Source organism: Polyodon spathula, chromosome 32 (genome assembly GCF_017654505.1).
Source record: "Polyodon spathula isolate WHYD16114869_AA chromosome 32, ASM1765450v1, whole genome shotgun sequence".
In the NCBI taxonomy this organism is placed as follows: Eukaryota; Metazoa; Chordata; class Actinopteri; order Acipenseriformes; family Polyodontidae; genus Polyodon; species Polyodon spathula.
The window spans coordinates 4,896,555-4,968,643 of NC_054565.1; the positions used below are offsets into that span (position 1 = coordinate 4,896,555).

At 40.8% G+C, this 72,089-nt stretch overlaps 3 protein-coding genes across 6 annotated transcripts in view; 1 reads left to right on the forward strand and 2 right to left on the reverse strand.

The window, feature by feature from the left end:
• Positions 1 to 73, forward strand: part of cited4b (Cbp/p300-interacting transactivator, with Glu/Asp-rich carboxy-terminal domain, 4b) — a 3,622-nt gene extending 3,549 nt beyond the window's left edge. Inside the window, exon 2 of the mRNA XM_041234122.1 lies at positions 1 to 73. This exon is cut by the window's left edge and continues 1,993 nt beyond it. The gene's annotated coding sequence lies outside the window, so the exon portion shown is untranslated.
• Positions 74 to 14,991: 14,918 nt separating this feature from the next.
• On the reverse strand, positions 14,992 to 24,575 carry LOC121303269. 2 transcript variants are annotated; one of them, XM_041233855.1, is made up of 4 exons: positions 22,164 to 24,575; positions 20,946 to 21,120; positions 19,571 to 19,977; positions 14,992 to 18,958 (listed from the first exon to the last, which is right to left on the reverse strand). In XM_041233855.1, exons 1-4 carry the CDS (start codon positions 23,280 to 23,282, stop codon positions 18,710 to 18,712), a joined length of 1,950 nt encoding a protein of 649 aa, XP_041089789.1. In that variant the 5' UTR covers positions 23,283 to 24,575; the 3' UTR covers positions 14,992 to 18,709. The 2 variants fall into 2 exon arrangements, with proteins under 2 accessions (XP_041089789.1, XP_041089788.1); XM_041233854.1 differs by having other exon boundaries at positions 19,514 to 19,977.
• A 2,539-nt stretch (positions 24,576 to 27,114) lies between these two features.
• On the reverse strand, positions 27,115 to 56,440 carry LOC121303375 (polycomb protein SCMH1-like). Of its 3 annotated transcripts, XM_041234036.1 has the most exons (14): positions 56,301 to 56,440; positions 54,512 to 54,597; positions 52,314 to 52,391; positions 51,896 to 51,966; positions 50,670 to 50,904; positions 48,371 to 48,459; positions 47,425 to 47,671; positions 36,448 to 36,692; positions 34,505 to 34,631; positions 32,720 to 32,920; positions 31,176 to 31,364; positions 29,687 to 29,866; positions 28,962 to 29,098; positions 27,115 to 27,713 (listed from the first exon to the last, which is right to left on the reverse strand). In XM_041234036.1, the coding sequence occupies exons 2-14, from the start codon at positions 54,534 to 54,536 to the stop codon at positions 27,588 to 27,590; spliced, it is 1,950 nt and encodes a 649-aa protein (XP_041089970.1). In that variant the 5' UTR covers positions 54,537 to 54,597; positions 56,301 to 56,440; the 3' UTR covers positions 27,115 to 27,587. The 3 variants fall into 3 exon arrangements, with proteins under 3 accessions (XP_041089970.1, XP_041089968.1, XP_041089969.1); XM_041234034.1 differs by lacking the exon at positions 56,301 to 56,440 and having other exon boundaries at positions 47,425 to 47,668; XM_041234035.1 differs by lacking the exon at positions 56,301 to 56,440 and having other exon boundaries at positions 29,687 to 29,863.
• Between the last annotated feature and the right edge of the window lie 15,649 nt (positions 56,441 to 72,089).

The window sequence follows — 72,089 nt, forward strand, 5'->3', positions numbered from 1 at the left end:
TTTGGTCCTTCTTGGTCCTATAAAGCATTTGTATTTATTTTCAGAATTAATAAAATTGATATTTATTTAATAATCAAACAGACCTGAGCACTTTCTTGTTGTTGTTAATATGTTTTACTGGTATACACATGGCTTGGCTATTCAAATATTCTTAAATTTTAATGAAAACTGTAGCATAATTGTACTCTTACAGAAAGAAAAAAAAAAACTGGTACCGTAATTACCAATTTAGGAAAGAAACACTGTTCTATACAGCAGTCATTTGTAAATTCTTTTGAGTGAACCTGGTCATTTTTGCCACTGAATGCATTTCAAGCAATGTCTGTTTGAATATTCGAAATGTACATTTCGTTTCCTCAGAGTTTCTGGAAAGGACATGTTGCAAAATGAACTTGCTGTAGTGTTTGGCTAGGCATGTCTTTATAGTGCTGATGAGTTAGATGCATTTGGTGCAAGGATTCCAGTGAAGCCAGGTAAATCTAGTCATGTGTTGACACTATAGGTAAGAAATGCTTTGTTCTTTCTACAGCTGTGGTTTGCATGATGCTTTTGGTAAAAAAAAAAAAAAAAAAAAAAGTAAGGGGAAAACTAACCCAAGATGTTCCACACATTTACAAGACAGACCAGCAGGGCTGTGTGGCAGAGTCCCAGCTGGCAATGGGCGAACCTAAAAAGCATTGGTTTGCTAGTAATCCCTACCACCCTCGGACAGTTACTATAGCAAACCCTGGTGCCCATGACAGCACGAAGGTACCACAATAGAAGCCTAGGTTGTACTTTATGCCAGTCTTCAAAGGTTACTCCAATGCAGATGATGTTACAGTATCATTATCCTTCACTTTATTTTGCTAAATATTTTGTTACTAAAATGACAAATGAAGCAGTTTGTTGAATGATTTTAATGTCATTTTTAGGCATTAAGGGAAATTGCTTATGAGCTTATCCAAAAAACACCAACTTGAGTTTGCTTCATCCTTTTAATGTTTTTAGCCAAGCACGTACATTTTGATACGTTGAGAACCTTTGAACCCCACATTCTTGGCGTTTTTATTTAAGTTGAATGTTAGGTTTGCTATTCGGGAAGCCTCTCTTGGATCAGAAAGGTTTGAGAGTTTGTTTTTGTGCTCGTTAAACACTGTAGGGTCAATTCCAGTAGATACTGGGAATGGGTTTCCACCATTTGTGGTTGATATATAGAATAATCAGGGCAGGTGCTGTAAAATTACAAAAGAGCAGCTCTGGAACTCATGCCCCACACATGGTGCAAAGCGTCTGAAGGTGGTAAAAATGCCCAGTTTTATTTATGTGTTGACCAATAAGATTTTTCAAGAGCTTTGCAGCAAATAAAGAATGTATTGATTTTGAGTAACCCCCATTGGGTCTCTTGAGCTGGACTGCAATACTTTAAGAGAACAAATGACTCTTGTAAGGGTTACACAATTTTAAAATGAAGGCAGGGGTGTTGAGCTCGGTAAAACCACAGATCATGTTACAATCTCCGATTTGCTTGGCGGGCTAGAAAACTCTTTTTTTGGGAGGTCTGGTTTAGCTTCTCTTTGGGTTTGACCTATAAGGTGTTTCTTTGATTTCATCAAGTTTTACTTGGGTGCCTTTGGAAATGGTGACCAAACGTTTTTTTTTTGAAGTCCGTTTTGTTATTGTTTAAAAGAAAGCAACTTTTTTTTTTTTTAGCAACCTTCAGTCTCCCTCCACATCGCTATTATTTCTGTGTTATTTGGGTCTTTTTAAAATGGCTGTAGCTAACAGCATTCCTTTGTGCATTTCCATTGTCTATATAGGTTTCAGATGTGCAATTTATTTAGTTTATTAACTGTTAGTAGCTGTCTGATCGCGGACTAAACTCCAGTCAGATACTTATAGTAAAACAAACCACAAAATACTTGATTCTGTTTTATTCTTGAATAGATTTCTGATAATAAAATAAGTATAATAAAGTATAATAAAATAAGTATTTTCAATATTTTTTTTAAGGATCTCATACCTCCGAAGTTGTGTGTACAATGACCTAATGTAGAATTTAAGACTGTGAACAGTAATGATTGACTTTCCTTACACTTTCCTGATGGCTTCTTTGTTCTTCTCTTGGTTGGGGTGTGTGAGAAAATGCAGAGCTGAAATATTACTGCCCCCCGGTGTTCTACAAGACACATGGCCACCTCTCATTGTTGAGTAATGATGTGAGAAAAGCATTTATTAGCTCTTAAGAGTGGATGCAGACGCACCTGTCCTTGCTGCCAGCCTGGTCTTGTGAAGAAAGGATTTCTCCTCTCATTGACACAAGCACAGCCCTTGTTGTCTCCCGCTCCATTTGAGCCCTTGCTTTTGTTTTTTTTTTTACAGTATATAATTGTCTTGTATTGTTTTCTGGATCGGGTAATGGCATATTAACAATGATCTGAACAAACTGGTTTCATGCATATAAGGACAAGCCTTACGCTTGAGAGAAGGCCATTTGGCCCTTCAAAGCTCCTTCAATTCGTAGTAACTGAATGATCTCAGAACGTTCTCAAGTTGAATCTTGAAGGATCTCAGTGATTCAGCATCATGACTAGGTAAACCAAGCACATGTGTTTGGGTCAGGTTACACTGTATATTTGTGTATCTAACAATCACACCTAAAAACATCCTGACAAGCCTGTCCGTTAGTAATCGATAACACATGTTTCTGAAGTACAGAAGTGGCTGTCACATGTGTCCCTTCAGCTCGTCTAAATGCAACTCTGGTTTGCAAAACCGCGGTCTTCTTTGGTGTTGGAAAAGTACCCTGGGATTGAACAGCGCTGTCCTCCAGGCATGTTAGGGATGTTAATGAATTAATCTGTCACAAAACAATATGTGCCATTTTATTTGGTATGGCCTGAGGGATGCCTGCTTATTCTTTGGAGATGAAGAATGCTGTTTTGCAAAAGCCCTTCCCAGTTAATACATATTGCAGGGGCCCTTATTAACATTTATTATTTCAAATGCTGACATGTATTGATGGTTAACCCTGGCCATATGTCGTTGCTAGCCTAACAAATGTTGTTTTTGTCTAATATTGGATGCTGCTCAAAACCAACGAGAGACATACAGTATATAATTGTAATGATAATATCATTCGTCAGAAGGAGTTACACTAATTGGGACAGGCAAGAGACGGATTAAGAATGATTTAGAATTTATTAGCGTTGGTAGGACATGGGCTGCCATCGCAATTAGATTGGTGGATAACCCACCCCTCCCCCAGTGAAAGAGGTTTGCTGCAAGGTGGTTGATAGTGATGCTCCAACTGAGATTCCCTTTCCAGGAAATGTTCCTTTAGGTTCCAATGGAAATTTGTCTTCTTGTTTTTTAAAAGCTTGGCCGATACCGAGGCTTCCTTGACTGCTGTCGCCTGCAGAGTTACAATGAAAACTACAGTTGGCCACTTCCTGTGGTGTCAGCTGGTGACAGTTTGCCTGTGAGGTTTTGTTTCCTATCAAATCCCTTGTGTTCTTACTAATGTGGCGAAACCTAGCTCAGGCAAGAGCATGATTGTGTGGGGGGGTTTCTTCATGGGTAATTCTAAATGTTTCAGCATTTTAACTGACAAATAAGTGAAGTTACCAGTCATCCTACTTGGCAATACAGAACAGCTGCATCTGTTGCAAGTCAGTTTCTGAAACAATGGTCAGGTCAGCAGAGCTGACAATGAGAGAGACTATCCAAACCAGAGAACAGATTTCACATCACAGCTTCCCTGTAGGAGACAGTAGCGATTGTGTAATGATCACGCATCCCTCAGGAACAATTTATACACCTTGCAAACTTATCACGGAATCATTTTCCCCCTCGCTCCCCATGGTGGCGCTACAGCCTACTGAGTACTGTATAATCACACACATAGGGCTTATACTTGGTGATAAACTGTATTTAATCCTTTGGTTTCATGTATAAGCCTGTGTGCCTGTGTCTGAGAGTAAGTGCCCCCACAGCTGTAGGCAAGTGTAAGGCGTAGAGACTGAGACGTTTATACATCTGCATTGCTGTACACCAGCATGGTAAACTGGGACACTAACCTTGATCAAAGACTTGGATTTCTAATATTTATTTTCTAAAACAGACCCACATACAAGCCCATGAGTTGAACTCGCCTATGCACATTCATGATACATATGCAAATTGGTTCGGTTTTACAGCATACTGGAAGGAGTTTCTATTTGTTGTTTGTTTTATGTATTTTATAATCACTTACCTCCACATATGAACAAGGAGACCATGGTCCTTGGCAGTGGCACTGGCAGAGTACGGGCGAGCAACGCCTTCAGAGCTTCTCTTTTGCAGCTCTGTCGTAGATAGAGACACTCTCAGTTGTGTGGTGCCTTTGCGTGATGCAGGTTACAGTTTTGCAATTTGGGTATTTCTCAACTAATACATCCATAGCTTCTGTAAGAGATGGATTCAAGTAATGCATTTTGATTGATTTATTTATTTGACCTAAAACCAGCTGTACTCCTCATGGTATTCAAACTTCCCAAAACTCACCAGTGCTCCCAAGCTTAACAGACTGATTCTAGGATTCTACCATGTGAAATAGAAAATATGCCCATGCTTATCGGTTCACTGCTTGTGTGTGTAATTCTTGGTTAGAGGGGTATATATTTTATTTATATTTTAAATCCCTTGTGTTACACAGACCCATTTACATCCCGTGTACCAATGACTATACACCAACATTAACACACCACATGCAACATATAGCACACAAATACACACAGGGGTGGGCACATTGCCACAGGGTGGCACGGGTATTCTGCAGCCCTAGACCACAGCTTGCATTGTCCTTTGAGGACTCCTCAAGTCCTTTGTTTAGCATCCAGTTAGAACACAGTAGTTCCGGACGAACTTCCACGACACAGAATTCGAAATGCATGGTATTTATTTGATGATTATGGGGTGCGATACAAGAACACATATGGCCTCAAACCCACTTGATTTGAGGGTCTATCGCATTTGGAAAAGGTCGTTGAAAAAGGTGGTGAGGGAAATGCAGAGATGTGAACTGACTGAACAAAAAGAGGCCACAGGTCAATGTATATGTTTTGTTTGCGTGTCACTGAAAGGTAATATAATGTGTTTGTGCTGTGGTGTTGTGTGGCGGTTGGGGTAGAGGGGGGACAGAGTCCTTCCTCCCCGGCTGAAGTAATACATCTACAGTCAGTTATAGTAATAGAGGCCAAAGTGTGCATTTGTGCTTGTGTGTGTGTTTCTGTAGAGTGAAAACTCACTCATGTATGCTTTTCTCAAACATGATTAATGCAATGCTTGGTTTGGAGGCCTACCAAATAATATTGTGGCTAAACTGAAACCATGCCTGTAGTGAAGTCTCCCCCTCTCCAAACACTGCAACACCTGCTATTCCTGTCTGGCCAGCCTCAGCCTTGCTAGCTCCTGGGAACTGACTGCACTGCCAGCTGACTCATACCTGACACTTTCCCAAGAGACATTCCCCAGTTCTTCAAATGCCATAACTGAAGGGGTGAACACACACATAACCTCTCACACTTCCTGCTTAAACACAGACTGGCTATCTTCAGATTGGGTGCCATAGACAGCAAATCAGACCACTGCTGTCTGTTTCCTAGTCAGTGTGTTACTTTATAGTACATACTGTAAGTTGATCCCTCAGGCTGAGGAAACACAAACCACTTTTTCAGGAACAGTGGCTAGAAATCTGGTTGCAGGAGACCTAATTTGAGGCATCTTTGCTGTATCAAAAACTCAAGTCTCCCCTGGTGTGCCATGCTCTTCAAAGTGGCTTAGGTTCCTCGGCTCTAGAAACACTTACCACAGTATATTCACATATGCCATTTTTCTTTGCTTTTCCCAAAGTTGTACCATGCATTTACTATAGTTTACCATGGTTTTTAATCATTTTTGTAAGGGGTGTTCCAAAGCACACATATGTATCATATTTCAATGGCCAGCCTCGTCCTTCGGTGTTTACATGTTCCCCCACGGATTAATTATTTTTACCCAGTTAGAACCATCGTGCATCCTCTCTGTATCAGTGGAGTCCTTGCTGTTGCCATTGCTGGCAATGAAGTGGTCTGCTGAGGGTTCTGCTAACAAGACTTTCTTCCAATAGACCCAATGGCAGTGAGAGTGTGTTCAAGTTCCCATGTATTAGTAACAGAGTTGCAGTTGCTGGCATTGATATGAGGGAGAATCCCTGATGCATTGCTGTGATGGAAATGCATGGTGCAAGTCACAGCCTGAAATAGAAGGGTCGAAATGAGAAAACAACTCAGAACAACACTTCCTGTTTTTCATTATGTGCAACTCAACGATCATTCAGAGATACGGGTTAGAAGAAGCAGTCTGGCCACAGAGGCACTGTATTATTATTATTATTATTATTATTATTATTATTATTATTATTATTATTATTATTATTACTTTACTTTGTACCACTTTCAATGTAACATTTTGTCTGATGGATTTATAATTCCTCTTATAAAAGCTTACCACTGTATCCCACACATTTCCCATGGTTATACATATCATTTATCATAGTATGCCATGGTTTTAGTACACTTTGCTGTGCTTTTACAATGGGACACTTTTATAAGGGAATATTCCTCATATGCTTAAACACATTTTACATGTAAAAGCATTGCTGTAGGTGTTTTACAGAGGGGAAGTTTAATGAGAAACACACTTGTTCAGGGGATACTGAGCAATGTAGTGTTCACAGTTGCTCTCCCCTCCCTCTATGGATCACAGCAGTACCCTGGGTCAAAAGTAACTGAGGAATACTTGAAAAACGTTCATCTTTAAAAGGAAATGTAATAGGGATTGTTGGTTATTTGGCAGCTGGTCCTGTATTTCTTTCTTTCTTTCTTTCTGAAAAACAGATACTTGGTTTAGAAACATTTCCTTATTTATAATCACTACAAAGGGATGTGTCAGATTAATAAATGCTTTAAAAATCAATTTGAAAGTAAAGGAATCTGTCGATAATCCAAATTAGATTTTTAATTATATCCTATACATTGTCATTTCATAGTTAACTATAAGTATCTCTTTTTTTTTTTGATAAATGTCTGTAGATATTCTACATAAAGTTTTCAACAAATTCATAAGTACAGAAGTCTACAGTTAACTTACATTTTCTACAAAAAGCCTATATTTGATAAATAACATTATATTTTAATAACATTAAAAACATTACAAGAAAAGTTAAAACTAATCCAGTGAACAGAAATCAAAATTAGCCTGATGCTTTTTAATACAATTAGAATTTTACATTTTCCAATTGAATAATTAAAGAAATCTGTAAAAATGGCACAGCAGCTCTGAATACATGCTTGTCTGACTAACAGTTACGGCTTAAATATTTTCAACGTCTCCTTAGAAAATTGATGAAACAGTGAGTTTTGGTCTAGGTTTTTGCAGCTGTTTTACATCAATTAGCTGTTATTTATCATTCAAACCAGATCTCTGGAAAAACCAACTGAGTCATATTCTATCTAGCTGTCTGTAGAATCATGGGTGACACAGATACATTATCATTCACCCATGCAATATAAGCCAATATCAAGAGAAACATTAATTTAACTAAGGGCTTAGATTTGTAACTCATCCTAAAACATTTCTTCAGTAATCAGTTGTGTCTCCTACACACTGTATGCAAATAATGAACTCCCTTACCTGGCTGTTTATTATCTCCCAGTGGAGGAGGCTTAATTCCAGGCAATGGGATACAGTACAGGTCTATATCATCCTTTACATTGTTCTAATATGTGGAGAACCACTTATCCAATTGTCAGACTTATTTAGTTTATGCTATTGAGAATAACAGATTCTGGGAATGTGGTGGTGCTGGTCTGTCCGTGCTTGTGTCAATCTGTATGTCAGACAGAGGTTCAGGGAGGGAACTCACTCGCTTAGATCAAGCATATTTTAGGCGCTTCCAATACCAGATCAAATCGTCAATCGAACAGCTTGTATCTGATTTGTGCTTCAATGAACAATACATCCAATGATCGGCAAGGAAAGGATTTATATCTTACCTCAAACCACTACATCCCTGCTGTGCATCAGAGTTCGTCTCCTCCTCCCCAGCCTCCACCTGCTTTTTGGTTTAGTCTAACAGGGAGGAGAGCTATCCTTCCCCCCTGCCCCTGTGCCCATGGCTTCTCTACGGTCTTTTATAGGCAGGGATACCTCGAAAGGCAAGCCCAAATGTAGTGTAAAATCTGTACAATGTAGTAGTGTTGTCTAGTTTATGTTTTAGTAAATAATCTTCTGCATGGGATTCCTGACTCAACTGTAGTAGGTAATTTCCTGTAGTACATTTCAAAGTGAAAATTTCATTATACACTGTCAAAAAAAGGTTCCAAACTGATTTGTACTTTTGCTTTAGTTAATGAAATGTGTGGCTATTGTGTTCACAAAGTTCATACCAGTTAAGAAGACTTCAAGCTGATATTCATGTCCAACTAACAATTGTATGACTTGCAGGATATAACATAAATTCAGAATGTAAAGTGTTGTGAACCATCGACTGGTATTGTAAATAAAAGAATCAAGAATTAAAATTCCCCGCTAAATAATTGATCTTGGTGATTGACAAGAGGCCGTTTCCGTGTTCTTCCTTTCTTAAGAAAAGTGGTGTATTATTAAGAGAAACCGTTCTGCACAGTTTGAGCAGTCAGGCCTACTCAGCTTCTTGACGTTCCTCTCACCCCAACAGCACGAGGTGACAATCCTTGTAATAATAACAGAATCCCTTTGAAAAGTTGCTTTAGCAATACATGTACGTACTTGAAGGGTGATGTGGAAGCTAGCTTACTACAGAGCCTGCCTACACTGAGGAAATGGGGGCAGCGCGGCCCACACTGCTTCAATATTTACAAACAGCACAATACAAAGAGAAGGCGTGTGAAAGCGAGTGCTTTCGTTTTTACTTTTCACTAAAAAGTGAAGTTCTTTCTGAATTGTTGTTTTTAAAACCATTATGAGAATCATATAGTGTTAAAAGTTTACAACCTGAACTAAAATAAGATTTCACAGCGTATTTGAGCAGCTTTTGCATTATTGTGACAATACTGGCAAATAATGCTTGAAGAAAGCATGTTCATAAGTGGAAGCTGAGTAAAAGTACGTTTAGAACAGAAGGTAGGAAGCACTTTTTACACAGAGTTCTAAATGCATGGGCTAGCTGACCAGGTGAAGTAGCAGGATCTAAAACACTGGGAACATTTAAAAAAGACTAGATTAACCTAAATGAGTTCCTTCCAGTAGGGAGAATGATGTGCTGACAAGGGACCAGCAGGTCAGTGATATTCATCCCCTGCCACAGCTGTTAACTCAAAACTATAGCAATCAGTGACATGAAAAAATAAATCTGCCATGACCAAAACGCACTTTGTGCACATTGAAAAACACATGGAGACAGATGCCTTCATATAGTCTCGGCTTCTGAGAATCTCAAGAGCTTGAGCTAAAGCACGCCCAACCGTTTCACCATAACTGGATAAGCAGTTCTCTAGAAACATATACAAATATAAGTGTGGCATACAGTACATGTGTCTTGGATAAAGGACTCTGCCAAATACACTAATAATACTACTACTAAAAGGTGCTTCATAGCTTTCCTTTATGGCACAATATTTGACTGCAAATATTCTTCTATTTAACTTTTAGAAAATGTACCAGTGATTTTGGGTTTGAGTTCTGTAAAACTTTGAAAATGTTGTAACTACTACTACTACTACTAATAATAATAATAATAATAATAATAATAATAATAATAATAATACAGACAGCAGGCAGTAACAGACACTTCATATACCCATAGATTATGATAATCTCAATAACTTTTGCTAAATAATGTAAATTTGAATTACAGTGCTAACTTGCTATAACAAATATAAAATGATCTACATAATAAATACTTCCTTTATAATTACTTTATGTATTATATTAAATATTGTTTGGATATAGTATATCAATTTTTGAGTCGGTAATAACAAGTAAGATTTACATAACATAGAAATTTACATTTATCACAGATATACTTAACGTAAATGGGTCTAAATTGCATTATATATTATATATATATATATATATATATATATATATATATATATATACAGGACTCTTTAACTAGAGAGATCTCACTGTATGTGGACTCTAGATAACAGGAAGTGTGTCTAATACTTACGGGTGCATTGATTGACTTGTTTCCTTGCAAAGAAGAATTCAATGTAATGTTAACTGTCTGTTGTGAACAAAAATACCCTAAAACGCAAAAAAAGCAATAAATTTCAATTAGACAAGCAAGGTCGTAGTTACTTAACTTGCGTTTTTTTCAGGCTTCTGTTGCTCCAGCATCAATGAATTGACCTTTAAATAGACCCAGTTTAAGTACTTTCTACCAGGTCAAAATTCATGAAAGGATGGTCGTAATTTTTTTTTTTACTACCCCGTCAAGTTCAAACCTTTGTTTATAAATATTTTGACGACGGTTATGTAAATTTTTGATGATTGTTACTGATAGATTGTATCTAACCAGTTGTCAGAGGTATGCAAATGAGCTGTGTCCCCTACTTAAGACGTCAATGCGTACACCGTCCCCGTTTACACTGTCACATGGCTACAGGACATGTCTAATCAAGACAGCTTGTCCGAAATATCAAGATGTCAGGTTAAAAAAATTAATTACACACACATATTTATAGTGCTCGGTTTATTTTAATTTGTAGACTTTCAGATATCATTTTGTAATTTCTTAGCTACATGATGTTAAATATAACAGCAACATTATGTTTATATCCTTTTTTTCCCCCCTTCTTAAATTGTGTCTGGCCGTAGCTGTACAGAACCATAGCAAAATCAAAGGAATGTTTTTAGAATATTTTGTTTTACTTAGTAAACAAAACAGACCATGCTGCCGTATTTACATGTTATGATACAGTACCTCACATATACTGAGCACACTACAGAAATAAATCATTTTTTAATGTACATAGAAAACTGTGCGGCATACGGGTGGCTACAGGTAACACATAGCCTACCTATTACTTCAGATTTCTTTTGAGGTGAGTCAAACTTTCTTTTCTTTGCAAAAAGCAATTAAAGACTTCAAATTCAGAATATTGTAGTCATTGCGTTCGAGTCCATCAGTATTTTTGAAAGTCTTTTGCCCCTTTCCAATGGATCAATTTCATTTTGTTTAAACTCTGTAGAGTGTGTTTATATACACTCTTTTAATCATGTTCTTCATGTTAGCGATTTAGTAGACTACTTGTATCTGTTGTTGACCGGGAAAATGCAGGTTAAAAATGGGTGCAATCCATTTTCCCGGGGTCTGGTACAGTATATATTTCAAATAGTAACAAACCGTGGAAGATGAATTGGTTGTTTTTTTATGTGGCTTCTTTTGAACAATCTGTCTCCTAATCGGTTGAAATCTGCGGTTTTGGTCAATGTAAACAGACTCTGAAGATACACCTTCCTGTTTTTAGTTTGGTTGCTGACACTGTGGTTTGTTTTACAGTATCTGATAAGTTTAATGTTGCCAGGTCACCGGACGTTCTTGTAAAGTACAGCGCACCCATCTGGTAATGAAAATGAAAACACATGCTCAAAATAATCTGTGTCGACACTTTTAACTAATCGAAAACTGATCAATCAAGCATCATAATCCTGTTATGTTTTTCCCACTAAATTCAAAACAAATATGAATAATATTTTATTTAAAAAAAAAATCTCCCTGTGGAATGCATTAACCGTTCATTACAGCAGCTGTCTGTATTTAATATAAAATGAGTTACACCTGGAGTAATGATAAGGCATCCATTTGTCAAATGGAAATGTCGAGAATTTGTTTAATAAAAACACCATGATCAATTTGGGTACCCCTGTTTTTGTTTTCAATACAATGCAGTCTAGAAAGTAATATATTTGTTATTAATTACATGCAGGAAACTGCACCTACTTTTAAAACTAAAGTTACGCCACTGTCCACTTCTAATAAACACAATGGGAATCAATGGGGGCAAACTCCAGATAATATCACTTATGATCACGGTCCTTGTCACTCACAAGTCTGATTTCCACTTAATATAACTTCAAATAAAAGCATTAGATAGCAGTGTTTAAATGTAAGTATCTGCAGAGTATTGAAATGTTCTGAATACATTGTCTGGTAGTGCAATATAGCATGCAGATCACTATAATGTGCATTGCACAGCTTTGTTTAGATTTGTGATTATTACAATCTGTTGTACAAGTGCAATAGACTTTTCATTGAATGTTCTTTAGGTAACTACCACCTTCAGTGCAAGCTGCAGAGATGGAGTTCTGCCAGCCTGCAATCCTTATTGACAGAGTCCCATGTTAAACTGAATGTGACCTTGATCTGCTGCTGGAGCAAATGAACAAGTCGTATCACCGGGAGCTGGTGAAAACATAACCCAATCCACTCCTGAAACTTGTTTTCCAAATCATTCAGACTATTCAATCAACCCTGATTACAGTGCTCCTTCATCACGAAACACAGAGGGAGGGGAATTAGTGAAAGGCATTGTTATTATTCTTATTATGATGTATTTATTTGGCAGGCAGGCATTAAAATAGAGTGCTCTGTAATAACAACAGCACCTGTTTAGTTCTTCGGCACATTTTGTGCCTCTAAACACGTAAGAAAACAGGTGTCTCATATTTACTCAACCATACGCTCTTTTAAAAGGATCTGTGCATTTCAACTGTCTAGACTTATAGAAGACAGTCGTGGTGCTGAGGTTTGAAAAAGTGACAATAGGTTATAAATCTTGAAGCACGGGGCCATCTTCTTGCTCCAGCCTATGAGACAGAAGCACCTGCATGGTGTGTATTTAACTAATAAACCTGGTCTATGTTATTATCCCTCATATAGTGGTGAAAGTGGAAATCTGGAGCCGGGAGGCAGTGAATGACCCAGAATTAGATTTTTTCACCACAGGCTCTTCCTTGTCTTGGTCTCTCTAATATGAAGCATGGACTTTTTTTAATTTCTAGAAAATTGCCTCTTCTTGATCTGCTTAAGAACTGGTTAAAATATGAATTCCTTCAATTGTATGAATAGCTTTAAGTCAACATGTAGCTCAAGAGCCTATATTTTATTATAACCTAACAGCTTCATTATACACTTACATTTTCCGATGTGTTTTATAACTTTTACATCTTAGTGATAGCTCTTATTTTGACTGTACAGCTGTGGCGAGGGATGTATGTTACTGTGTGACAGAGACAGAATGATTCTTGGTGATAAATCTCCCTCCCAACCTGTGAGGGTGCTGTGTAAAAAGTGTCCTGGACTGGATGGCCAGACAATTCATTTCCAGGGTTAGAAGGAAGTCGGTCAACTGGAAAGGGAACGGAGCTAAATCCTCACACTAAATCCTCGACCCGGAAGGGAAACAATGTGTCAGCCGCAGAATGGGGCAGTGGTTGCACTAGTTGACCAACGGTCATGATTGACTGTACAAGAGGGAGTGCGGCGAAGTGTTCTGGTCCTTGTTAAGGTTAAAAGCTGAGCCGGAAGGAGAACCCGTATTGTAATCATGAGTGTTTTGTTTTCTTTGTTTGCCGTGTCTAACAAATACTTGTTTGTTATTATTAGATGGTTAACACCGGAGCTGTTGCTTAAAGGTCAGCACTAAACCCGGACAACACTGCACTTTGTTTCAAGATAAACTGTATTTGCACCACTTGCACTAGAGCATGCACTGTGGACTGGTGATTGTGTTTGTGTTACGTGTGGGTGTAAAAAGATTGGGACTGTTATTTCTAGACCAACCCGTGGATTACAACGAAGCAATACACACTGCTGTACTGCGTGTTATCATTATTATTAACTGTGTTTTGTGTCATCAGACCATTGGATGTACAAATAAAACATTATTGCACCTGGATTATCACTGCTGCATTCCTGCGCCTGCACACTGTTAACTACTTTGACACATACTGACAGACTTGTTTAGCAAGGGAGTTACATAAAACACGCTCCTCAGATACAGCTTACACAAGTTCTCAACATACCTTTTAAAATGGCAATTTTACTGACAAAGGAGGTGTCACGTCAGCACAGTTATCTGTGACTGAGCTGGAATTAAAACACTGGGGGTTTTGAGTTTTGAAAAAAAAAGGGACCAGAGACTAGTCAATTAAAAATGCTGCAGGCGCATATAAATATTAAATCACATACCAGTGCAGTATCCGCATGTGATCCGGAAGCTTTTTAAATTATTTAAACAGCTATTTTGAAAGTGTAGTTCTGTCTCAGTTTCATTGAAATGATGGACAAGCTGGAGTTTGAGCTGTGCTGAGGTTGAAACAGTGAAGCCTTTATGACAGTAATCGAAGATAGTATAAAATGGAGTGTACAACATGTATAATGTAGCAGTATTGTCTAGGCTATATTTTAATAAATAATCTATGGCATGAGTTTCCTGACTCAATTCATGTGCTGTTCAGACTCTTAAAGTCTCTGTTTGTTTTTGTTTATAGCCTGGTAATTTTTTACATTTTTAGACACACATGGGTCTTTATCAAAGTCCATGGCTGTGTTCTCCTATAACTTTCACGAAAGCAACGTAAATTCATTGAAAAACTCTGAGTAGAGGGGTCATTATCCCACCGGTGCCCTCTCAAAGCTAACAGGACTTTAGTATCTTGAAACTCACTTTAAACAGCAAATAAATATCAAGCACCCTGAGTGATCCAGACTAGAATATAAACATTTAAACTTGCATTCATGCACATTTGTTTGGTTTATAATAGCTTTCAGCTCAGGACACTTCATTTTTGCCACAGTCGATACCCTAGCAGGTAATGACCACTGTGTTGGACATGAATGCTTCATTAAACTATTGAGTTGCTTGTTACTAGTTTTTGAACTCTTCTGTTTGCAGAGTGGTGCAATATGCCAATTCATTGTTGTTGTTTTCTAGAGCGATGAGACAAGTACTGTGATATGACTAAGATCATGTTTTGAATGATTCAGTCAGTCTAGTGGTCACAGTGTGAACAGTAATTGTCAGACAGAAATGCTACTATGGTGCCATCTACTGCAGAATAGCAGAAAAACAAGAGACAGGAATAGTAGATTTGCAGAAATGTTGTCTTGTTATTTAGCCTACCTTAACGTTATAATTGTTAATTAGCCCGTTCCTAATGCTAAATTACTGATAAGTTAGATATGTTATGAATTTGTACACTTCCCAGCAACTTTATTAAGCTCTATACCTAACACAGGGCTGGGCCACAGTTTGCACTGATCACCCTTGACATGGCATAGACTCTACAAGGTGCTGGAAGGTTTCTCCAGGGGTGTATATCCATTCAGTCATTATTTCATGGCTCAGAGAGGTAGGCAGACGATCGTGATGATGAAATCTTTGTTCAAGTTCATCCCAAGCATGCTCAATTCGGGTGACATCTTTGGATAGTGGCGGCCATGGACGGTGCCTGGAATCCCTGTCATGCTCCTCAAATCATCCACACACAGGTCTGACTCAGTGTGGATGGGGCATTATCATCCTGATAGACGCCATCACCACCAGGGTACAAATGCAACATTGCTGGGAGGACTTTACCACCAATGCTTACTGGTAGCTTCAGATGTCATTTTTAATATTCTCTTTCTATTTGAAGGCATTCACTGTCATTCTGAGTGGTTCTGGGTCCTGTTGCTCCAGTGTTGAGCTATGATCATGTTTCTCTAAATATGTCTTCTTTAAATAGATCCTAAGCGTCAACACTGAACACCCTTCTTATTTCCATTTGAATCATGACAATGTGACCTTTCAGTCTGCCAGCCCCACCCACTCTACATGTATACAGACAGAGAGTAGGTGTTCATATAAACTCACACCATTCATATAGATTGAAGTGCCTCTGATTTATATTCCTTTAAATTGTGCCTATGATGAGTCCCAGTGTCTTCATTGCCTGTGATGAAAAACCTTTGCAAGCCAGAAACAGCACTGTTTGTGATCAAGAAAGAATTAGTTTTGAGGCACATTACAAGAACATAGTCTTTATAGTCATGTGGGGTCCTGTATTAATCTTGTTGGTTACAGTAAATGCATTAGGATTTCAGTAATACCAAAGCACTCATGTGCAGTGGTTGACAGATTCTGTTTTTGCCATGTTAAAAAATATATATTCCTTTTAAATGTATCATTTACGGTATATGAGAATTCAATCACTGTTATACTGTAGATCTGTCAAAATTCTAGCACAGATGTCATCCCGTGCATAGAACGCACGGCACAATTCTAAAGTTAAAAAATCCAAACGTTTTATGTTTGATAGCAGTAGTTCAACCTCCATTTTTGTGATTTCTAACGAGTTCACATTTGTGTGTAGGGTGCCTCTTAGTATAGTATACAATTTGCTTGAGATAACATCTCATATACAGTAAGAGACACCCTACAACTTTTATAAAACACTATTAGTTAACAGTCCCATGAAAAACAACAACAGACCAAGTCAAATTGAAGAACTGGAAAACTATCAGAGGGAGATCATTTACAATTTATTTCCTTGTTTAATAGACTCTTTTGGGACCTAGAATGCTATGGTGTATGATTCTACTGGTTTTATTAAACTAAAGACGTTGTTCTCAGACATGAATTTTAAAGAGCCACATCTGTGGCCCCAAAACATGGCATGGGGCCACAGCAGGTCTGTTTTGAGAATGTCTTCTCAGCCCACACAGCGCTCTATATATTTTTACATTACATACTCAATGCATCATTTAAGAACAAATAAAACACTCCACAGCTGTGGACATGACATTGTTAGTGATATATGTAAAAACAAAATAAAATGTTTACAATTACCTTTACTGATGACTCATGTGAACTTGCATGCCTCTAACCAGGGCCATCAAGTCTGCTTCCAGCACATCTCAATTCAGCTTCCAGAATAACTCTGGTGACAAATGTATCCATTATGAAACACTATTAAAAAGCATCATTAGGCCTGATCAAAACATGGCGTGTATTTGAATTTTTTGTGCCCCCCGCTGGGATAGTCCAAATAGAAGTCACGAAAGGGGGGTTTCGCGGAAGCCTAGCTTCCAGTGAAACAAAAAACATCTATGTATGATAGAATCACCCCTGTATCTTACCATTTACCAAGTGATCCAAAAACAAAAAACAGGCATTGTTTTTTTTTTTTTTTTAACTGACTGGAAAGAATGGTCATTCTGATAAGCAGCTCGATAGGTAAAAGAATATGCAGGCTGCAAAACAAATAACACCAGGCCTTAGAGAACCCCTGAACTACAGTGTCTTGACTCAATACACCCTGCTGGGACAGAATCACAACGGCTATGTTCTTGTATAAAATAAATATACACAGGCACTGTTTATAGGCAGGTGCGAAAGCAAAGGCAGAAATGTTTTCAAAGGTTTTATATTAGCCAGAAACTACAGCAGAGTCTCTCTAGTCTGAATCCACTGGGATCATAATCAGTTCAGAACAGTGATTAGTTGGGAGTGCTGGAAGTGTTTCATGCACTTATCTCTGGATTATGATCTTGAGGTTTGGTTTCTACAGCTGCAATCAGCCTGTGTTCTATAATGACAGCAACATTAGGATTAGGGGTCGCACTGATGAGTCAACTGGAAGAGTGACCTCAGAATCTGGTAGTCCACTAATCATACACTTCAATTTCAAAGAAGCAGCAGTAACAGTTTTTTTTTTTTAGTGTGTCCAATTATTTTACCCCTGACTTTCTCCCCAATTTAGAACGTCCAATCTTTTTTTGTCCCCTCACAAAAGCAATTCCCCACACAGCTCAGGAGAACTGAAGGTTCAGCGGGTGTCCTTCGATCCCACGACAGAGCCAGCTTCCTCTTCTACACCCAGGAACTCCAGAGTGGATGTCAGCGAGCTACCGTCCCCTGGAGGACAAAGGCCGGTCCCGCAGGTTCTGCCTGGGCTGTTTTTGTGTGTTAAAGTGTGTACTAGCAGCGAACTAGCAATGTCAATATGTTAAATGTATTCAGCTGTTGGAGTTGAAACAGAAAGTAATAATGCGGTTTCCAAAGCTTGCAATCCAATCCATATAAATCACATTTTAGATGCAATTCTTTTTAAAAAGTTATGAAATTTAGTGCACAAAACAGCAGAGTGTTACACAGCAGTATACAGCACCAGACATTCTCAAATACATTATTTAGCAAGTAGTGAACCCCTAGTTTATAGATCAATTTGCACTACCACTGTGGAGATTAGCAAATCCACTGTACTCAAGACACTACTTTAACTGGTCATTCCTGCAATATGTTGCTTGTTGCTAATTTTATAGAATTGTTGACATAGTCCTCTCAGAAAATGAATCTTTACCTTTGGGTTGAAACATACATGTGTTTTATTTCACATCAGGGCTGAAAGTGCAGATTGCTATTTAAGAAATGTCACTTCCATTGCTAGGGATATGCTGCAGAGTTTCTGTTGTACTGCGATTGACTTACACTGTGGATATTAGCTTTCAATTGCTTTATGACTCTCAGCTTTGTATGACTTCTAAGTAACCATAGATTAAAAACACACAGGGACATATAAAACACTTTGCATACAAGAGAAATATATATGAATCATTTATATAAAATGTATAGTTTCTATGTCATCTATTTGAAATCCGTATAGGTTTCCCCAGCTCAGGCTACATGACCTTGCAGATCTTTGACGATGTGACTGTGGGCTGTTCCATGTGTGATGCTTCTTCTCTGGTCTCCGTCTCTCCCTTCTCCCCCTGGCTGTGTTTCTGGCTCCACCCCTCTCCAGTCTTCTCTCCACACTGCAGCTCAGCGAGGACTCTCTTCTGCTCTTTGAGTTCGTCTTGCAGTGCCCTCTCCTCCTGCAGCAGACAGTTGAGGCGATTCTGCAGCCTCACCACCTCACCGCTCCACTTCTGAGAGCAAAGAACAGGGCGAGTCAGTGAGCCAGGAGCAGGAACAACGTAGAGCGCAGGGTCAGGGTCATGGAAAAGAAGGGGAGATATTCTTAATTTTGGAGTAATTCCCTTTAACATGTTTGAAGTTGGTATTAATTCAATGGAATAAAACCACATTAAAGATGTGTACACAACACAAGACCAAGCATTCCCTCTGTTGCCCCTGCCTACACAATTATTGAGCACTAATCAATATTAACCCGACAGGGTTGTTTAATACAACCTGTCAAATACAGCAAATTTGTTACATTTAAAAATATATTTTTATTAGTATTCCAATGATGCATTTTGTTAATGGTTATTTACTATTACAGCTAGTCATGTCGTTTTCTCCTGATACCACTCAGGAGAAGCATAACGTTGACAACAATATAGCAACACCAGAGGCTTAGCTTTTCATGAGGCAGGTTTGGAACAAGTGAAAAAAAAAAACCAAAAAAAAAAACACTGTTTTGAATCTGTGGCACAAAAAAGAAAAAAAAAAACTCCCACCTCAACAGGTAAGAAATGTACCTCTGTTTTAGGTGGGGACCCCGAGTGTGGGAATGTTTTCTCTGGCTGTATAATCACCTGGCGGCACCACTCCTGTATGTCACTCCCTTTGAGGGGCCCCTGCAGGCTGCCGTCCCGTCGCAGGTACACCTCGCCCTGGTCCGTCTCGTAGAGCATGGGCTCTCTCTGTGGGGCCGGGCGGTGCACACTGAGCCTAACCACCTTCAGGAAGAGGCCGGTGGAGTCTCCCTTCAGCACGGGCAGGAAGCTGAGGGAGTAGGCCTCAGGGAACACTTGTGGGCGGAAGCCCTTGAAAGCGGAGTCCACCAGCAGCCTGGTCTGGTCCTCGTCACGGTAACCACACTCCACCCCACGCACCACTCCGTCGTCGTCCACTCCCACCAGCAGGCTGCCCCCCTCCCCGTTCAGGAAGGCGCAGGCATATTTCCGCAGGTGCTGATGGAACCCCATCCTCAGGTACTCCCCTACCAGAATGACAGTGTCAGTCACAGCACCATAAAATAAACATTTTTAGTTTTCCTATTGTACAATCAAAACTGCACTTTCTTTTTGTCCTTTTTGTTTTAATCTTAAATGTTTTGTTTTTTTGTTGTTCAATTGTTCTAGCTTTTTTTTATCTGGCTTTTTCAAATTTGACAATTATCAGATTCTGTATTGGATTGTTTTTCATTGAGTGGTTTAATTGTTCTTTCTTTTTTTGTGTATGAATCGCTTTGAGATTCTTGTGATGAAAGGCCCTATAGAAATGTGAATTGTTGTTGTTGTTGTTAATTTAGAGTGCCCAATTAGTAATTTATCACATTTTCTTAGCAATTTAAATGTAACCCAAATGCTGGGTCAGGAAGACTGGAGATCAACGGGATCTCTACATTTCCCCTGCTGAATCCTCAGCCTGGTCTCCGTCGTGAGACAGCAGCCTGACCAGCAGGAGGCGCTGTGCCATGATGAGGTGAGCTGGGTTTTATTTTGGGTCACGTGATGTCCCTTCAAACGTATTTTGAACCGATTTGCTTTCTTAATCAAACACTAATTACCAAAGAAAGTTGTTTCATTTTATCCTCACATCTTCATGGAGTTAACAAACAACGTACATTGATCTCACCTGATTCTATTTGAACCTGCACCTGCAAGTCCCACTAAGACTCGTGACTATATTAAAATACTAAGGAAAAACATAATAACTATAAACAGATATAACTAGAGTCCAACATTTCTCTCGTAAGCATAAAAGGAACAGATTTGACTTACTCGGGACACCGTTCTTTCCTCATACATTCGACACCCATTTAGTTGCCCATCATACCTTATGTGCCTTTCAAACAGGGCGCCTTGTGTAATTTCAAACCAGAACCCTGCCACGCATAAGGCATTATGGGCAACTACGAAGAGGTCTATTAGATCAATAAGAATATCCCAGTAATGGCCAGTGTACCTCCTCCGCGTTTGAACTCCATGTTGCGAGACTCACTGCCCACTTGCGCCCCGTAGAACAGCTTCTCGCGCCCCACAATTTCCTGCCTGCTGATGGAACTGTCAGATTGGGTGCCCATGACTCCTTCGCCCCCCAGCACTAGTTTCTTCTGGGGTAGGCAAGGGATGGATGGACGCTGCAGAGATTAAAACAGGACCCTCTGTATTTGTATTTTGGATACCTTTATAAAACAGCATGACGAAAAAGGCTGATGATCATGACACCCGCTGTTTGTAGAGAACAGTATAGAATAAGAAATGGCAAGGAATAGTTTAATGAGGTCATTAATAGTGTCCTGGTTAATTCTATTGAAAAAAATCAATAGGGGGTTTATTCACTGCCAGGTTGATTAGGTTGGTGCGAGCTGAGTGGTTTTGAAGCTTCCAGGCTGTACGCCAACTCAAAACACCAGGCTGGGTCAGACAGGAGAAGGTGAACCTTTGAAGCTACACTGCTGTTTGGCGAAAGGTATTGAGACTTTATTGCCAGGATGAGCTGAGCTATACCGAATCCCTCATTCTATATTGTGGAAGTAATGGTTCATCTGACCAAGTTTTTAAATCCAGCAGACATATAGGATTTAGGGTTCCAATCCTGCAACTCTTTGCACAGAGGATTTGTTAGGATTTTGAAAGTGTTTGTTTGACTGTTTGTAAAGTATGGCTGAGCTACCATTGCTGGTAACTTAGCAACAGCTCATTTTACTGAAATGGAGAAACTGAATAAGTTATAAATAAATAAGCCTCGTGGAACCCCCCCCCCGCCTCTCTGTGATTCAATCCAAAATTTACTATTTGAAAAACAGTGAATTTATATCCTTCTACAGTGAAATGCAGCATATGACAATTTACTGTGAGCATGGACTAACCATGAATTTTCAAAGTTTGAAATAACAAGGGAGGTCTGTATTTCCATTTGTTTAGCGTCCCCATTCAAAAAGCGGGCATCCTTATTTGCAAAACATGCCTGCCTGTCACCCTCTTACATGGCAAACACAATAACTGCCTTGAATCATACAATCCTGACCTCCTGCTGATGTTTCGGATTGCATTTGGCTAGTCTTCTAAACTCTCTTGTACACCAATGTGATTATGAGGACTCTGTGAATGGGCCGACGCTGGTTTTGTTAACGTGTCACAGTTAGAGTGCTTGGTGTATTGATGGCACAGCCACTCCTACCTCGGACTCTGTCGCTTGTCTCCGGACAGTCAGACTCTTCCCAGACGCTGCCAAGTCCTTCAGGAGGCCCTGCTTGGCCCTACGTGACGCGCTCTCTAGGCTCTGCAGTATGGTCCGAGAATCCTGCTCCGTCTGCAGGTGGATGATGGCGAAGAAGCGCTTCTGTCGTTTCACCACCTCGACGTCCTGCCTGGAGAGGCTCACGTCCAGCTCTGACAGCACCTCTCTCAGCATGCAGGACAGCGCAGAGCGAGGCAAATCCTGGTTCAGATTGGAAATAAACAGGGACAGCAGGGAGCCAGCCACACAACTAGGAGGGCCAGCCTCATTCCTGTGGGGGTCAGGTCCACTGCTTAGGAGGCTTGGCAACTCAGCCTGAGCGCTAAGGGGGGCAGCCCCGGGGCCTGCAGTCACCAATTCTGAGATAGGAGGCACAGATTCTGGGTTAGGAGAATGTGAATTTGGAGGGACCACATTAGGACTAGGTGGGACAGCATAGGGGCTAGGAGACTCAGTCCCATTGAAAGAGGCGGCTGAGTTTGGACTAGGGAACTGTCTAGGGAGCATAGTCTCAGGGCTCAAGGGCTTACTCCCAAGGGGGTCTTTTTTCCTAGAAGCAGAAGGGTCACTGATAAGGGCAACAAGCTTCATGAAAGAGGGACTGGGCTTGCTGCTGATAATACCAGACACACTACTGCAAACACTGCGCCTGTTCTTGCTGGGGTCAGGAGTCTTACTAGTGGGGACACTGTGTCTCTGGCTGGGAATACTGGCCTTCCTGCTGTATGCACTGGGCTTCTTGTTCATGAGAGGTTCACGATCAATGAGTCGTTTCATTGGCAGAAAGCTTGGCAGGGAAGTTCTGTGATCCTTCTCAAGAATATCCTGTGTTACGCCCACAAAACTGTAAAAAAAAAAAAAAAAACACATCACAAGATAATTACCTCTTTGCTTTCTGTCCTTAATAATGAACTGTGAACAGTTTTTTTTTTTTTTTTTAAGGATATAGTTTATACTTTTGAACTGAGATGGCATTTCAGTGTTCGTTCCTTTAAGTATGTTTGTAGCATTCTGGCAAGAATATAAAAATACACATCTTTGGCATTTAGCAAAACGCATACCTGTTGTGCCCTGACTGTCATTATATTAGCACGAAACATCCCCCGTTTAATAACCCAAAGAGCCATTTCTAAATTCCAGCAGAAATCCTCGCTCTGGAATTATTTCACAGAGTGCCCAGTGAGTGTCAGATTGAGTTTACGAACGCACCCAGTTATACAAAGCAACGATGTCACTGCATTGTAATGATGTCATTTCATAGCACAGTGTAGGGACATAGGGATACATTGTGCTACGTGGGTAACAGCAAAATAACCAATGAGAAACAGAACCCAGAACCCTGAAGGGGTGAAGTCGTGGATGATTATTGTTGCGTTGCCCATGTAGAGCTGCCGTTTACAGGCATACACAGCTGGGGAACCCATCCAGCCAAATAACTGCTAATATGTTTCCTGCTAAGAAGCTGGCTGTTTAACAGCTCCTTCAGATCACAATCCTGCAGAAACAATCTTACCTTGCCCTTTCAGTGACAAGACTATATCGATCTTCCCTTAACCCCTATAATTGTTTAACAGGGGAAGCTGTTCTTCAAAAGACATCTCGTTCCCATCAATGACAGACCGAAAGGGATCACCCCAATGCACGCATTTCAGGGTTCAGTTTTAGATGCAGATCAGTCCTGTTGCATGTGAGCTATAGAATCACGAGCTTTCAAAAACACCTAGCAACCATTATGACATCAGTGTGATGTAAACCTTTTCTTTATGACTTTATGTTAAATAGCAAATTCTGCAAAAACCTTTGTATAAATCTAATTTTCTAGGTATTTTTAGGCAGTTTTTACATTGCCTAGCAACAGAGCTGCTGCCGTTTAATTTATTTATTCCCTATCCATCATTTTTATCCCTACTCAAATACTGTTCAGTATAATTTTTTTTTTTTTCAAATAAACAATGTGTGTATTTTCTTTTAGTGCCATTTTTCAACTTAAACCCCAAAAAAGAAAAAAAAAAAAAAATCTTACACCTTATCTCTTGCCCACCACCCATTTAGAGCCCTGCGGGGGGGTGGTGGGCTGGGGGGGTGGTGGTGAAGGTAAACCAGGGACTTCCCATTTCTGCAGGTGTGATGGGGGTAGGGCTGCGGGGATTAATCTGAGAATACAGCACGGAATAATAATGTTAGTGCCTTCAGGCAAGCTGTTCTACACTAACTCATCTTCAGCTCAGGGAGAATAACTAACAGTCCACGGTATAGCCCAGGTTATTTATTTTTCTAAAATTGTTTCACAATTGTAATTCCATTATCGGCACAATTTGATTAACTGGACAACCTCTGGTCCCAATTAGTCCGGATTTACACTCTTGATATATATATATATATATATATATATATATATATATATATATATATATATATATATATACACACACACTCATTTATATATATATAATCTTATTGGCTTCTAATGTTTAGAATAGAATACAATAAAACAGGAATTTATAAAAACGCATGAAACGCCTAAAAGCCCTGTACATATAATAATAAAAACTAAAATGCCTTGTTAAACAGTATTTTTTCAATAGATTTTAAAATGGGCACCGATGCCGAGTCGCTGCTATGTTTCAGCAGAGGATTCCACAAGCAGGGAGCCCGGTACCCGAATGCCCTCCCTGACTCCCAGTTTAGAGAAGAGCTTTCCAAGTCAACATCCCTGCTGGAGAAGAGCAGGGCTAATGAAGGCTGGATTTATCGCTAATAGATGACACAATATCATCATTATTCAGAACCCAGAACATACAATGATGCAGTCGAACACCCCCATGGGAAGTAACTGGAGATGAGCTGATTTTTCCAAATTCAATATTGATCTGGGTGTGCTCTCAGAATGCTCTATCCACTCCATTTCTTGTAACACCCCCCCCCTTATTTGTATTGGACACCCTTGTTTGTACTTGCAGTCTTTCAAGAAGATAATGCAATGCTGGTATTGTCCCCGATTGGTTTAGGGGTTCATCTGACAGATTTCGGTTGTCTTTCTTGGTCCTTGGATCTCAATCCAATCCACAATCCTCCCACACCAAGTCCAGGCTGGCACTGCAGATGAAAGGCGTGCCAACCCCATGTGACCAGAGAGTGTGGCATTGATTTGGTCTCTCCATGCACAGCAGTGATTACAGTATCTCTATATGCCCTTGACAGCTGTTTATTTGATCTCACTTTCCGATAACTTTTTGGAAAAGTAATAGCAGCTAACAAAATAGTCCCAGAAATTCTCTCTGCCTTGAACATCCATTCATTAATGTGTAGTTTTTAAAGAAACACATTTTAGTAAATATGGATTTTCATTTCAAAACATGGTATCTGGTACTACTCTAGGTTAAAGAAGCCATGCTTTTAGACTGCATTGCACTTCCTGGGTCATTTCACCTGGAAGACACTGTTGGGTTGAAATGACTAATGAAGTAAAGCAGTAACTTCCTGGAAGGCAAGACAAGCAATTTTAAGCTGAGGGAACATGAAGCCACTTCGTGGCTTGGAACTTGGTTTCTGGAGACTGGGTTTCAGGCCACTGCATGACACACCAAGGGAGTCTTGGGTTTTGATACAGCACAGTTGGCTCAAACTAGGTCTCCTGGAACCAGGTTGCAAGGCACAGTTCCTGAAAAGTGGCTTTGTTTTCCCTCAGCTTTAGAAAACAGTTATAGAGAAAGAAGAAAGTTTTTATAGAAATCAACCAACACAACATTACACTTTACAATGCCACTGCAATGCAGATTTTAAAATCTCAGCACCCACATCATGAATCTCCATCTGTGGAGGATCTGAGCGGATTTAGTACTCCCTCTTATTTTACTATTTGACTAACACATAAAAAAGCTGAAATATTGAACTGACAGCATTTTCACAGAAAACAGCATATACCCAAGTGGAAGCTCAGACAGCTACTTGCTCTGTTATACAGTACGTCTGGCAAAAGCAGATTGCCACTGCATAAACTGGACTTCATATATTTAATGCTGATGTGCTTCCACAGTATACCAATCCAGCTGCACCCCATGACCTCATCATTAAACATGTAACAGGTAAGAAATGAACTCTAGTCTGCGAGAAATGCACACCATTAAAAAACGATTGCTATTGAAGCCTGGTTGCCTACATGGTTTGCACTTCAAATTATCACTGAAATTTAATTAAATCGAGTTTCAATCTCAATTTCCTGTGTAAAACAAATACATCAAAATAAATCACGTTACTTGAAAATCTGTTTTAAAATTAAAAAAAATAAAATGTGTGTAGCGGAATATTATTTTGGTCTTCACTCAGGTGTAATGTAAGGTGTAACCAGTTCCCTTCTCCTCTCCCCCTTTTTATTTTCCCATTTTGGATCGATACAATGCTGTACAACAAAAACAAACTGCACCGTTTTTTCCTGGTATTATCACTTCCTGTATGACCGAAGTTCAGTGCAGGAAGTGATTTCGCACCAGGAAGCAGCAGTACCTTTTACTATAGTGTTGTCTTATTCCTGCATATTGACTGTTGAAGTAAGAAATGCAATGCAAAAATCTCTATATCTGTAACAGATAAAAAGGGGGGGAGGGGGCAGTGATAAGATGGCTAGTGTGAACCGGCCACCCTGTCACTGCAAGCGAGAGTCTTAACCACAATGCAAAAGAGCCAGGCTCGTTTTAACCTCATCTCATCTCGCCGCCCGGAGACAGAATCCGTCAGCCAGTCACATCACTGCCCATTACATGAATACACTTTTAAAAAGCTTGGTTAGAGCTATTTTAACATTACAAGGGCTTTATATATGTGCTCTCTAACCTCTCCTCCCCAACGGGACAGTATTTAGCAGCCTGCCTCATGCGGAGTAAAGCAGCTAGTGTTTACCGGTTTTATTTTATTTGGATTAACAGTCTTACAGGAAAAATATGCATCAGTGCTGTACAATGTGTTAATAAACAACCTTGATCTTTAAATAGTAATAAAAAAACAGTGATAAACACAGCGCTGACGCCCATCTGTGGAATCCTTATAAAAAAATGTCAACCCCCCCCCCCCCCCCCAAAAAAACAATACAACAAATTATTATTATTATTTTTTTTTTTTTTTAAAAAGGACTGGGTCGAGCTCTTCTGTACCCACAATCCCGCAGGGCCGGCGTGCTACAAAATCCCTAAATATGTCCTTGGTTCAGAGACAAACAGAAAGCGGACGGCAGGGTCTTGCTCTGAGTTTGGCTGTGACAGTCTTACGTGGCAAACAGTTTTCTTCTCCTTTTTGTAATTGTCCCAGCATTTTGATTTGATTGTTGTTGTTTTTTTTTTTTTTGGAAAGGTATGAAAGTCTTGTGTTCTCTCAGAACTTGCCCTGCTTGATTCTGTCTATGTGGTAGGTGAGTTTGAGGGCTGGGCCTAGCTTCAGGCCCATATATTTCATCATCATGTCGCTGCGTAGCAGCAGTAGAGCTTTGCCGTCAATCTCCTGCAAAACAAACCGACACGCCGTCATGAAGCGGGAAGACAAAGCAGATGCTAAGACAGAGAGAGATAGGAGGATGAACTTCCACTGCGGTCCTCAGGAGGCACTACACGCCCCTAATTTACATGAACCTCATTAAGTAGCTTCAAAAGTCATCTTCATTTCTTTTTTCTATATTTAAAATCACATTTCCCCACCTATTGTGTTTGCTATCACTTTGAGAGGTTGTGGATCCTCCTGCTCTGATACTGAGCTCCAATCATTTGAGCTGCTTTGCACCTTTCTGGAGAATCTGAAGTGCCGAGACCAAAAACCTTCCTCCTCCAAACCATGTGACACTGTGACCTGTCAGCTCTGCCAGCCCCGCTTACTCTATATTGATACAGACAGAGAGCAGGCTGTGCTGGTGGAGTCAACAGGCCACACTGTCACATGATTTGAATTAAATGAGGAAGGCTGTTTGTTTTGGAACTTAAGATTCTTCAGGTGAGCTCAAAGCCAGGTAAAGGGCAGGTTTAGAGAACAGTTACAGTAACAGACCCACTCAGAATGATTGTAAACGCCACATAACAGTAAGGAAAACTGGCTATTAACTCTTTAAAGTAAACAACAATTCCAGTAAATCTTACATAACATGAAATACTATTATTTTACAGGTCTCACATTTTCCTACATAAACAGACAGGAAATGGTAAATGTGTATTACATTTTTTGAATGGGATTTCTTCCCCCCTACTGTATCGGATAATGAGCTGAATTCACTGATACTGCAATGCTGAGGCCTCCCTCTATTCTACTTCAAGAGATCACATAAGCGAAGTGAGAGGCACTAGAAAACGCGATTAGAAAAGCAGCCAATGGGCTACTTTGACCTCCTTCTCAGTAACCCCAGCACTAGGTTCCAATGTTTTCAGTGTCTCTTTCTGTGAGCTCTGAAGTGCAGCGATCAGTAGATTTAGTTCATTACCACTGGCAAAAAATATTATAAAAACAAATCCAAAACACATTCCTCATAATTAATGTGAGACTTACTCATGATGGCAGTACATAATAGGTTAAGATTTAACGGGATTATTTTGTTGGCTCTATGTAATTTAACTAGCATCCACCCAGATTACTAATTCTATCATTTTTACTGCCAACGAAAGACGAATCTGGCTCATTTTCTATAAACGGTGCGCTCCTTGTATTAAGAATGGAGTGTTAGTGACAGTTTGAATCCTAGCTCAGAGCGGACAGTGAAAAACGTACGTGTTTCCGGAAGAGGTCTGCATGCGGCCCGAGCTGGGGGTCAGTGTCCCGTACGAACTGCATGACGTCCTCCACCGTCCAGAGATTGGGGTCCCTGCTGCTGGAGCGAGGGCTGGACCCCAGGAACCGCTCCGAACCTGGGAGGGGTGGCAGCGTTACTCGCTAAAGCACTTCAATGACAGGAGGATGCCATGAGCTAAACCTTGATCTAACCATGCTGAATCTGAAATTGTTTCTAATTCGGAATGTATCCAAGTGGGTTATAATTCTGTTACTGACTGCATGGAACTCATTTCTGGATAGAAGTGAGGGTTAGCACTTTGTCCCACAACCCCGTTCTAGTGAAAAAAAACAAACAGTATTTTGGACAACCTGTAACAGAGCCAGATAAACAGGGTTGCCAGAAAGAAAAGCATTACAGCAGGAAATCAGAGTGGAAATAAATACATCAAACAATTTCAAATTAAAGTTTAAAAAACAAGCAAAGAAAAATATCTTCCACGAAGAAAAATGTTGATAACCAGTGATAATCCTGCTAATGCTCAGTGAGGTATGCAATAACAGAGAAAACGGCCAACAATATATCTTAGTGTGACAAGTCTAGTTAGATCAAGGGCCAATATCTTAGTCTAACAAGTCTCATTAGATCTGAAGCCGTGCTGGACAAAGACAGTCGCACTGGCTGGAATGCAAGCTGTAGGTTTGCCGGGGGTGGGGGAACTCACCTCCCGAGCTCAGTCTCCGCAGCGTGGCTGAAGGGCTGCCGCTCTGGTTCAGTGATCTGAAGGGTGACCGGAAGCTCCTGGCAGGACTGGCCTGATTCACAGTGGTCAGCGCAGAGTCCAGACTGTCCATCCGGTGCTCAGGGGGCCCTGGGAAACCGTTCTCTAGCAGGAATGGTTCTGCTGAGAGAGAGAGAGAGAGAGAGAGAGAGAGAGAGAGAGAGAGAGAGAGAGAGAGAGAGAGAGAGACTTAATTAACTGCCAGCAACATCAGTGTCCTGCAACTTCATGAGCCACCAGGGCTAGGAATGTATTGATTAACTACAGGGTACCCTCTAGAGGTCAAGTGGTTAAAGCTAATTTTAAAACAGGAGCATCATAAGACACTAAACAGTGTAGAAAATGATAGAGTTTGGTAAGAAAATATTAAACTGTTCACTCGTCGAGCTCAAATCAGAGGATTCTCAAATGTGCCGATTAATCTAGCCATGCATTGCTTTGATCATTTTAAAGCATGTTTCAAAGGCTTTCGATATAAGATAATAAAATTGACTTAAGCCATTGAAATAAGAGGTCAAGTAACACACATTACTTGAGCCAGAATGACTTCTTCAAGCATTCAGACAGTAGAAAAAGACTTCCAAATAATAATAATTAAAAAAAACAAGGCTGCTTATCAGATATGGCACAATACAAGTGATTTTCCTCACTGTAAAGTCTTAATGGCAACAACACTTAGTAACTCTGCAGAGAGTGTTGATCTCACACTCAGAATGTCTATGACAAAGCATTCTAAATGTTTAAACCACAACACAATCTACATAAACAGATTAGATACATTAATTAAGCTTTCCATCTGCATTTTTATTTAGATTGAATTACTTCTTAAGTGTTCAGTGGCTACCTCTAATCATGTTAAGTGTGCAAATGTAATAGAACACTGCATTGCATTGCCATTCAGCCCATCTATGGGCATCTGGTTCCCAGTAGCTGACTGATCTCAATACCTTGTCAAGCTGGGTGTTAATGGATCCAAGTTATGCAGCATCAATAACATGACTAGGAAATCCATTCCATGGCTTCATATTATATCCATAACTGCAGACGGTTCGGTTCTTTATTTTAGTATTGAAGCTTTTAAACTGCTTTTGGCAGGTGCCACGATCAACACGTGGCGATTGGTATAAAATATTTCCCCACTCAAAATTGCAAAAGGACCTTTTTCCTACTGTGTCCGTTTTGTAATGGGAGCGCCATCATTAAATAACTTCAGTGTTCAGTAATTTATTTAGCATTTAGAGATGCAATGAAAAAGAGACCTGTTCAGAGATGACACTTGCATTAAAAGATGGCCTTAAAATAAGCGATTTAATACACATGAAAAAAAAACAGGATATACCAGCTATGGTATTTCCACTAATGATGAAACAGCTTCCACTGCTGATATTTCAATGCTGCCTGTCGCTTGTAGTGGTGCTTGCTGCAGACTCACCTGGGAGGTATGCGCCGCTGTCGTACTCCAGGGGGCAGTGCAGCGCGGCACTGCTGGGGGTGAAGGGCTGGTTTCCAAACAGGTTGTCGCTGCGCAGGTTGTGACACAGCTTCTCCAGGAAGCGCAGGACATAGGTCACGCTGTTCACCGCGGGCAGGGTCAGAGTGTGCTGCTCATGCTCAAACGAGGCTGGAACACGAGAGCAACGGGACCCAGCAGCTCAGTACAAAGTATCGGTCAAACCCTTCAAACCAGGTGAAGGCAGACCGCTCTGCAATTCACCTTAATACTGCCACATCTGCTGTGAACCAACTTCTAAGGCTGCGTTTTATTTTCAGTTATCACAGATTTCCAAGAAATGTACCCAATGCTGTGTAATATGTATTTCCCTGTGAAAATTAACATTTCTGAAAGAAGTGTAAATATACATATTTTTTATCGTGTAAAAATAAATATAGCAAATGTTTACCTTATTGATGCACTACCTGTTACACTGCATTTAGGAACCTGGCAGCCGGTTTAGTTTGCTTCTGGAAAATGATTGAACACACTGCACAAAATGGCACGGTTTCTTTAAAATGTCTAACACGAAAAAGACACCAGCTGCATCGAAGACTGTAAATAATTCTGCCAATCGCTCTGTCCAGGACATGAAGGGGACCGCTCACGTCTGTTGTTATTTTTTCTTCATTTTTTTTCAAAACGTTTAATCATTTATAGTCCCTTGATACACTGCAAATCAAATTTCAAATGAAAGTATAAAGAGGACTGAATACAGTCAGCCTTTTCATTAAAGAAGTGTAAGATAATTTAAACGCTGCACAAAAGGTTTGAATGTTTTATCTACTAAACAGAGATTAACAGCCTCTGTGTAAATGAAATACTGAAATTCCTTAATTGTACTGCCTAATGCTGGAGTGGGGTTTTTAATTGAAACCACTGCTGTTCCAGCTGGTATTGAAATGTTCAATAAAATACCAAGACAGAAACTTACAGCTGCCCAAAGTGCTTTCATGTTAATGCAATGCCTGAGAATAAGTAGACACTCTCTTATAGTGGTACTAACAATACATTTTGAAATATATTAAGAACTAGTAAGGCTATGTTAAAGTGTACTTAGCTACAAATTCTGTTCAAAGTGTTTGAACCCCTTGCTTACCAAGTATGTTGGTATGAGTGGGGTATAACAGGTAACATTGTTGAATACTTTGAGCCTGGTTTGTGGGCTATGGAGGGGCCTGTGATTTGCCCTTGGAGGGTAACATGGGCATTTTTAAATGTTGCCAGTGATTTAGATCCAACTACATCACCTGGTCGGCTATTCCATGCATTTATAACTCTGTGTAAAAAAGTGCTTCCTACCTTCTGTTGTAACCTTGCTTGTACGCCGCTTTCATTCATGCGCTCTTGTTGTTCTCACTGTGCTGAATGTGAAGTCCTGTCTTGGGTTAACTATCTCTACCTCTCATGATTTGTAAAGTGCGCTTTGCTTTATAAGCAGTGCTCTGTGCAGCGGTGTGTGTGTGTGTGCGCTCTGGCCTCACCTGAGATGAGTTCTCCTCCGTTGCCCTGCTTCAGGAAGGAGTACACTGTTTTCTGGTGGTGGGCACAGTCGATGCAGGCCTGGACAGCCTGCTGCAGCACCACCGAGGCGCGCGCCGGTCCGAAGTGGTCTGGAAGCTGCTGGACCTTCTTCCGGTCCAGGTGGGGTCCCATATTGCCGTTCTTATTCAGGTACACGCACACTGTCCAATCACAACACACAGCTCCGTTTGACTACACACATCAGAAAGCAGCTTTCAAGTAATCAGTCCTTGTTGTGTCAGTGAGTGCAAATTTATTAGCACACCTCAAGATGTGTCATTTATATACCTGCCTGCATGAAAACCTCTGGGTGTGAGAATTTCAATTTTCAGTCAGTAATCAGTGATCTAGAAACAGTAGGCACTCGTGTGTGAAAATGTTAGACCACTGTGCTTTAATCAGGCCTCTTAAAAAACTTTTAAACAGACTCATGCATTTTACCATGTGTGGCCATGTGTTCCTTTTCTCTCACAATTTTAAATGAATTGCATGTGTGGCCAATTAAAGTCATCAATTAAATGAGACAATCACTAATTTGCCTATTTTGACAACTCTGCAAGATTTGATTTCACATGCACAGCAAATCAAAGCTTCAGAAGCAATGGGGTGCTCTAATAAATGTGCACACTTAACATGATTAGTCACTGAACACTAATAAGCATATAAGAAGTTATTCAATCCAAATAAAAAAGCAGATGAAAAGCCTAATTAATATATTTAACATGTTTATGTAGATTGTGTTGTGGTTTAAACATTTAGGGTGCGTTGTCATAAGCATTCTCAGTGCGAGATCTACACTCTCTGGAAAGTTAGTAATTGTAAGCAGCCTTGTTTTTTGAAGTTCTTTATTAATTATCTGACTTGTTGAAAAAGTAGTTACTGCCCAAGTAATGGGGGTTATACTGAAAGCCTTTGAAACATGTTTTAAAATGATCAAAGTAATGCATGGTTAGATTAATCAACACATTTGAGAATCCTCATTCTGAGCTCTCCAATTTTCTTACCAAACTGTTTCATTTTCTACACTGTTTGGCATCTGTTTCTGAAGCCACTGTTTTAAAAATATTTTAAACCACTTGGCCTCTAGAGGGTGCTGTAACTCAAGGCATAATACAAAACTCCAGCTACTGTTTAAGACTCCAGCTACAGTGCAATGCAAAATCCCATATTACTGGTATCGGTACTGATGCAATATACAGTCATTTCCTGATGCAAGAGTTCCTCTACTGCTGCATCTGTACTGCAGAATTAAAGATGATGTCGATGGCATGAATGTGCCCACGCGCACAGCTTTGAGAACCACTGCTACAGTCTATTAGCCCTCTATCCAAGTCTGGAAGAGGAACAGTCTTTCAGTACACAACACCCATGTACACAGGGATCCCAGCGGTCGCCCCAGTGTTTTAGATCCTACTACTTCACCTGGTCGGCTTTTCCATGCATTTATAACACTGTGTAAAGAACGTGCTTTCTGCCTTCTGTTCCTAAATTTCCATGTATGCCCTCTTGTTCTACTCTCTGTGCTAAACCTGAAGTGGAGACTTGGATTAACTTTATCTATACCGTTTAGGATTTTTATAACCTTTATTTAAGCCCCCTCTTTTCCTTCTTTTTTCGAGGCGAAAGAGATGTCCTGTCCTCATAGCACACTGAGTCCTGGGATTAGCCCAGTTTCCTCTCTGTATGTGATATATTTTTTTGTAGCGAGGTGACCAACTGGACAGTATTCTAATGGGGTGTCTTACCAGTGGGTGCCTGCAGGGCAGCGCTGGGGATGGTGGCATTGTCCAGGGGCACAGTGCTGGTGTCTGGTTCGGGGGTGCTGCTGGTTGGGGAGGTGGGTATGGGGTTGGGCACCACGCGAGGTTTCCTCTGTCAATATCAAACACATACAAGAGGGAGGCACTTAGAAACAAACAAACACTCTCCTGGCTTTCAAAAAGCTTCGAGATCAGGGTTCACTGCTGTAATTTCTTTTAAAGGGATTTAAACTCAGCACATCCTAGAGGCGTTAGATTCTGCTTCATTTCCTATACGTTTAGGACTGCACAGTTTTAAACTTTACTATATCTGGTGTGTTGACTGTCACTCAGATTATGCATTAAAAGCAGCAACAGAGTTCAAAATACTGTATTTAAAGTATTATGGATTTTCTTGTTGTTACTGCATCTTGTAAAGTGCCTTGTGATATTGGTCCACTAAAGATAAAATAAAGATTGATTGATACATGACTACACTAAATACTAAACGTTGAAAACTGATTTGTTTTTTCTTCAGTGCGTTACAGACAGATGCCTACATACAGTACAGTATATTGCACACTGTAATACTTTCAAGAACGTGCTAAAGAAAAAAACAAATAAGCTTTCATCAATGAATAAACTCTTATTTTATATATTTGTACGTTAGTAAGACATAGTAGGTCATCTCCTTATGTCTATAGTAAATTTCACCTCAGTTGAACAAGCAATTCTCTAGAAATGTAAAAATGTGTGACATACACACACACACACACACACACATATATATATATAGATATGAACAGTCAGACAGTCATACAGACTCTTCTGATAACACTTTACATTAAGTGTCGTTAATTACTGTGTATTTAGATACATGCAAGTACACAATTGCATCAGAAAAGGGTTAGGGTTATATTGTGCAATTATATTGTGTCTTCCCTTGCAGTCCTTTAGCTCCACTTCTCACACTGTGAATGACTGCGGGCTGGGGTTGACTAGCATGGCATGGCACTGCAGATCACACACCCCGAACCTGCTTCTCTCCAGTGCAACCTGATCGCTGCTGACAAACACGAATCCTCTAAGAAAGACAAGCCAGGCACTGTTCTTTTTAAACTGCCCCAGCCTGTCAGTGAGAATCTAGGACGGCGTACATATTCTCTGCTTTTTATGCCGAAAAGGAAGGGCATGGCCCTCAGTGTTGACTGGAAAGGCTATTTGTTTCTGTTTCAATTTCCTAAATGCTGGTATTAAATGTGTTTAACCCTTTCAGTCCTGAATTATTCTGGTTGAGCTGAATAATGTGAAATAATGAAGTTATACAATTCAAAGAGGAACTTCTTTATTGAGTATACATGAGAACACAACAAAAAACTTTTTTTCTTTTTTCTTTTACACACACACAAGGGCTTTAAAGTCTATTATGACTGAAAGGGTTCAACTATATTGGGAATGTGTCACCGTTCAGAAAACCCATTACAAGAAGCCTTCTATCACTAAATGACAGCAGCATGAATTAGTACATAAGACAATTTTATATGTAAAAGACTTAAGAAATACTGAATATGAAATAAATTGGCCTACACTGTACACTTACTACCATGGTAATACTAAGGCTAACTACATTTGGCTTGCACGTTTTTGACAAAGTTTAAACATTTGGATAACATTTAAATTTCGTAACTAAACTATTCACAACCCTTACATCCAAGTTCTGTCAGTTTCCTCATTAATAATGTGAGTAAGAGGCATTGATGGTTACAGAGGTGTGAGATAATGACAGGGCGGGAGAGCTTTATGATTTAGACTAGCACTCATTATTATTAAGGTGCAGGTTAAGGACAGTGCTGCAGAGCTGTGAGTGGAGTGTTTAGACTGGTGCTCATTATGAAGGTTGCTGGTAAAGATTACAGTCGACAGTGCAGGGCAGTGTTTTTGCTGGTTACCTTGCTGCCTGGTTTGGGCCCTCTCTTCTTGGGTATCTTGACTGGCTCCACCTGCTTGCCCGCTGCGCTGTGCTGGCCTGCAGCTCCTTTATGCAGCCAGATCCCTGGCAGTCTCCCTGGCAGTCTACCGCGCGGGCGCCCAGGCTTACGGCCCCTCTGCCCTGGGGCCCCCCTGCCCGCCGGGTGCATGCTGCCGCGCTCCGAGCTCAACTCCAGGGGTGTGCCGGGGCACTTGGGCAGCACGACTGAGACAGACAGGACGAGAGAAAGAGCGAGATAGAAAGGGTTACAAACACAGAAACGCTGGCTTGTGCATCTTGGAGATGGGATATCTGTTGCCCTTTCAACCCTAAATCAGACTTCTTGGTTACTAAATATCTTAATAATTGTCAATCTTCTGTTATTTTTATAAAATGAAACCTAAATATACAAAGCTATGGATATTGAAAGCAAGGGTAACTATCTGAATATTTTTGGTGCCAATGAATTTAACGTGTTTGACATACATGCAGTGCATATGCCATATATTAAAAGACCTTTCGGCATTATCTCTGTATTTGTGTCACCTAGGGTGGGGGGTTATCTGTCTAAGGTAGGATACAGATGTAAAAACAATTCGGTTGAACGAACAGAACTTGCACAATATTCTTTAAGAATATGTTGTCATGATTCCTTGAAACACCTGCGCTACTGAAGCCTATTAGCTTTCACATTGCAGCCAAGCATTTCATTTTAATTCAGTGTGTGTATTCTCCAAGTACACAGTGAATGTAGGTCACAGTGATACTGGCTGGTTTAAGTTTGTATTTACAGTTGTGTCGGGGGGGTGGGGGGAGTGTAGCAGGTACAACCACATTTGTTGATGTTGCTCTAATGAAAACAGACAGCATCAACATATCTCTTCACACCATCTAACAGATATTGTAACCACTAACATCCTCCAGCTGGTGTGAAAACACAACCCATGCCAGATGCATTCCCACTCCTAACACACTACAGACTGACTCGTCCACTATTCCAGGTGCATTCCCACTCTTAGCACACCACAGACCGACTCTTTCACTATTCCAGGTGCATTCCTGTATTCCAGCAGTTTTCTAACGTGAGCACCATCTGTTAACAATACCATCTTTTAATATCATGTCCCATAATGATAAACAACGTTTAAAAGAAGTTAACATTTCATTTTCAGCAGTCCATTGTAGGCAAAATGCATCCTCCTATAGACCCTTGTCCTTTTCCTATTAATTCCCCACATCCAGTAATAAAATAGAATGGAATCAAAAGTTTCACAATATTTGAAGGCACTCAGAGTGGATGTCGGAGTGCCTTCAAATATAGGTTGGATGTCGCCAGTTTGAGTCCAGGCTATTCTATTGCCGACCATAGATGGGAACTCCCAGGGGGTGGCGCACTACTGGCCGAGCGCCGCCCAGGTAGAGGGGTGGGGGGGGTGGGGGAGCTTATGTCAGACTGGGTGAACTCGGCTCACAGCGCACCAGCGCCCCCTGTGGTCTGGCAGGGCACCTGCAGGCTTGCCTGTAAGCTGCCCAGAGCTGTGTTGTCCTCTGACATTGTAGCTCCGAGGTGGCTGCACGCCGAGTCTGCACTGTGAAAAAAAGCGGGCGGCTGACGACACACACTTCGGAGGACAGCGTGTGTTCGTCTTTGCCACTCCCGAGCCAGCGTGGGGGTGGTAGTGGGTAGCTGAGCCTAAAAATATAATGGATATGCCAAATTGGGAGAAAATAATAAATTACTAAATTTAAAAAAAAAAAAAGTTTCACAATATTATATAGCTTCAGGATTCCTGTGCTTTTTATTTCCTGTTTAAATGTTAATATTTAGAAAGCTTTTTGCAGATGGCCATAATCCTGTTTACTAGAGCTTTTGCTTTTTTATATAGATACAAAATCACAGTGCAGGCTGTACCTGAAGTAAAACACAGAAAACACTGTGCTAGGAACGGGGGCACGTGAACACAAAATAGTCTTCACTGTTCTTTCAGTGTTTATAGGATAAACATTGCTTTAAATGTTATTTGTTTTGGGGATGTTTTATCAGTGTTTATCTGTTAGAACCCTAAACTCAGAAACCATGATTATAATTACTGGCACTTGATGAAAAACAAAGATTCTGATGAAATATATTTACATTGTAATATTCTGTTTGGCACTTTATAGTTTTAATAACCTGTTTAAATGTTTAGACTTAGATCTCAGAATGGTTTTAGGGGAGGGGTCACAAAACAAGAGCCAATATGTTTTCAACATATTCCTGCTAGTTCTGATCTTTTATTTTTTAATCCACATATCATAGGTAAATAAACTAGGTGAATACTCTTTTCAACTTTTACTAGGAATCAGCCGCCAGGAGAGATGTTCTCTTCTAAACATCGCAGTGTATCCAGGTCAGGTTCCCTCTCGCCCTGAAATGAGTGCCGTGTTGTGAGAACAAAAAAAACACTGCAATCCTTAGAATGAAAAACACATTTCTGCTGGTGAAAGCTCCCGAGCAAATGTTGAGAAATGTATTGTCCAGATTATAATGTGTGACAAAAAATTTCAAAGGAGGCGTCAATACCTCAAAAAATATAAATCTGCGATACGGACACATGGGACACAGCAAAGGTAATGTAATGCGTTTTTGTACACTAGAGGGGTCACGGCAGACCTGCGTCAAAGGGGTTCCCGTGAAGAAAGTATGAGAACCGCAGAATAAAACTCTTATATGACCTGCTCATGGCTGGCTACCCCTAGGTATCTTTATAAAAAAAAAAGAAAAACATTTCTTCTTTATCACATCCCTTTGCCGCTAGCTTTCTCTTCTTTGTTTTCACTGCTTTGAGGTGAACCTGTTGATAAGTTTACTTCCTGTGTTCTACGTAACAAGGCCCTCACCTGAGCCTTGTGTTCCACGAAATGTTCAGACAGGGTTCTACTTCCTGTAACACAGGAAGGAAGTGAACAAGGAAAGGAAACCCTGCACCGTAGTTGGAGAAAATGGGCTTCAAAGTGAGAATTAAAACTCCAAAATAAAAGTAAAGCAACAATGACTTTTAGGAGTGTTTCTATGCCGAAAGGGAATATAGTTTTGGAATACCAAACCTCTCAATTCCAATCCTTCCTTTCATTTACTACACGTCTCAGATAAACAGTTTTGAAAGAAACAGCATTTCAGATCATGGTATCCCACTTCAGTTTCTAGACCTTATTCTCTGGTCACCTGTTACACTTCCTGGGTCGTTTCACCTCAGCAGTCTTCTGGGTCAAAACACGTTAGCGGCTGAAAGCATGTCAGTCAAAAAGGGAAGCAGCTGATTGGTTATTGGCAGGAAAGAAGCCAGTGAAGGGGTGGAGAACAATTTTACCCTTCAGGTGAAATGACCAAGCAAGTGTTACCTGAAGGCAAGGCTTGCAAACAGAGGTAATTCTTTAACCAATCGCAGTGCCAGACATTTGCAAAGAAAAATGTTGACTACTGTAGATCTGAGACCTATATAACGAATGGCAGTGCACAACAGGAACGACTGATGGGATGGTTTTGTTAGCTACAGTCACTTTAAAAGCCCAGGCCTATCACAGCAGTCTAGGTACTCTGGCTATATCATCACCATCAAAATTATAGATAGAAGCTGAAATTCAAACTTACTGTGAAGTCTTCAAAGAAGGTTGCCTTTTAAAGAGAATGAAGTGAAAATTAAAAAAAAAAAAAACCTTCGGTGAAAGGATCTTGTTATTATTAAGGCGAGAGGACACACACTCTTCGAACAGTCTTGGCAATCAAGATCGTAGCGAGCGAGTGAGGGAGGGAGGGAGCGCGTGCGTGTGTCTGTGCGAGAGTGTGTGGGAGTCGCTGTGCTAGGGCTTCCTTCCTCTACAAACCTCAGCTGCTGCTTTCCGGTTGCCGTGGCAACCTAGTTTGATTTACCAAGACACAAGAGCTCTGCAATAAAAAAGTGACTTACTTTTTTGCAGTTTACAGTTCAAGGTGAGATGGTGGAAAAGTGGAACTGCTGCAGAGAGTGTCACGAATTACTGTCCGGCATTTGGATGTGCGTTTTTAACCCCCTGTAATCCTGGATCCCCAGGGGGTGCAGGCTTCCCACTGCCCTTTTCCCTTACTGAACTCCTTACAGAATCTCTGTGCCGTGTGGTTTGCACACAGGAAGAGATAAGAGGACAATACATATTGGTAATAGTTGCACTTATTGCAGGTAACAAAATAATTTGAGAATGTTTTCCCATCATGCACCTCTATATACTATGGGTCTCGATTGTGCATTTGTGAAAGAGACACATGTTTTAGCAAACTTGTGTTTTTATTTTCAGAAACACCAGTCTTTAATTAACTTCTGTTTTCTGAAAGGAGAAAAAACATCAATCAACTTTAGAAAACTAGTATCGAAGTAACGCAATCGAAAGCCTTTCAAGTATAAAGTCGAACGTTTTTCAGTTTTGCACTACGATGTTTACAAGAAAAACACCTCTTTCTCCTGATGAGCGTTCCCGAGTAAAAGTTTACTGACAATATGTTGAAAGAACTTGCTGCGAAATGGACCACACGGGCTACAGCAAAGTGAAGTACCGGTCCTGTCTTTCTTCCAACACTGCAGGAGGGTTCTGGAACACACTGACTCCTAGCTTGGAGTATGTGTGTGCCCAGTACAGTTCAGTATAACACAGAGTTGTGATCCTCGACTCTCAGTCCTAAAGGGCAGCCTCACCCTCACAGTCCTGCGAGGGCAGGTTTTGGCCGGGAGCCCTTTTGGCAGCGAGCTGTAGAAAAATCTAATCGGGAAAACTAGGTGTGTGCCAGAGACGGGGGAAGAGAGCAAATAAAAAAAATAAAAGAACAAAGCTTTTCATATCTATTTTGCTGAAAATGAAAAAACAAACTGTCGATCTTATGAGAATGTGTGAAGGCAGAGGCCACCTCTTCCTGAACACGCAGTCTACAAAAATAGCCTTTTTTTTTTTTTTTTTTTTTTTTTTGTTTCGTTTAGCTTGATAAGAAACATCCTTTTGTTTTGACACGGCCCTCACACAGTCACAAGAGGCCCCTTTGCTTGTCAGCTTTGCCAGTGGCAACTCGCTAAGATCTAAAAACGATACGCCTTCCTCCTTTTAACCCACATAAAGACTTGTAGTGTTTACTCGACACTACACTAGACTGTAGCGTTTATATGCACCATTTGTGAAATAGTGCAGTGACTGGGAGGGAGGCAGTGTGGTCGTGGTTAGAGCTTAGGGACTGGGAAGGAGGCAGCGTAGTGGTTAGAGCTTAGGGACTGGGAGGGAGGCAGTATGATCTAGTGGTTAGAGCTTAGGGACGGAGGGAGACAGTGTGGTCTAGTGGTTAGAGCTTATGGACTGGGAGGGAGGCAGTATGATCTACTGGTTACAGCTTAGGGACTGGGAGGGAGGCAGTGTGGTTAGTGGTTAGAGCTTAGGCACTGGGAGGGAGGCAGCGTGGTCTAGTGGTTAGAACTGAGGAACTGTGAGGGAGGCAGTGTGGTCGTGGTTAGAGCTTAGGGACTGGGAGGGAGGCAGCGTAGTGGTTAGAGCTTAGGGACTGGGAGGGAGGCAGTGTGGTCTAGTGGTTAGAGCTTAGGGACTGGGATGGAGGCAGTGTGGTCTAGTGGTTAGAACTTAGGGACCAGGAGGGAGGCAGTGTGGTCTAGTGGTTAGAACTTAGGGACTGGGAGGGAGGCAGTGTGGTTAGTGGTTAGAGGTTAGAGACTGAGAGGAAGGTAGTGCGGCCTAATGGTCAAAACTGATGCACTTGGGGACAGTAAAGCAGTGTGGCTTAGTGGTTAAAGATGAGGGACTGAGAGGAAGGCAGGTTGGCATTACAGACGTTACTCTAAAAGACGAGTGCTGTATAACAGTATTAAACAAAGAAAACCGTTTACAATTACCCATTCCCAATCTCACAAACCAGTAATCAGCTGAACTCCACCTACAACTAATCAATACACTGAAGCAGTCCTCATGCTAGAACTGAATGCAAAACTCTCAGCCTGTTGTACTGCATAGTCAGCAGTGCAATCAGAGGCTGTTTAAAGAAGCGATCAAGTGGACATACTACAAAAAGCAAGGCAGAACTTACAACAAACTTAGTAAAATGGATAAATACTTCATCAATACTAAACAATCATACATTACCCACCAATACTGTGTGGTATGAATAACCTAACCCAACTTTATTTCATCCAATGGGACAGGGTGCAGCAGTGTATAAAGACAAAACCCCCTAAAAACCACATGCCACTTCCAGACAGGAAATAAGACGAGACTTCAATAAAGTTTTAATGAACACTCTGCAGCCTGCCAAACTGACACCTGACTGCCTACAACACAAATATTTCTCTAAAAAAGTCTGCTAACCTTATTATGAACTTTCAGTAGCTTTATTACTATTGAAATGAAAGCTTATGCTCTCTGCACAGCCTCCTTTTGCTCTGTGCTGGTGGAGCAGAAGAATAGAAAGGGATGCTCTTATACTTTCTGAACATCTATCACCCTGTTCTCTATTTCTGCTGCACCAGCAGAGCGGAGGGAGGCTGTTAACTGAGTATAAGAGCTTCTCTTTCTCCCCTCCACCAGACCTGTTTGAAAAGATCTGTTCTGTTTTATTTGCTCTCTTCCCATGCACAGCTAGTTTCCTTGACTAAATTCTGCCAAAAGGGCTCTCAGCCAAAGCCTGTCCCCTATGGGCTGCGAGGGAGAGGCTACCCTGCTTTCGTAGGACCCAGAGCAATAGATTACAACTCCTGCCTACAGCCAGTTCTGTCTGCACGCTACAATCTGTAACCAGGTCACAGATTTATGTGTCATTGTAGTTGCTATAGCTTCCACACATACTTACTGACTGTCACAAGTTTACAAAGCAGCACGATGTAGGGACTAAATAAACTGAGCAAGAAAGAACAAATACTGAATTAATTTTAAAATGGCAAGAATAGACAGAGCAAGCTCATTGAACACCTTGGGAGTGTTACTGCTTTCACAGATCGATCAGCTTTGTTCAAACGTTTAGGAGTAATGAACTTGACACCTCTATTTCTGTCCAGCACGTCCCTTGTTAGCCCACCAGTCTCCCCCGCTGAGGTCTCATTTAAAAGCACAGAACATAAGTCTTTTTGTTTTAAATGTTCCCGGTGTTTCAGATCCTGCTGCTTCACCCGGTAGGCCATGCATTTATAACTCTGTGCAAAAAATAGTGCTTCTTACCTTCTGTTGTAAACTTGCTTGTACTGCGCTTTCATTCATGCCCGCTTGTTGTTCTCTCTGTGCTGAATTTCAAGTCCTGTCTTGGGTTAACTCTATCTCTACCTTTTATGATTTTAAAGACTTCAATCAAGTCCCCTCTTTCCCTTGTTTTTTCCAGGCTGAAGAGATTGAATTCTTTGAACCTGTCCTCGTCGCTCATGTCATGAAGTTCTGGGATCAGCCTCACTGCCCAGTTCTGTACTGGTCTTTGATTCTTACTTCCCTGCAGTCACTACCACGACTGTAAATACCAGAGCATTTCATTAAAATAGTATGGCTTGTTTGTAATGCAGAAAAAACATCTTTAAATGTTTAACTGCTAAACCGCTCGCTGTGCCACTCTGCTTTACGTTGCTCTACTAACCCCTTAAGGCACACAAGGAATTGAGCGGTTCTTCAAACGATTTCTTCTTAAAATACATTTGGGATGACCACATCCAGTACATTTTAAACCCTGTTTCGTACACCTCATTGCAAAATGAAAAAAGTTTGCATTTTACAGCCCTGCACATTTAATTCTTCCTATTAAAAATAATAATTGTGCAGTGACAAATATTGATTGGGTTTATTATTGTAGTTATAGTAAAACCTGGTTTAATCCGATTCACTGTGACATCTCACGAGACTCCCGAGGAGATTGTAATCCCACGTGACCAGACAGAGGCAGCACGTTTTTATCTGCACACACACTGTTACAACCTGTATGTATCAAAAATATCTTAAAGCCGACAACTCTCATCTGGCGCATCGGGACAGGCAGTAAAAGACAAAAACACGATAGCAAGCAGGCATGCCAGAGACATGCAATCACACAACGATCCACTCCAGCAACTGTAAAGCCACAAGCAAACAGACTCCGTACTGTACCTGCCTGGGAATCCCCAGTTCATGTGAAGCGCTGTGTTCGTTCTGTGCGCGTTTCCCCCTCGCCTCCTCTAAACAAGCCAAAGTGAAACCCAAACTCCCTTCCCCACTGTACTGTGCAGCAGCAGGCTTGGCAGCGTCTCCGTTACCAGCCCCACGGGAACAACCTACTCGGAGACTCTTCTTTCTTTCTGCACTTTCTTTTTTCTGCCCAGAAAATGCTAAAATGACATACGAGGGAGTCTGTCTAGCTGTTTGCTCCGCGAGACCCCAGTATGCACGCTCTGCCAAAAAGACAAAGGTTAGTTGTGTATTAACCAAACCCCCCCCCAACACATCCCTTGCTCTGTGCCCAGACAACAAGCACCGCCTGCCAGCTGGGATCGTGCCAAGGCCTAGCCCCCATCCTGAAACATTCCTGGCTACCCAGAGAACTGAAATATCAGCTTTAAGGCTTCATGCTTAATTCAGGACAAAGACTCTTTTTATCATTTCTCTCACTTAATTCAATTTAATTTAATCCATTCCTGCTTTACTATCACAGCCATAAACTAGGCTTGCCAAAGCTACTACCTGCAGTATACCTTCAGAACCTCTCAGTATTGGAGCACTGTACACAGTGTCTCTCTCACTCTCACTCTCACACACACACATAGACTAGGGAAGACTTTTCTGTACCAGTGATTGAGAACAATAGACACAAAACAAAATAAACTCCCCCTCTCTCACACACACGCCTCGTGAAAAACAGCGACATCTAGTGGAGAAAAGAAAACACGCCCAGTCTCCCGCCTCACACTGCAGTTAAGGGCAACTGTAAACAATGCAGGCAAGTTTTTAGTCATTAAAAGACGGGGACCCTTATGCATGAACATGTCCGCCCGTCTGTCTGTCTGTCTGTCTGTCACACTCCACATGATAAGCACGATAACTGTCTTGATTCTGCACAATCTTCACCAGCCTTCTATAGAAGTTTCAAGTTTCTATATTGCATTTGGCTATAGCCTGATGAACATTTTTTACAAATAAATTTACTAGTGGCAGAGAAGGGTTCTTTTTCTTGATCGCCAGAGAGAATCATAGAATACAGTTGTGTACCGGGTATGTGTTCGCCAGGAGAAATAGAATTTCTGTTCCCAGAATATGGTCCTCATTTTAATAAGAGCACCAGTAACGTGGCACAATCTAAATACATTACGATGCTCATCTGAGAAATTCTCTCCCTCCTGGCAAACGCTCTTGAATAAAAGTCGAGAAATGTATTTTCCAGCTGAACAGTGATGTGTTAATAAAAATACCTAAACAAATCAGGAGTATGTTGAAAAATATGTCGTTTAACAGCTTCGATTGTGTGGGAAAGCTCTCAGAACGAGGTAAACAAATTCCTCAAAAAAATAAACACACTAAAAACTTGTAAAAAAAAGAACAATTACAAATAAAAAAAAACAGATGGTGTGCTGGGCTCTTACTGGCCCCTCCATTCTTCCACCCATTTATTTTTCTCTGTTGCTTTTTTTTCTTCACTCTCCTCGCCTCCCAATTTTATAGTGCTGGCAGATGTCTTCAGGCCAGTCTCACAGTCCCTAATTTGCAAATGGAAAATCCACCACACATCAATTCAGCCTGGTCCCTCCTATCTGCTTGAGTTTGAACTGGCTTTAACCGTTCAATGAGGTGTTACAGAACGACGTCACCTTGCCTTTGTTGTGTCCCATGTTGTCCGTTTAACAGCGTTATATTTTTAAACATGTTGCCGACTCTTCTGAAGTTTTTATTTATTGGGCAATGCATTTCTCAATAGTTACTCGGGAGTGTTCACCAGGAGAAAGAAAAACCTCTCTTCTAACAATCACAGCGTCTGCAGGTCACGCTCCCCCCTGCAACAACGCTGTTTTTTTGGTTCCAGCAATACGCCCCTTACTGCACACACTGCAATGTTTCCATTTTCTCGAGCACAGGCACTGATGCCGTAACTAGAACAAATAGTTCAGAACTAGCTTGATGCTAATTAGTTTACTTTTCTATCTTGGCAAGCCACTCAGTTTGATTCTAAACACACAAGGTGTACCGCCCCTGATGACTCCCCCCAACTCACTGCAAAGAGCAAAACCCTGTGCTTCTCCTTCCAGGGTCGCCCCAGAGGGTAAAACTCAAAAGCTATAAATCGACAAATGAACAAAATCACATTTGGAGAGAGACATGAAAAAAAGTTGTTTTGATCACAGTTTAAGTAATTTACTTGGAACTGTTTTTTTTCAGTTCAGATACCACAATTAGATTACCGCTTTTTAAGACATATCTAAGAGAGGCAGGGCAGGGGGAGTGTGGAGGAGGGAGTGCAGGTTTGTATAGAGAGGCAGGGCAGGGGAGTGTGGAGGAGGGAGTGCAGGTTTGTATAGAGAGGCAGGGCAGGGGGAGTGTGGAGGAGGGAGTGCAGGTTTGTATAGAGAGGTAGGGCAGGGGGAGTGTGGAGGAGGGAGTGCAGGTTTGTATAGAGAGGTAGGGCAGGGGGAGTGTGGAGGAGGGAGTGCAGGTTTGTATAGAGAGGCAGGGCAGGGGAGTGTGGAGGAGGGAGTGCAGGTTTGTATAGAGAGGCAGGGCAGGGGGAGTGTGGAGGAGGGAGTGCAGGTTTGTATAGAGAGGCAGGGCAGGGGAGTGTGGAGGAGGGAGTGCAGGTTTGTATAGAGAGGCAGGGCAGGGGGAGTGTGGAGGAGGGAGTGCAGGTTTGAATAGAGAGGCAGGGCAGGGGAGTGTGGAGGAGGGAAGGGGTCCCAGGTGGCTGCAGGTTTGTACAGAGAGGCAGGGCAGGGGGAGTGTGGAGGAGGGATGGGGGTCCTACCCTTGGTCCCAGGTGGCTGCAGGTTATCTCCGGTCAGAGCACACCAGCCCACAGGGAAGATGTCGCGGGAGTCGTAGCGACAGTAGTAATCGAAGGCTCCTCTCCAGCCGTCGAAGGTGACCAGCACCTCACCCCCTCGCACCTCCCCGATGGTGGCCGGGCAAATGAAGTGAGGGTTCTTGCGGTCCACCGCCTCCAGCTTCATGCCCACCTTGAAGGAGTTCTGAGCCGGAGCAGGGGGCTCCTGCTGGGGGTGAGAGGAGGGTGAGCGATATACAACACTAACATTGAAACTGGGTGAGTGATTCACAACTTAAATCCTGGTTTTCAGAACAAACTACAAAGCAACTGATCTTGAGCACATGTTTGCCTCTGATTGACTATGGTAACAACGTGAAGAGACATCTCCTTTCAACATTGCTTTTTACATTTCACTCTTGCATTTCATCAGTGTCAATGAAAGTGAACTGGATGGGCACTACCATTTGCACCAGTGACTGATCCACTGGTGTGCATTCGCAATCGACTGCACTTGATTGCAAACATAGCCTACTTGAATCTGCAGGTACACAGCTAAACAGTGCCTTTCTCTCATTTACACGTGCTTCGATAAAAGGGTGCTTCAGTTGGTTTTTCCTACTCATGTTGCATCTTGTGTAACTCCACGTCACAACGCATAGAGTCAGGCAATGTTATAGTTAACGCATATAAATCTGGATTTTGATCCCAAAATCCCAAAATCAACGCATCGATCTCGTACCGACAATTACACAGGTTTGGTCAAGAGAAGTACAGTGTGAAATATACATGTCTGTTCAATTCATTTCCATACAAGTTCCATGCAGATCAGGTGTGCAATTACCTTTAGCAATTACCCTAACCCTAACCCTAACCCTAACCCTAACCCTAACCCTTAGTTTGTAACAAGTCATGTGATAATAAATACCTTGTGGAATATCCGGACAGGCGCCATCTCGGCTCCGTTTAGAGTCTTCAAAAGGAACATCGGCCACGAGGAAGCGTTTAGCCGGAAGCCTATGACACAGCAAGAAGACAGAGCCAGCAGCAACGACACTGTTAATAACATGGATTTAAAGCACTAACAGCTCTCCTTTACTGTGGTGGAAATAAATAATAATAAGTAGCCTCGCAGAAGCAATCAGTATACAGTGTGTAGGATGTATAATAGTAACACACATCCCAACACTGGACCAATCACATTGTGATGAAGTAGATCTCCATATACAGCATGCACATGGAAAAAAGGTGACTTTCTATTGAATATACTCTGATTTTGCTACTCGTAATGACTTGAGGTAAAGAATGTCCTAACCACGTGATCACATACTGGATCACAAGTTTTCTAAACGCATGTTCAAATACATAGTGTGTGGCTCCTCTATGGCCCTGTCGTTGGGATAACAATCCATTTATATCAAACTAGAATTGAAATCTGGTGCATCCTAAGACAAATATATTGTAGAGAGGGTCATCTTATAATAGAAAAATCAGAAAAAAAGTATTACACCATGTTTTGTAGGGAAGAACTAAATGTCAGCACTTTCAATATTAGCATTAAACCTTCTCAGCATTCAAGAACTGTTTGGAGTCACTGCTCTGCAACTGTTTCATCACAGCTAAACAGCACCCCCTAGGGGTCGGATTCAAGGTGCTGCTTTATTTACAAACAGGATTTAAAGATGATCCGCATGTTCTCCGGCTGATCTGCACGTTCGAAGCGATTTGAAGATTTTGCCCTTAACCTACAAGGCATTGTTTGGCTTGGACCCTCGCCCCTCCCCGCCCTGCTCACTCCCTGTGCCTCTGCTGGGGCTGGACACGGGTCTCCTTGTATTCCTTTTTTGAGTGTTCGAGATGCAGATTCTGTTTGTTTTTAATCCTAGGCTTGACTGACATGTTTGACCTAGCTCGTGGTCAGGAGTGGCTCTTTTATGCATGTATTCATGTGTGTGTAAATTGCAGCACTGAAGATCACATTTGCACTTAGGTCATTATAGATAACATATGTTAGTTCATTTCTGAATGATTTTACTGAATAAAAACATTTTATAGGGCATTTTAACAAGTGTAAAATAAAGCGTAAAATGCATTTGTAGATCAGGAGTACCAAATGCTGTGCATCATGTTATTATTATTATTATTATTATTATTATTATTATTATTATTATTATTATTATTATTAATAATAATAATAATGTTCCCCTGTCCAGCAACACATTACATACCACATATGAACAATTCTGGTTTGTGAGGATAGATTTAAATAATAATATAGAGGGATAGCGAAGCAGTGTATCATATGTAAGGCTAGATTTTGGCAAGGTCATTTTTAGTACATTTCACGGACGAGGTGCGGCAAAAAAGGGTTTAGCTACATCCACATACACTTACACTAATAGTACATCAAACCAATAATATAAAGACCACTGCTTTTGACTGCTGGCCAGTTTAAATGTTACTTTAGAGTACATAGTTAAGAGTTTCCCACGATTCTGAAGCATCCCTTTGTAAAGAAAGCCTCTGTAAGTCTGTAAACTTCTGTTCCCTGATGCAATTGCTCTTGTCTTTACAGAAAGCCGCTCACACACCGTTTTTTGCATAGCTGTCTTTCCTACTGCAAATTCAATGGCTTGCAGCTTTCGTTTATGTAAAGCACCTTCAATATGTTTGTCACAGCTTGCTTTTCTTTTCATTTGTAATCCACAGGCACATTACATGCTGTACAAAACATCCTGCCACCACTTTCATGAAAGGTCCCCATTGGATATTTTTCACTCCTCTGCTTAGCGGTAATATTTGTTACTCTGCTTGCACGTCTGTGGCCTTTTTTTCATCCGATTTCACCCCCATTAACTTCAGCTCCACTCATTTGCATGCTTGCTGGCTCAGCTACAAATCTCATTGGCTGATCTACATAGCTGCACGTAAATGCTGCGCTCATACACAACCAAACAATTTTGAGATACTCGCCGATTTGTATTTTTAGTGCGTGACATACTGCTTTTGACAGAAATAAAGGAAACCCCTAAATCAAATGTGTTTTCACATCCATTTCCAAAAACTACTCCAATTCCTGATTTTCGCAATCTCCATGACAAAATTGAACCCTTAATCACGTGTGGCACAGGAATGGGCATTGCAGAGTTAAGCATGCTTGTTGCAAATGAAAAGTTGAGCTACACAGTGATCTGAAGAGCAGTGAAAAGCATCTGAAATCCACTCACCCAGAGGTGGCTGCAGCATGCCCGCATTCTTCTCGCAGTTGCCGATTGGTTGGATCTCCGAGGAGTCGACCAATCGCCAGAAGTCGTTCTTGTTGTCGCTGCCGTCCAGTCGGAGGCGGAGCCTGACCCCGGTCAGCCCGACGACGGTTGCTATGCAGGTGGAGGTGGTGTTGCGAGGGTCCTGGGCCTCCAGCTTCATCCCGGACTTGAACTCATTCACCGGGGGGGTTAAGCACTAGAGAGCGGGGCACAGTCAGCGCTGGGACTTCCACTTACTGCAGTAACTCTGCTGGTTACACACTTGTGACAGAAGCCTAATGCCACATTACTTCTGTATCATGAAACCGGTCTTTAGAACTCAATCTCATTTCATTCCACTATTAAACAGGGGCTTCATATCGGGCACTCTCCCATGCTGTGCTTCCCGTTAAAGAAACGCATCCGAGTAGGAAAAAACATTCTGAATGTATGTTTCTTTAAGATGTTTAGTTTATATTTTATATTTTTATTTAGTTTGAAGGAACTCCAGCTCCCCGAAGCTAGACGCAGTGGCTCACACTTGAGTACCGTAACTGACTTACTGGAATTATTTTTTTTATCACCATGTACTTTAGTTCACCAACCTCCAACATTTCTCTTACAGCACATTTACATCCCTCATATTCAGAATACACATTTTTTCCCCTCATCCTTTGCATTAGACACTCATTAGGTAACTTCTACCATCACTGTGAGATGGAGAGCCAGTCCTGCCAAGCCGCAATCCTAACTGGACATGACAGTCTGAATTAGTGTAGACTTTGCAGCCCCCAAGCTTAAAGTAGATGGTCGGGACTCCCCAGGATCTTTCATGACTCTGTTTCGGATATTTATTCTGCTAACGTTAGTTACTCATTTTTATTTCACTGAAACCTTGCCTTTCAGGACACACAGCACTTCATAATGGTCTGCGTTTTAATCCAGCCCCTGGAGGATGAAGGCTTTTTTAGGCCTCTGCTCTGGGCTCACCAGGTGTCTGGCCAGTAGGGTCCTGTGTAGCACTGCGAGTCTCAGACGAATTTGCCTCCCTAACCCGTGCAAGGGCCAAAGCCAATGAGACGCTCCCTGTGGAATTCCCAGCTAACCAGCGCTCCCCTGACTGTATGACTCACCCTGCACACCACGCAGCTGTGTCATTACCAGGGGAGACTTCAAGGACCCCTTTACCATGGTGTATTGGTGCCTACCTGTCTGAAGCAGTGTGCTGGAGCTGCAACGGACCCCGTCTCTTTCAGATACTTGTCCCAGCTGAAGTGCCCTGAAAAACAACACAGTGATAAGGACAGGGGAAGAGGAGCACAGCTCCAACACAAAATAAAAAAATAAAAAAAAGCCGTGCTTCAGATTAACATTTCTAGCGCCTCAATTAATTACTGCATTAAAAAAAAAGCACTTTCAGTTAAATTTCTTAATTTCTGGAGAAATCAGAAGACAAGCTGTATTTATTTAGGCAATTTAATTACAGTTAACAAAGCTAGAACAAATCTCAGAATTGCAGGAAACATCAACAGGTACAGAACGATACACGACTGAATTTGAAAGCCAGTCGTTTAAAGAGAGGGCAGCTTTAATGAGGCGCACGGCCCCCTCAGTGAAACCCCTTACCCTGGTACTGGGGAGGGATGCTGGATGGGCGTCCACTGCGGGCGTGTTTGTGTCGTCTGCCATCCTTCCACTCAATCACTGCAGAGAACACAAGCAGGTGTTGACAGAAACACTCCTGAGAGCAGGGTTTCATCCCGCTGTGGTTGAGGAGCAGACATTATGTTTGTACACATGACTACAGTCAACACTCACATATACACTCACACCCTATAACATGCTGACTTCAGTGATGGTTAAACGAGTGTGACGCATACCTGATCATTTCATTTTGACCCGTTCCAACCCTTGTCCATTTTTCAGAGAACACAAAAAAGATACAATGTCAAAAATACATAGCTGGAAGGACTGGGTATTAAAATAAGTAGGCTTCCATTTAGATGTACTGTATTGGTTCTGTTGGTACAGTCCTATATAGTCAACAGAAGAAGTATTTTAATTCAGAACAATATGATTCTGAAAATATCACTTGCCGAAAAAGCAACACGTGGACTGTAATACAGTACACACGATTTGCAGCAATATGTAAAATGCTCCACTAACAACCCAACAGCAAAATGAAATCAAAATGTTACTCATGCACAGAACTGCGTGAAATGTAAAAGGCAATGCAATTTAGCAAAAAATTTAAAAACTCAACACCAGTTTCCAAAATTAAAACAGTATCCCAAGTCAGCATTCAAAATTGCAGAATATAGAGTGATAAGGCCCTAATGTCACAGTTCACTTGCAAATGAAAATGCACAAAAGCAACTAAAGATCACAGACAGTATTTAAAAATGTTTAATGATTAACTGTTACATTACCCTAGATCGCTTTGTTTTGGCTGCATTTTAGTCATGTGAAACTGGAGGAAGCGCTGTGTAACTGCACAATAAAGACAGACTGATGGGCTGTGACGATTAAACAGGTACACTGTAACACTGAAGAGATGGGCTTTGTATCAGAAATAGCAGGAAATCGCAGGACGGGTAAGTGCACTAAATACAAGGGCAGTAAAACATGACTGACGTGTATCTGGGTACCACATATCCGAATGCTGACAGTATATCAACAGAACAAAACCGTACAGAAGGAGAAATGCCTATGAACATTTGAATGAAATTGCATGAGTGGTGTTGCACCATGGCAAACTATATTACTGGGTTACAGTATGTGGAATGACTTCTTCGGTTCTCACGATACATGTAAAAATGTTAATTGAGATACAGTCGGACAGATGGATGAATAACATTAACACTGTCCAAAGCATACTGTATGCTGAATACTGTTAAGTTTCATTACAATTGGTTCTCCAGATGTATTGAAAGATGTGTGGCATACAGTGGTGTGCAAATATATTATATCACCTCAAGATTTGTCATTTATATCCTTTATATACCTACCTGCATGAAAACCTCTGGGTGGGAGAAGTAATCAGTGATATAGAAACAACAGGAACTCCTGTGTTTAAATGTTAGACCACTTTGTGCTTTAATTAGTCATCTTATACAACTTTTTAAAAGTCTCATGCATTTTACTATTTGTGGCTATGTGTTCCTTTTCCCTTAGTATTTTAAATGAATTGCATGTGTGATAGATAGATAGATAGATACATAGACAGACAGATAGATAGATAGATAGATAGATAGATAGATAGATAGATAGATAGATAGATAGATAGATAGATAGATATTACAGTCATCAATTCATTTAGACAACCACTGTGTCTAAACCACAGCTGAGCGAAGGGGAGTTTTTCAGTTTCTGACTGGCATCTGAGAGGTAAATGCTGGATGATGCGCACAGTATGACAGCTTTGCTCACGTTCCTGACACTGTTTACAGAACTTAATAGCTACGCCCTGAACTGAATTAAAACACATAATATAAAACACAGCTTAATTTGCTAACAAAATAGTACTAAACAGATTTGTCGTTATAGGTTCTAAGCCATATCTGTAAACTGAGACTTATAAAAAGAATAGTATATTACAAAAAGACTGAACCATACTGTATCATATTACAGGAATGAAATATTAAAGCCAGGAGAGAAACAATCTTCTGTACAGGAGAATGTGAAATGTACCTCAGACCTCGTTTATGCATTGGTTTCCTTTGCACAGTATCCTTTTAATACAGGCAGTTCCAGTTCTGTTGTGCAAGGGAAATGACGGGAGTTTACAGACTTACTGATCCAGCAGAAACAGAGGAAGCGCTCACCTTTCTGAGGTCCTGGTTTCCTCATACTCCAGCAATACTGACCAACGCCACGGCTCTGCTGACTGCTGTCCTCTCCACGCTCCAATCTGCCAGGGAGACAAATCAACCACAGACCCATTCGCATGAACCACCAGCCATGCAAGACTTTCTCATCTGCAGCTGTTCAGAGTATAAGTGCCTCCCTTTCTACTCTCTACTCCACCAGTATAGAGCAGTAGAGTATAAGAGCCTCCCTTTCTCTCTCTCTGCTCCACCAGCACAGAGCAGAAGGAGGCTGTTCAGAGAGTATAAGAGCCTCCCTTTCTCTCTCTGCTCCACCAGCACAGAGCAGAAGGAGGCTGTTCAGAGAGTATAAGAGCCTCCCTTTCTCTCTCTGCTCCACCAGCACAGAGCAGAAGGAGGCTGTTCAGAGAGTATAAGAGCCTCCCTTTCTCTTTCTCTGCTCCACCAGCACAGAGCAGAAGGAGGCTGTTCAGAGAGTATAAAAGCCTCCCTTTCTCTTTCTCTGTACCACCAGCACTGGGCTGAGTCTAAGCCTATCTCCTAATATGTTTGTCTTTTACTTTCAACATTTCGACACTACATCTGCATACTGTACATGTCCCTATTACATTAATTAGGATCTTGAGGTTGGTCAATACTAAGAAAACAAACTACAGTATGAAGGGACCGTGCATAAACAGTGTAGGATTACAGTTTAAGATCATCTGAAATATTGAAATCCTTGGTACATGTTTTACTACATTACCCCATAGTTCAGCTATTGCTGTGCATTCAGAAAGCAGGCTGTGTTGACAGTCCAGTTTGATCTCAAAGGGTACGTTAGGGACACAAGTAGTCACTCCACAAGCAAACAGGCAAAGTGCATTATAACAGCGTTACTGGTTCAACTTGCAGCAGTGGGAGGGTATGAATTGGATATACTACAGTACAAATATATAAATGGATTCATTTAAATGGCAGCTTTTCCTTTTAAATTGTTTTTGTTATTATACTATACAGAGCTGGCATTTCAACAAGAGCTTGAAGGAAAGCCTTAATATGCAATAATGCATTCAAATTTTAAATGCAACTTGCATGGGAACTTCACAACAAACTTTTTTAAATATATTTTTTCCAATCTGTAACTGTTAGTTCAACCTATGTAGAAAAATAAATCAATTACAATGCAGTAGATTCCGTTTGTTTTGACATCACATCATAACAATACCATCCCCCCCACATCCTTCGCGGGGGAAAAGTAACGTTTTTTTTTTTTTTTTTTTTTTTTTTAAATTAAAAAGTCATATGAAAAGAGCGCCCTTTTAGTACGGTGCGCCGACAATGTGCATGCAGAACAAAATCACATCGCTCCTTCCAAAAACTGACAAACCTCATCCCAGACCTCTCTGATTGACAGCCGGGGCCAATTTCGCCGCCCCAGAGCCAACAGTCTGACCTATTAAAACTAACATCAGCACCGACCAACCAACTGTGCAACAAACAAAATACTAAACGTCCCGTCCATTCAAAAACAAAAAGCAGCAACACTAGCTATACGCTTTACGTAACAACCCAACAAACCGTACACGCAGAAGCGTAAGGTGAGCTATTTCCAATACTGTTACCAAAGCGGGATACGTTACAAAGCTTTGCATGGACACACAGACACACACAAACACAAAAACATGCATGCAAAATAAATACCACGGCTCAGTCTAACCCGCAGCTGGTGAGTGGCACTCAGACTCAGGCGCGCCGTGCTAAAAAGGGGCCTAGGGAAGCGTTTTAAGATTTTGAATGTTATTACCTCGGCTTTTTTTTTTTTTTTTTTTTTTTTTTTGAAGCGTTTTTCTGATGTGGATTTCAGTACCTATCCGCCATTTTTTGTAGTGCGTAGTCGAGAGTGTGCGAGGGGGCTGAGAGACCGTGGTTTTTGACTCATTTGGGAGAATGAGTGAGTGAGAGAGAAACAGGGTTACTGCCAGATAGACACGACCCCTGCCGATAGAAGCAAGAACAAGCCCTGGCGCGCAAATTCAGATTTCGAGCTAGATTAAAATGTGTGCTGTTATTACTGTACTACCACATAAATAATCCAGACAGACCTTTTTATTGATTTGTTTTACATTTAGGGTTTTATTATTGTGATTTTTTTTTTTTTTTTTTTTTTTTTTTTTTTTTATATTCAAAGGTAGTGGAGTTTAAAAATAATAATTACAAATACATAAAGTTACAATGTCCTACCAACATGGGAAGGATTATTAGTTTAATAGCAGTGTTAGTCTTTCATTACCCCCGTAGGGACACCATTTCATGGTACACCAGGCCTTGTTGGCTGTCCAAGGTGGTTATGTGTGTTAATGGATGTAAGCTCTGTTTTACCAGGGGGTGGGGTTGCAACTTAATAAGGTAACTTCAAATGTCATTTTAGTTTCTGGTGGTCAAATACTGAGTTATTATACTGTAATTTGTCACTAAATCTGCCTTTACCTAATTGCTGGGACTACCAGCCTGCCGCGGGCCATTCAAGTCGTGATAATGTAACCTTTCAACTCTGTCAGCCCCAGTTATGGACAAAAGCTTTGCATCACCTAGAAATAAATAAATAAATAACAAACATAATTTAGATCATCTAATCAAAGAAACTACAAAATGACATCGCAAAAGGCTAGCAGAATCCATAGTGGTACAGTATTTCATTTAGATTGCAAAATGTCACATTTTTTATTTTTTGTCTGTATATGGAAAACTACAAAGCGCTATGTAATTCAATATATTAATGAAACATTATTCAGCATGTTTAATTCAACTTTATGAAGCAAAATTGGTTACTTCTGCAGGGTGATGAAAAATGTCAGACCATTTGTGCTTTAATTAGGCACAACTTCTAAAAAGTCTGATACAAATTTTACCATTTGTGGCTCTGTCATCCTTTTCTCTTATTATTTAAAATTAGTTGCATGAGTGGTCTATTAAAGTCATCAAATAAATTAGACAATCATACTTTTGCCTATTTTGACAATTTTGCAAGCTTTTCAGTTACATTGATTTGATTTCATAGGCACAACAAATCGAAACAACAGATGCCATGGCGGCAGGTTGAGGCCGTCAAAAATAAATAATAATTTGTCATTATGACAAGATCACAGGATCTCAGAATCTCGATATTACCGTTCTGTTATCTCATGATCACAAGATGATATTTCCCAGGATCTCGAGAAGAAGTCATTCCTTCCATTTTCCTGAGATGATTTAATTTATCTTGCAATCTCGACAAAACGACTTTGAAATCCTGAGGTAAATTATCTCAAGAACACTGAACTAGTGACTTCTGTTTTCTCAAGATCCTGTGAAATCGACATAATGAAGAATTACTATTTATTTTTTAATGGCCTCAACGAGCCTCTGTAAGATGCAATGGGGTGCTCTAATAAATGTGCACACTGCTGTAGTCTATGATATCTTTGGCCACTCTTCTCAAATAAAAACACTACAATTATGCTCTGACCAAGCGAAACCGACAAGACCATTAAATGCATTAAAGCAAGATCACATTTTTATAAATTCAAATCTTGCAGATCCATTGTGTGATCCTTGCATCATCCAAGCACGACCCTTTTTGTGCAAGACCTACACAAATTCCTTCCTTATCCTTTAACAGATACAGCTTTAAACTGCATGATTTTATCCTAGCGTGATGCCTGCGTTTGCATTGGTCTGGAGGATCAGTTTCAGCTGCTCTATACTTGTTCTGTTTTTCTCCTCCCTCTTCAACTTGGTTGGATTTAGAACTGGGCTATTGACCAAGAACCTTGATGCTTCAACCACAGTGTGTAAACATTTAATAAGAATGAACCCGTGCTACTCAGGGTACAGCATTGAAATGAATACAGTGTCAGTACTAATGGAGAACAGTTTTTGCTGGAGATGCCAAACTACAACTGATAGGTTCCCTGTTTTATGAGAATGTCAGAAGGTTATATTGGTAACACTGCAGTGTGTGAAAGGGACTCCCTTGTAAATGATGGTACTTTTCATTTTTGTAGTCAAGGACGCCCCACCTCTTCGGAGATCCTGTCAGGACACGTATTTTCCTGTATACAGCAGAGCACTGCAGTTCCGAACACTTTGCGAATGGAGGTTGTTTGTAAGTCTGAAATGTTCGTAACTTTGTAAATCAGTTTTTCAGTGGTTTTAATACCTGCTATCTACACCCTCAGTCTGGGGAATAATGGGTATGGTTCTAAAATCTTTAAAACAGTACAATAAATGGAAAAGGGCTAAATTTAAGTCACCTCTGAAATCATAACTTTAGCAAAAACACAGATTTAAACGTCCAGTAAAACCTGGGTTAACGTAGTGCTTGCTTTTATTTTATTATAAACAAAATGCAGCCAACCTCCTTTGCTTTTTTAAAAAACGAAAATGTTCCTAGTAAAATTACCCGCACTTGCTTTGAAATTTGCCTCATCTTTGTCTGGATACATTTGTTGGCACAGCAATTTTGCCGCTTTCTTTGCTTATAGGAGCGCCTATCTGATTGCTTATAGGCCTCAAATGTGTAGTTTGGAAAGCATAACATGTACTTTCATTTTAAAACATGACATCTGTTACTGCTTAAGTTTAAAGGAAGTGTATCATCTTTTTTTCAGTCCTCTTGAAAACAAAACTTTTATTAAAGACTAAGACAGCTGACATAAGCACGTATCACTGCATTTTTGACTTGCTTGGTTTTGGCGCTCAGCCTTGCCTTTCAGGGCACTTAGAGCTGTCTTGACATTTTGATTGGCACCTCCCAGCCGGCACAGGGAGGCAGTTCGACTGTCAAACCCCCTGGAGAGAAGGTAAACTCTCTGTCTGCATTGACTGAAAAGAGAGCTTACATTTTCCAGGCCTGGATACTATTGGTAGCTGCCACTGACATTCCTGTTTGTTTAATTAGAAACACATTTTATATGTAGTGCATACTTTGGACAGTACTAATTAATTTACAGTTGGGCTGGATGAGATGCTAAACTCATCGTTCAAAAACAAACGACTTAGCATTCAATTTAAGAGCAAGCTTTCTAGTAAAGAGGTCAATACTGGTCTTCTGCTGATGTCAGTATTATTAACTCATCATCTGCTAGGAGGAGATCCGTTTCACATGGTGTCACTCTGGGACAGTGTTTTGGGAGTAATTCTTATAAGAATGTTTTACTTTATAATTGAATCTTATACTTTGTAAATGATTGTTTTTGAAGTTAAGTGAGAGCATTTTTCAAATATATTTTGACTCTCAGATAGTATCACAGTTATCGCTATAAACTAATACACTCTGCTGGTGGATCACTGTGAAGAAAGAAAGAAAGAAAGAAAGAAAGAAAGAAAGAAAGAAAGAAAGAAAGAAAGAAAGAAAGAAAGAAAGAAAGAAAGAAAGAAAGAAAGAAAGAAAGAAAGAGACAGAAAGGCACCACTAGGGGGCAGTGTAAGCCCTCACACTCTCTGTTCTCAAGTATTGATGATTCTCTTTGTAGCAGACAGGCAGCTCCAGGAGTTCAGAAGAGAGTGTGGCAGCCTAGACATGACTCTGTGACTCCCTTCAAATCAAACTTAGCATGTGAGAGACTGGAAACAAGCAGGGCGGCTGCCTTATCTTACTCAGCAGGGAGCGCGGGCTTGTATCAGCCATGACCTAAATGACACCTGGGACTCAGCAGAGCCTGGAGAAGAGAGCTATTCAGTTGTAATGGATCTCCTCCTAGCAGCTCATACTGGCGGGGGCATAAGACTCATACTTATCTGTCATCTGGAAAGTTTAGTTGAATGATAAGATGCTTGTCTTTGAACCGTATGGTTTGTGTCCATCCGTTGCCTTTCTATTCAGTTTAGTAGGCTGAGATGCCAGTAAAGTTCTACCAGTATCAGCTCCCTCACATCATAGCTGCACTTGTGCTACCATTAACCCTTTCACCACCTTTACATTGCCATTGTAGTGCCACTACCCCCATTGCTGATGGATATAGAAAGCAGACACCAAGCAAGTTGAATGCAGTAATTTAGCGTTTCTTGCTTGTGACATGGCAACATGGCAAAAATATGCACTGATAAAAAAAAAAAAAAAAGTTAATATTGATGGCTTAGAGCTGCTTTGTCATTACAGTAGCAAAACAGGATTGAATTTTTTTTTTTTAAAAATTAAACCAATTTATTAAACCTTTTAGGCATTTTTTTTTTCCTAAATGCAAATTTAATAAATCCTAACTCGACTTTTAATGCTTTCAAGTTAAATTTAATTACAACCTCCCTCCAACCCATTCTGTTAATTAGAATGGGGGTGGATTGGAAGCAGTTTGTACAGTGAAGACTGCACATTACCTCGTTGCTCAGACATTGTTAGAGCCTCACCTTCTGCAGACTGTAGAAACAGTTATCTCTCACAGAAAATAGTCTTCTACTTGTTAAGATGCATGTGGTATATTGGTTTCAATCTTTTTTTTTTTTTAATTACTAGAGAATTAAAACAGTTGAAAGAAAGGAATGTTGTGGTTCTATGTTGCTGAGAGGCCAAAAATGAGGTGGAGGTTGGGGAGGAGGAGGAGAGAGTCCAATCAGACTAATACAAGCAGGGCTTAAAGAACTGAATCTATTTAGCCTGGAACAAAGACAAAACAGGTCTTTAAAATCTTGACATGGATAGCCCAAGCCAACACTTTAAACGCAGTCCAGAAATCAGGGCCAGAGGGCACTGATGGAAACTAAGTGGAGAGAGGATTAGGACAGAGGGAAGGAGACACTTCCTCACACAGAGAGTGCTGAGGGTATGGAATGGGCTACCTAGTCATGTTGTTGAGGCAGAATCAATGGGATCCTTGACAACATTTTGAGATCGATCAGCAGCTAGGAACCAGGCAAGCTTAGATGGACCGAATGACCTCCTCTCGTTCATATTATGTTATGTTCAAAAGTCAAATTGTGGACAATGATTAATCTGACCTAAATTATTACAATTACATTTCGATTCCATCAGTAATATTTACCCTTTCTTAGTTAATCTCTAATCCTACACCGTCAACCTGTCCCCCTTGAATACTCTGCCCCCTGCTGGGTGTAAGATACAGAATAAATGTGGTATATCTTACCTCCACTGGGGCAGAGTGTTCTAGGAGGACAAGAAATAATATTCATTTGGTTATAACCACCTTCGCATTTACCAGTTACACAGCCTCAATAAACATTAGGTTTACATGCATGTTTACTGTATCGCATAATGAACATTACTTTAATCCATGCATTACTTGCAGCACAGAGTTGTATTAATAATTATTTTGTGTTGAAGTGATTATGTTGCTGTGGGCCTTGAGGAATTGTTGATGAAGTTCACTCATTGCTGAATTAATGTCACCAGCTTTGGTAACTGATATTACAAGCTTGACTGGACTAACAATATGATCATCACATATGAAGTAGCACCATACTAAAAAGGAATGCAATTAGAAAAATGTTCTGACAAGAAGTTTTTGTCATTGTCTCTTTCGCTATTATACATCCACCCCCAGACTCAATAATGTACGCTTGAAAAGGCCTATAAATGATTGTAAAACTGTGTGCTATACAGTATACAGGTATACAAAGAGAAGAGAAAGTCAACCCCAGCATCCTCACACATTCAAAGCTTGCAGCCTGTCTGCCTGCCAAGCGAGGACACAGCCATAAAGAACGTCTTGAGAAATGACAGCTGGGTAGAAATAACAGCCTCCCCGATTATTGCAGCGTGCCAGGCCAGCAGCAATACTTCAGGCAGTTTAATGAACAGCAGCATCTCTCTGGATCCTGGGCCAGGGACACACACCGGAGCTCAGACACAGAAAGAATCGTTAACACAGCTTTAGAGATACCAATCTCAAACTGCAATTCAAAACATTACAGACAGTCATGGATGACAGGAACACTCCTATACAAGTTCCCTATAGTAAAAGCACAGCAAAGTGTAATAAAGCACAGTGAAAGTATGAGAAAGCATAGCTTAGCATTGTAAAGCACAGAGAGGTGTATTAAAAACATATAGTAAACTATGATAAATGCATCAGCGTTGCTTAAACGTCTGTGTCTCCACTGCAGTGGCTCTTAAAGCTCATCAGTATAAACTCTTAAAAGCAGTGCAAGCAGTGTAATGCAATGCTAAAGTAATTCAGTAACACTATGTTATAATATAAATATATGGGAAAAGCATGTAAAAACTGCATTTCTACCATGGTAAGCTTAGGCTGCATACAATCTTGTAATAAGATCTCTGTAATAATGTTTTTCTTCCCATGCTGCACTGCTCCAGAATTATCCAAGAAGACAGACAGAGCTGAATATTTTGTTTTCGTAGTGCTATATGTTCCTTTATTGTTTCATCTGGGTTTTCCCTTTGAACTCCATGCTCATTAAAACGATCGTATTAAAAGACATAAAAGGGAACGTCTTTAATGATTTAATTACTTTTCTCATGACGAGACCCCCCCCCCCCCACACACACACACACACACACACACACACACACACACACACACACACACACACACACACACACACACACACACACACACATTCCCTCTCTGAAACCTGAACCGAATCCTTCAGAAAAAAAACGAGAGAGGTGAAAAAGCTGGGTGCCTCTTGCGATGCTTCTTAACATCAAACAGCTGGAAGTAATGAAATATTTAAGATGCGCTGGATTCTGGGACTATTAATCCGGCAGCTTTCTCTACTCCATGCCCTTTGCGACCTTCAGTCTCTGGCGACCTTGTTTACAGTGTGGAACCAGGCTGCATGTTAATGACGAGCCTCGACTGTGCTGCGGCTGTGCCAGCCCCCATCTCCTGTCCATGCACAGAGAGGCACCCTGGCATCCCCAACCTCTCCTGTCTTAAAGTGATCATAGAACAAAACAAGTCCAGAACTTGTACTCATGATATCTGCTGCTACACTTGCTTAAAGAAACCTGTTTGCTAGCAATGCTTTCAGATAGTGTTGCACTTGCTTGGTCAACTGGAGAGTGACATTGTCCCCAACCCCTTCAATGGCTTCTTTCCTGTCAATAACCAATCAGCTGCTTCCCCTATTGACTAACGTGCTTTAAGGCCAGTTACATGCTATGACCCCAAAGACATGTGAGGTGAGCCAGGCAGTGCAAGTATACTGCATAGTTTCTGTAACCAAAAAAAAGGGTTAGAAAACTAAACCTTTCTTTAGCCTGAAGTAGAAACAGATATCGTGTTTTTACAGGAAAATACATGCTTGTTGTAACATGTGTTTCTTTCAAAACTGCACATTTAAGACCTATATAGCTAATGAAAGTTCAACATTATGTTGTCAGCTTCAGTTACTTTAACAAAACAGCCCCATACATTCCCATGCCTCCATCTACTAAACAGCAGGGGGAGAGTGGCTATTAATCTCAGTGCAATACAAACAGATTGACTAGTGACCACTTCAAAAATATTAACAAATCATGTGTTTGATAATGTCTGCTGTTGTGTTTGTTTATGTACTGGTTTGTAATACCTTGGTGTCTGTGTACTGTATTTTAGAACTGCTTTGAATTAAAAAAAAAAAAGATTTATTATTGTTCTAAAATGACATTTATATGGTAATACTACTGCGACTGCACTTCTGTCCACACTTCACAATTACAGCTGGGCACATTTATTAGAACACCTCCAGATTTGTCGTTTCTATCCTTTATATACCTACCTGCATGAAAACCTTAGGGTGTGAGAATTTCAATTTTTGATCAGTAAGCAGCAATATAGAAATAACAGGCACTCGTGTGAAAATGTGAAAAACACTTTGAAATTTAATTAGGCATCTTGAACAACTTATTAAAAAGTCTCATGCATTTTATCATTTGTGGCTGTGTGTTCCTTTTCTCTTATTATTTTAAATTCCATGTGTGGCCTATTAAAGCAATCAGTTAAATCAGAAAGTCACTCATTTGCCTAGTTTGACAATTATCCAAGATTTTCAGTTCCAGTGGTTTGATTTCACACTCACAACGAATCCAAACTACAGAAGCAGCGTGGTGTTCTAATACGTGTGCGCACTGCTGTGTGTGACTGGCACCCACAAGGGTGACGTGTCACGTTTCTATTCGACTAGTCAACTATTGAGTGCTACTCCTGCGCAGGTCTCAGGTGTGTAGCTTTGAAAGAAATCCATGTTTTAACAAACACAGATTTTCAGTTCAAAGCATGATAATACTATCGGTCAAAGCAGTTTCTCAGTTTCTATGACTTACTCTCAGAATATCTTTTTTCACCTGCACTTCTTAGGTTGCCTCAAGAATGTCTTCTGGGTGCAAAGAAGTTACTGGCAGAAAGCATGTTAGTCAATAGCGGAATCAGCTGGTTGTTTAATAGCAAGAAAGATGCCGCTGAAAGGCTGGGGATAATTTCACTTTTCAGGAAGTAGTGAATGGAAGTGCATGGCAGGTACGATTTACAAGAGTATTTTGTAAGCTACAGTCATTGTAAATGTCTTTTAATTGAAGTTTTAGCAACTGCTAAATCTGGATAATGAATGAACTGTTGATCAGGACTGGAGGGAGGGGGTGATTGGGGTGACTAGTCATCTGATCAGGACTGGAGGGAGGGGGTGATTGGGGTGACTAGTCATCTGATCAGGAGTGGAGGGAGGGGGTGATTGGGGTGACTAGTCATCTGATCAGGACTGGAGGGAGGGGGTGATTGGGGTGACTAGTCATCTGATCAGGACTGGAGGGAGGGGGTGATTGGGGTGACTAGTCATCTGATCAGGACCAGGAGTGGAGGGAGGGGGTGATTGGGGTGACTAGTCATCTGATCAGGACTGGAGGGAGGGGGTGATTGGGGTGACTAGTCATCTGATCAGGAGTGGAGGGAGGGGGGCAACTGGTAACCCTGAGGATATCGGTAGGCTAACTGGGGAAACAAATGTCAATGCTTCATTTCTACTAATGCTGGCGGACCAGTGTAATTACTTTAAACCAATTAACTCCATTTCCAGTCGTGTATAAAGTCATCTTTGTTGTATAATGTATAATTTGCTAACAAGCCATTGTGTGTGAGTTGTGTGAAGCAGACATGGTGATTAATCCAGTGGGATCAATTGAGATCAGGGACAGGAAGAAACCAACTCAACAGTCGTCAACACATGGGCATGGGGGTCCCATCTACAGCAGCGCAATTCCATTCAACGAGATGAGCAGGGTCTGATCGCTTTCTATCCATCCAGCATCGATGGCTGCATGATTCAGAATGGCTTGCTATAGCTGTGTGAGCCCGGGAGGCTAGTGTAAGGGTTTTAAACGTAAGAGAAACCAGGGCGATTCACAAACATGCCATTTACAACATTTAAAAAAGAGACATAACTAAAGAACGATCATTCTTCAAAAACAAAAAGCCATTCATGTCATGTGCTACACAGCTGAAGCAGACTTTAATAAAGCCCTCATCAAGAACAGACTGATTATTGACAGCCTTGGATAAATTCGTGAGGAACTCAAACTCCCCCATGTGGTGAAGACTGTCCTACTTGTGAAACACGGATGGTTGCTTAGGGAGCATGGTGATGCTTGCATTGATTTCCGCAAACACTCTAGAAGGAATCAAGGCCATTTCATTGTGGTTTTATACCTGCTTGTGTACTGGACAGTATTGCACTGCCATTAGGGATGCTGCCCCCTGTTGGTGAGATGAGGTTATAAGCTCTTACACCACAAATATCCGTCTCTTTTGCATAGCGGTTAAGACAGATGAAGCATATATGGAAGCTACCGCAAATCCAGGTCATTACATTAAGTCTAGCGGCAAAAGTGCTCTCCCTCTTCCTTAATTATAAGATTTGGTACCTTTTTATTTATAAATGAACCCTGATCATTGCAGTCCTCTGATAAAGCTTTGGGGAGCATTACTGAGTAATATCAGAACGGCTGACCTCCATTGAAAACAATAGGAGAGACGTGTCTGCTTGTTATACAGTGTGGGATAATACATTCTGACCCATATTATATTATTCTACATCAATATATATGCTTCATCTGTTATTTCAATTCATGGTTGTTCTAGATTGGATTCCCTGTTGCCTCTTGAAGAGGGCGTTAATGGGACTGCTGTATCAAACCCTAATGATATCTTTAATCAAAGTACATCCATAGTTGGAGCTTCCTTTAAATGTGAGTCTGCTGTTAGGTATCAGACTGCTAACAGGAGAGCTAGCCCAGCACAATGAATAATGATGGGGAACGTGGGACTTAATTCCGATTACAGTGCCGGTAAGAAATGACAAATTGTGGCACTGCAGGTATGCAAGGTAATCAGACGGATAATTGTTCCCTATTCACAATGCTTTAACTCTTGACGCACTCAAATGAACACATTCTCGAGCATCACAGCAGAACCAAACAAGCAAGTCAGTAGCACCCATCCCCCGCTACGGCTGGACATTCAAAATCAGAGCTTCCAGGGAACAAAGATGATGACGTGACACATCTCATCACCATGTACAGAATCGCAGAGAAGAAGAGTATGCAATGACACGCTTAATCACAGTTTGAGAAGTGGTTGTCCAGGTTCTTCAAATGTGTGCCTGTGGCAAAGTGGTTAATAGTGTGCAAGTGCAGGTGATTAAAGAACAGACAGACAATTGTAATCCAGGTGCAAAGGCTTGTTTTATTTGTTTTGTCCAGTGCTTGACGGCAAAACGAACAGTAAATAATAATGATAAGTAATACAGCAGTGTGTATTACTTAAATTATAATCCTCGGGTTTGCCCTGAAAGTAATAATCCTGTTTTTATTACACACCCAGACAAAACACAAAACACATACACAAGTCCGTTAGTGTGAATTAGTGCTAGTGGTGCAAACACAGTTTATTGTGATACAGTGCAGTGCTGTTCCGGGTTTGTTCTGGCCTCTGGTGACAGCTCTGGAATCCTGTTTAGCCTTCTAGTAATATATAACACAAGGCAATTACAGACAAACAAAACAAAACTAAACACTCTCAAACATTTTTATTCCACACGGGGTCTCTCACAGTCCTTACAGTTCAAAATGTTTTTAAACCAAACGAAGGAACACATTGCTTCGACCCCTATTTATACCGTCACTCATGACCCCTTGGTAAATGATTGCAGCCGCTCCTGTAACCTGCGGCTGCCACTTTATTTACCTTCCGGGTCAATGAGTTAGTGTACCGAAGCTCCGTCTCTTTTCTACATGACCGACTTCCTTTTAACCCTCAGAACAAAGTGTCAGGTCAAGTAGTCCAGAGTATTCTGTTCCCATTACTTAGTGCCCTCAGTAAGTAAGTCAGGTGGGAGATTTACCACCAAGAATCATTGTCTTTTTGTCACAGTGACATACAGACGGATTGATGTGCAGACAGAAAGACCCCCCACCACCACCACCACCATCACCACCATCACCACCATATACCCCCGAGGTCAATAGTTTAAATTTAAAAAAATGTAACACCAAGTTTCATGAAAATTGGAGCAGCAACTTTCACAACTATAGACAAGCAGGCTCAATAGCAGGTCATTTTTTGGCCAGGTCATTTTAGTGCTACTGTACGCCTTAAATGCTATCATACCTTGTGTTGTGCGTACCATATTGCCATTGTTTATTATATTTTTCTATAGTTATACATTACATTGTACATTTTCCATAGTTTACCTTTAATATGCTTTATATTATATTTTTCCGTCCTTTCACTGTGCACGTTGATATGTTTTCATCACATTCCTGATGTAGTATTAAATTGCACAGCTATACCAGTGCAGGCAAGGCAAAAACTCAACCAACTACCTGTGAGTCTTCCTGATTCCTCGTTATGAAATATTTTCCATGCTAGAAATAATCATATATTCAAAAATGCCATTTTCAGTTCCAACGCATTTTTGCCCATACAAAAGTTATATAGAATGCAAAGTGGCTGCAAGCCACCACTGACGGAAATAAAAGCATGCATTTCGATCCAGCACTGTTTATACCATTTTGATAACCCTGTTAGTGTCATTGTCTGAGAGATAAGGTGATGTCAAAGAGAGACAGAGATAGTGAGGGAATAGCCATCCAGACTTGTCGTCAGTCTCATCCATCTCTCCTTGCCCTCTGGGATTGGGAAGGGGAGCTGACTCAGCAACTCCAGCTCTCCTCAGCTAACAACCATGCTGCTAATCCAACTTCTGAGCATCATCTGTCTCTTCTGTTGAGTGCTAGGGTTTCCTGGGCTATGGTGCAAGAATGCTGAGTAGACAGCCCATCCCTCCCCTCTCTCTCTTACAGGAGTTTACCTTGGCAAATATGCACAGTCATTTTGCAATTTTCCCATGGCTATACTATGCACTTTACCAACGTTTATCATGGTTTGTCATTTTTTTTTAATATGCTTCACCATACCTCTCTGGTCTTTACAATGCTTACCTATGCTTGGTCATGCTCTCACTGTGGTTTATTATATGTTCCTATGCCTTTACATTGATCTTTAAGCTTGTCTGAAGAATCTCTCTCTCTCTCTCTCTCTCTCTCTCTCTCTCTCTCTCTCTCTCTCTCTCTCTCTCTCTCTCTCTCTCTCTCTCTCTCTCTCTCTCTCTCTCTCTCTCTCTCACACACACACACACACATACACATACACACAGACAAATAAACTAGGAAAGACTTTTCTGTACCAGTGATTGAGAACAATAGGCACAAAACAAAATAAATGCAGTTTGAAACCAAGTAAAACTTCTAGAAGTCTGCAAATAATAAGAATTAAAGGCGCAATACCAGCTAGGCTTGAAGTAAAAATAAATGAACGATTAATAATTTAAACACACAGCTCACCAGTGTATATGTACGCATGCAAATAATAATAAATAAATAAAGTGCATCTATTAATGTAAAACCTCTTGGTTCAAGTATTCACCATTTATAAAATGGCTTGGGTACATTAAACACTGAGATTGGCTGAACAAGATCACATGACCGTGCAGTTGTCTTACTGCACGGCTAGGGCAGAATTGCCATTGAAGATTAATGCACGCTGGGTCAACAGGCAGTTGAAGACTTCAGGCCATAGAGATTTTATACATTTTTTTATATTTCTTTTATAGTACATTAACAGAAATTAAATTCCTCTAAAGCCCCAGGCTTAACTACCAAATGCCATTGGACTGCAGGGTTTGAAATTAGGGTGGAGATTAGTTGCATTTAGGGTGACCACCAGTCCCTAATTCTGCAGGACAGTCCCGATATGTAAAGATCAGTCCCGGGCTTAATGCCTCCGGGACGACATTTGTCCTGAATTCGTAGACACAGAGCACTCTTACAGTTTAGCGCCGCAGTCAAACCACTGCATATCTGTGTATATAGTGCATCATAGCACCGGCCCTTCCACATTATTTTGCAACGCCTTACACTTGCTTGCCAGTTTAAAAAACAAAATGTATGTAGATATTCATGCGCGCTCCAAGAAACCTTTCACACGGTACGCACATCTGAACCGCATTGACATCTCATCTGTAAGTGTTTGTAAAGTGTTTCAGACACAGTGCTGCATTTTTGTTATTTCCTGAGTTTTGAAAAGGTGGTCACCCTAGTTGCATAACAACGGAAGGACCACGTATGACGTATGACAAAAAAACCCCACCTAAGTTCATATTTTCAGGAATATGGTATAAAAGGTGAAATACATTACAGACTTGCAGGCATCAGTGTGTATTATAATGCAGTGAGCAGTTTTGTTCAGGTTGACTAATATGACTGCTGTGACATTCTGCATGACTGCCTCACTGAGAGTCTGGGAGACTCTGGAGAAGTTAAACTAATTGTTGAGAAGAGACATAGGCAGCGTGTGTGGGGGGAATTAAAAACAAAGGTGCAGAGCATGATTATTGTTCTAGGGAAACTGTGATTTCAAAAGTCAACTTTACTTACCAAAGTGTATAAAACATGTAAATAAGGAGTTGTGTTTTAAAAATATAACCTTGAATACAATAAAATATATATGTATAAACACAGTAAGTAAACTGGGGCACCATATTACAACAGTGGTCTAGCCAGGAGTTCCATTATTACCCAGTAATACATCACAACAATGCAATTATCCCTGAAACAGCACCTTTCAGTTCGAACACTTACATTCCATTCTGTTAGGAATGATTCAGTTCCCCTTCTCTTCACATCTAATAAAAGCTATACTAATTAGTACAGAGCAAGTACACTGATTATATCATTTATCCAATTTGACACCGCCTTCAAATTTTATTTATTTTTTAATCCATGATTTATAATAAGTGTCTGAGGTCAGTAGATTGTCTCCAATCTTTTTGTGAAGAAGACAAAGATACAGATGGAAATGTAGGAAGGCAGGTGTCATGAGAGCCCCCTCACAGCTCTGCAAGAGAGGGAGAGAAAGAGCGAGAGAGAGAGAGAGAGAGAGAGAGAGAGAGAGAGAGAGAGAGAGAGAGAGAGAGAGAGAGAGAGAGAGAGAGAGAGAAAGAATGTGCTGAACTGTGTGGACCACGCTACCTAAATAATGTGCAAGCAACATGCATTGAGACACGTGTAACCATTTTCTTGATTCACCACCCCGTTTACAAGGCAGTGATCCTGCACTGCTGAGATAGTACAGGGTTTTGTTTAGCAATGTGAATATCACTAATGTCCACCATGGGGAAAAGCTACATACAGTACCAACCAATTGTGCAGCTTTAGACTGTAGACCAAGGCATTACAAGCTCTCTAGAGTCCTCCAGCTCATTTCCAGTGCAGTGATCTACGTCCGTACTATTGAGAATCTTACTAATACCTATAGAAACATTCAATGTAGGAAGCCTCGATATCTGATCTTGATAACCTTGTTTATTGTAACATTACTTCATTTTTTGTTTTACAATACCACTATATTCTGGACCTGCAATTAAACTGATAACACATTTATGTTAACGCAACGTCACATGTGTGTTTATCAGCTACTGGGTTTACTTACAGTAAATTCGGCACAATTTTTTAATTTTTTTATTACATCAGAGCAGTTATTTCTTCAACACAACTCGCCATAGAACTCGTCCTTGAGTTAGTTTGAAGGTTGGATCAATGATGGAATTAAATCTATATTTGTATTTCTAGTTTGCTTTATAAAATAACTGACTTGCCTTTTTGTTAAATCTGCATTCTGTTTCAGGTATGAAACTGGCAAATGTCCACTCAGGCTGTTGGATTCCAGAGGTAAAAGGCTAGTGGCTGTCTCGCCTACCAGACATGTCTCTTTTCAGACTGTTGAGAAGACTCCCCCTCTTTGTGCTTGTAGACCAGTCCGAGCTGTCTAATGATAGGCACTGTGGCTGCCCCTCCTTGTATTAACACAGGCAATGGAGGGCTGTGCTGTGTCTAATCCCCTCTGAGCTGTGCAATTACACAACAGGCCTCCTTTGCATGGGGATTAGGCTGCTGTGAGTTCACGACTGTGGTGCGGTGTTTGAGTGGCTGTGACCCACTTTTCAACATAAGCAGACAGACAGGCGGGGAAGCAGGGAGGCTGTGTGGTTTGGGATTGTGGAAAAAGGAGGGCTAGCCATTCAGTTTGCCTCTTGCTAGCAGGAACAT

Excerpts from the sequence above, each read along its gene's own strand:
- LOC121303269 (XM_041233854.1), bottom strand. The coding sequence starts at position 23,282 with ATGCGTTTTGCTAAATGCCAAAGATGTGTATTTTTATATTCTTGCCAG. Across the intron at positions 19,978-20,945 it reads GGAGTTCAAACGCGGAGGAG|GGGAGTACCTGAGGATGGGG; the intron begins GTACACTGGCCA and ends TCATTCTGGTAG. Across the intron at positions 18,959-19,513 it reads GGTCCCCACCTAAAACAGAG|AAGTGGAGCGGTGAGGTGGT; the intron begins GTACATTTCTTA and ends CTTTGCTCTCAG.
- LOC121303375 (XM_041234036.1), bottom strand. The coding sequence starts at position 54,536 with ATGAGGAAACCAGGACCTCAGAAAG. Across the intron at positions 48,460-50,669 it reads CATGCTGCAGCCACCTCTGG|GCTTCCGGCTAAACGCTTCC; the intron begins GTGAGTGGATTT and ends GCTGTGTCATAG. Across the intron at positions 29,867-31,175 it reads CAGCGGCGCATACCTCCCAG|CAGAACCATTCCTGCTAGAG; the intron begins GTGAGTCTGCAG and ends TCTCTCTCTCAG.